Below are 65,150 nucleotides of genomic sequence, written 5' to 3'. Positions count from 1 at the left end.
ATTTGCCTGATTATATCATCATGGGTTGAACATGAGCATTAATCTATTTAACACCCATCCCCTACCAGCACGCCCACTGGGAGATCACGTTATGAGGTTAATAACAGGTTCTCCTAATTCTGAGATGTACTGCGTCTGGAAATGATGAGGATATTATATGATTTGCATGTCTGGCTCTCCTCTTGCCTGCATAGAGGAGAGGCAGACACACACATGCACGCACATAGACACACACACATAAGAACTCAAGGTTGACCATGGATCACCGCTGTATCCACCAACCTCCAGACAACAAAATGGGATTACAAGGAAAAAAAACATTCACTGTAAGTGCACAAGTTTTAATTAGATTGTCATTTGCAGTAGAGCTCCTCAGGATTGCTTGTAATACTCTACAGTAATGGACACAAAAAAATTCTTTATGTTCACTTCAGGACTGCTCTGAAACAATTAACAAACTCAAAACTGAAGCCACTACCCGCATATTTAAAAGTAGCAGGCATTTTGAGTCTTGTCACAACATCAATCCATATAGTTAGCCTATGAATTATTACAAAAGGTGATGCGTGATGCAACTTAATTATTGTCACCTGCTAGCTGGGTGGATTTGCCTCATATCTGATACATTAAAGCAAAAGGTGTTTTATGTAAGAGTATCGGACCTGGAGCCAGATCTGCATTTTAAATACAGGATACAGCTCTTTAGATTCTGGTAAAATTGAAAAACACTGCAGATCCCAGAGAATTTAGTATCTGAGTATCTTAAAAATCCAAAATATAAAATCATATGAAGGAAGAATTTTGTTCTCAATACTAGTGTATATACATTTTCTTCTGAAGTTGTACTGCCATTCAAAGGGTTAAAATATTTCAAATTTTTATTTGAACTAGGCCCAAAGAGCTCTGTGTTAAATTATTTCTGAAATCCAGACATACAACGTATTTGGCATACACACACTGTAGGCAGATTGCTTAAGAGGACATCAAAGCTTTTCAGTTTATTTTCTTTTTCTGTCATTGCTCGGAGGCTCTCAGTTTGAGCAATAGGCTTGTTCTGAGAAAGTGTTTCAAATGCATCAGGTAAACTCAACCTGAGTGGTCTGCATCAGACTCACTGCAGAGTCGCTATATTTCCCAGATTTGTTGAAATTTATTTTGCATTCCAATTTACCTGTACAAAGTTGTGTGTGTGGCTGAAGTCATCTTTCTGCAGACATTACCTTTATAAGAAATTCTTCTGTGTGGAATCTTCTATTACATGGAAGGTAAACTTGTACCTCTCCATTGAAAGAATGTGCTCACAATAAAAAATAAAAAAGGACATATGCTTGTTGTTTCTGTCTCTAGTTGAAATAATTGACACCTGCCACCTGTGTCCGCAGGATCATAACTGAAACACTCAGCATTTATTATTATAGTGATTTTAGAGGTCACAACCATCACCGGACTCAAGTGGAACTTACAATGAGGCTGGGCTCACCATGCACACTCCACTGTAGTCTGATTGCACAAGCCACTTTCTGCTGAAAAATGAACACCTGTTTCTACTTGGGCGATTTAAAAACAACATTAAGAGATACAAAATTTTTCTGGCTGTCAGCTTGACACGTTTCATGACAGTTATAAGATATTGACTCAGTTAAAGGGAGAAAAAAATATATTGGCTTGTAAAAGGTACACCTGATACCATGGGGGTTCTAGAGGGTGAACCCAGGATCACAGGAAAGGATTTCTAAGATTTTTAAGATCTGTTGTGATTGACTGAGGAAAAATTAGTTTCCCCTTTCTTTCTGCCTGGTCTGCTGGGGGCTGCTCTTACAGGAAATGATATCTGATAATGTTATAATTTACAGATAATGTTTAATGTTATAATTCTGTTTTACGGTCAATAACCTCTCAGTGGGATGACTTGGTTATAAAGTAGTTAGCTCATTTTGACACAGACAGGTGCTTGGCTTTAGCTGACCGGGAGAACACATGAAGCTTGGAGGAACTGACATTGTGCTACAAATCTCACATTTTACAGGCCTGTCAAGACTGCAGTGCTATGCGGTAGGTATATTCCTGAGGAACCAGAGAGACAACACTTGTCTTCACGCAACAAAATAAGCCACTGGACAACATTGTTTGAAGGGTGTAAAGACTCAAGCTGTTCTATTATGAGTGTAATATTTTTGTTATTTATATCTTCTAACTTCCTTTCCTTATTTTTTTCAACCCAATTTTATTTCCTCTGAATAATAATTGTTGGCCTGTCCCCTCCTCAGTCTGAAATTAAGGTAAGCTGCTACTGCAGATATCTGATTGAGAAGAGGAGTCTCTCTTAATGAATGAGGCAGGGAATATCCTTCCAGTATATCACACAGGATAATTACCTCTGCCAACGATGTATGTAATCAAGTCCATTCGTCTGTCTGTTCGTCCGTTACAATCATATCTGGAGAAGTAATGGTGGGATTGCCAGCAAGCTCCCAAGAGGAAGAGGACACCTATTGATTTTGATGACCACATGACTTTTTGTCAGGCGCCACCCTCAGGCCAAACATATCTCAAAAAGTACTGACTGGATTTTTTTCCCAGACATTTGCTGTGCACATTCAGGCGAGGGGAGATTGTTGTTCCTTGATGGTCTGCACTCTACGGCGTGCATTCTTTCCAGTTATGTGTTTTGCTAAGTTGAGTAAAATTGTTCATTACCATGATGCAAGCAATTAGATATTAGAAAAAAGGTCCCATTTCTCAAAGTAAATAAAAAGCCCAAGAGATAGAATGACTACATACAGTACATGAATATTTATGATCATGTCTGAAACATTCAGAAACTAAGGGGCTGATTTACTAAGATCTTTAGAATATGCAAAACCTTTTAACAGCACAAACAATGATTTTTGCAAAACAAACATGTTTTTGGTTTTGCATGCTAAAAGGTCTTAGAAAAACAGGTCCTATGAGTAGACATTCTAAAATGATGTTTGAGTACCAGCTACTAAAGCAGTGGTGGGCAATGTGGTCCGTGTCAGTTTCTGGATTTCATGTCAACTTCTGGCCTTGATGAATTGGCCCAAACATTTATGCCATCTGACATTTTAGCTACATTTCTTGATAAGCGCATGAATGACAGTCAGTCAGACTGTTCTGTGCCCCTATATGAAAACTATTTCGCTGTGATTTAATCTACGAGTGAACCAGAGTTGGTGCATAAAGCCAGTTAGCTCATTTAGGCAGGATAATTGGTGGAAACAAAAACCTGCATACACACTTGCCCTCCAGGACCAGAATTTCCCACTCCTGTACTAAAGCACACAATATGACTACTTATCTGATTCGGAAGACAAACAGCTTCCCAGAATGTTTGTTGGTTGGTTTCTGTTAATGAAGTACCACCCATTTAATGCAATATATTTTGTTGGACTAAATAGGTTAGATTTGCAAAGTCAAGTGATTCTTTATTATCTGATTTACAGGCATTCATTTGGTTGCAATGTGAACACATCCGATTCCAATTATTCATTTCTCCAAACAGCAGTTTGTCTTCATTATCTTACGCCATGTGATATTCAACAATGTAAGTCATGACCCTGAAGTAACATTTGGTCCAGTGGGTTACTCCAACAACCACAGCATGTGTATCCTTCAGGGCCAGGTCTATCAAATTTTTCCTTTGCCCCCATGAAAACTTTGTAGATAATTAGCCCTACATGAAAAAAGAACGCTCATTCACAGGCACTTGCAACACTTGTTAAACATCAGAGAAAACATGATCATTTTTATAGTTCCATTTGTTTTATATATCATTGAATAAACAAACTCATCTTGATCATGGTTACTAAGCTTTCTTGGTACAATAGTTAGTCAAAGTCATGTCAACTTAGCTTATATGATCATTCTACATAAAACGCTTTGCCTTAATTATTCAATCAAATCATTTGTGGTAGTTTCTTTGGTACCAGTGTTATTTTCTGAAATGCAAAGATTGCTGGGAGATATGTCTGTGTATGCTTTTGTCCAATGTCAAGTGTCTATTTGTCATAACTGTTCGCTAGTTTTGGCAGTGAATGTTAAGGTCAGCTAGCTAGCTGAGGAAGAGAGCAAAGAGGAGTCCCAGCTACAACTAGCTACTATCATATAAAAATGCTGTCTAAACACAAAAAGTGGATCTGAGAAGAGAAAAGAAAAAACTGACCAGGAGAGAAAGGTTGGCAGAGTTTGCTTTTAAAAAATGCTATCGCCAAACCCGCAACTCAACCATGTCAAAAAGTGCTTGACTACGGATGTATCAACAACCTTCCCTGCTCAACTGCTGTCATTCAGGACATGTTTCAAAATGTAGACACACACCTCGGTTTCCTAACGCGCGGAAATGCTTATTGTGGAACATCATTCACTATCCTTTAGTGAGATGTGTTTTCTACTTCGGTTGTTATGACATTGCCTGTCACATTCGCAACAGAAGAGTGCTCTTTAAATGATTTAATCATTTTCTTCTAGCTAGAGAGCGTGGCATGTCGTTTTCCACTTTCATTAAAATTAAGCACGTTCTCTTTGAATCTGGCAACGCTGCCAATGTCTATGCATATACAATCAATAAACAACACAAATGTCAAACCAATATCTGCATTTATAGAACGCAATGTATTTTTCCCCTGTGTTTTTGCTCTTCTTATCTTTGTAAACAAATGCTGAATCTGACGTTAATAAAATCTGAGTCTGATTTTAACTACTTGACCAAAAGCATTGGGCATGTGTATGAAAATAAACTGAACATATTGAGTCAATGATCTTGAATTTAAAAAATACACTAAGCAATGCAGGCGTGTAAACTGTATGGCACACACTGTGCCTAGAATTTAAAAAATTGCTCTGTGACTGTTCACTGAAGTTGGAGATAATTCAGCTCTATCAATCAACAAAAGAGAAACCGTTTCCTCAATCAATGAAAATACACAGTTCAGATAGAGCAAAAAAAAAATTCAGAATTCAACAGATCCCATTACTTACCAAATCATATTGTAGAACCAAAAGAAGAGACAGAAAATTGGGTATAAATGCGAAGGGAGCACTCAAATCCTCAAGAATATTTGCTGTGTACCTGTGGCAGTTTACATTTAAACTGTATATAAAAACAACAACAAAAGTTTCACTGAATGGTTAATCCAGTCATCAAATAACCATGCTCACGTGGACTAAGGACATAATCACATTACACCCTGTGTGTTATCAAATGCCAGTGAGATGAACTTTCTTTCAGTGTCAAAGTTTATTACAGAGGGCTTGGATGTCCTTCGTGGATGGGTGTAACTGTCCATGGAAGTAACTGCTTCCCGTCAATGTAACAATATATTCAAGGAAAATACAGTAATATGAAATTACTAAAAGGCCTCTGTTTAATCTAACCACAACCCACTTTAAATTTCAGTAATAAAATGTTACTTCAGAAAACTGAAACAACATGAGTTTGTAATGGAAAATTTTAACAATGAAAACCCTCCAAAAATAAAAAAAACCAGAAACATCCATCAACATTAAACTTATTATTATGTAAATCATAGGAGCAGATTCCAAACATTCATAGGCTTACTTTTCAAATGTATACATGTTGAAACAAGTTGTTCTGGAAATTGTAGGCACAGTATGTACCATTATGGTTAAATATGTTTACACAAACACGTTTATGGAAACAAAAGTAAGTAAAAGAACAAAGTAGTTTTTTAAGGGTTTAGCAGTGCTACAAAAAAGTGAGCGAAATCTGCAGCTTTATGGCAGTAAGTACTGCTGCATTCTCTAACACTGAAACCACACTGTCACATGATGCAGTAAATCTCAAATGTCGGTTAAAATAAATAAGACTAATACACATTCAAATACAGTTAAGGTGGCAAGATTTCAGCTTATGGTGTGTACAGTGGCCAATATGCAGCCACACACAAGATCATGGCTTATATAACCAATATATTAAGGATAACAATTTATCAGGTTTATAGTATTACCAGTCATTAAAGACTACACTACTATATGAAAACAAGGCCAGGTCAAAACCTAGTATATGGCCAGATCTAACACACTTCATATGGACGACCAATGGTGTAACTTCATAACTCGGCCGACCAATGGTGTAACTTCATCGCTCAGTCACAGACATTCGTGTTTATAGGGCTGGCCCCGCTGTTGCGGTCCAGCCAAAAACTGTTGTGAGGTTTCTTGAATGCAACTGCACTGGGAATTGATCTAAAACAAGAAAGAAAGTTTGCACCAGTGAATCAGGAGCTGAAACACTCATCTGTAACCTTCATTCGCCTGACTTGGGCAGAACACGTCAGCACTCGCTGCTAGACCTATCAAAAAACTGACACATTTATGAGCTTAAATTCCATTCGTTTAACCACTTTTATTTTGAAGGGATAAGCCTCATCACACCCACTCAGACAAAAATGGCCATTATAGTTTCAGTCACCAAAATGGGTAGATAACATCGGTTTTCGGTTAATACAGTACACATAAAACAATCCATGGGTTTATGAATGACAAAGTATAAAAAAGCAGAAAAAAACAGGCGTGTAAGATTTTACAAGTATTTAAATAATGTTAAATTTCTTTAATAGACAATGTATTTAAATGTATATAGTTAAACAGATAAATGCTCCCCACATCCCAAAAAATTTGAATTAATGGTTAGAAGTAAAATATGGGGAGAAAAGTTAACAAAAACTTGAACACCTTTAATAATTAACTTTTAAAAAACTCTCCCAACAGCATTGTGCATTAATGCAGACGACATCAAGTGTGTGACTAAATATTTGTGAAATCACAACAAAATGGACGAACAAATTATGGACGACAGTATTATGTTCATAATAATACCTGCCAGGCTGCCACTATTCCCAGTGTTCGACAAACTAGACCAAAATATTAAGCCCAAAAACAAATCCAAAGAAAACAGACTCCAAATTTTACCAAGACAGCAGGAAACATCATGCTGTCAATGACCACAGTGAGTCATGCCTGCACTTAACGCCTCATCTGAAAAAACAATCTCATCGCACCCATATCAGCTGTGCTACGATAACCGATTTCTGAAGAAAGACTTCAGAAACTTCTGTCAGCTCACACTTCTGTCAGCAATTTAATTCTAGATGTCACCCCTCCCCCTCCTTGATTTAGCTCGAAGATAATGGCTTCTTGGATTTTTCAAACATCAATTTATGTAAAACAAAAATAAATTAAATCAACAGAAGGCTTTGTCATAGATTTCACTAGCATTACCCATTGAGTGGCGCCAATAAAAACATTTTTAGCTATACAAGTTCACAATATGGATAAGGATTTACAAACCCTTCATACAACCATAGCCACCCAGGCAATTGCCAGCACAACAGTGTATCTTTATTATATTGAAATATTTGCCTTATAATTGACACGTAATTCATGTTCTTATACATGGGTGAGAGCCAACTGCAAAGGCAGATCCTACACTGTACAGTGCTCACTGTTCTTGAGCGTCAGGATAGATGCATCTGATCATTACATGTCTGATGATTATTCTTGGGAAATCCACTACAGTTAGAGTAGGATACCATGCAGTCAGCGATAGTACAATTCAAATTTGTACATGTGAAATATGCTTGTCAATAAAACTCTTTGTGGTGTGTACAGTAGCACAAAATTAATCACCAAAAAAGAATGTGAAAAACAATAAACAGGCAAACCGCCCAAACACACATGACAATGACTCATTGAAACCGGATAAAATTCACATTGCGGTACAAAACTAATGGCATTTCAGTTTGAACAGAAATCAATCAATCATACATGTCAATTCAGAGATCTTTAAAGAAATGCAGTTCAGATATTTGGTGTAGTTCTGTGAAACTGTAAAACAGCACTTGTGAATAGACATAAAGAGAGATAAAATGGAATTGTGTCATTGCATTTAAAAAAAGCATAAGTCAACACTGGCAGATGATGATGGAAAACTGTTTAAGTTCTCATAACCAGATATTCTGATTAGACACGTATCCAACAGTAAGAAGCAAAAGCAAATGACATAACCATTAAAAAAACAATGCATTAAACGTTAACTGTGCAGAAATAATAAAAAAAATCTATTTGGGCTTGAAATTCCATATCACTGTTGGAAAATTTGAAAGCACAAGTACTTTAGTGTTGATGTGTTTTTTCCCACAATGTAAAGCAAAGGCTACCTACACACCCCTAAGAAGAAATGGAATTTGAAGTAGTGAGGCAGTGCATAACCGAGCTACAGGGAATCACAGTCAAAATGGACAATGCAGCACTTCTGCAGCGAATAATTCAACTGCAGGGGGTATTAATATACTGTAGATCTTGCTTTGGATTCAGCAATACATTTCCATTTATTGACCATGAGACAATCATTACATTTTACAAAACAATCTATTCACGTAGAAGCTTGTTTATACAAAAAAATTAAACCCTGACAAAAACAAAAAGCCTAAAAATTAAAACACAAAAATCCAGTGATCCACAAGAAAAAAATAAACCCCTAAGGTGAACATTTTTACCCCCTCAAAAAGTACCGCTTTCCCTCACAAAGCCTTCTGAGAATAAATACTAGGCCTATTTGCAGGCAAGCAACAGAATTTGTGCATAAATACAGCATGGTTTGCAAATGTAAACGTAATCTTTAAAATAAACAGAACACGATTTGTAAACTTTGCGGGATGCTTTGAAAATAAATAAAAGGAGATGCTGTGAATGGAGACTCTTTTGTGAAACATGCTGTATTTATTGACTAACCCATTGCGCACCCGCAAATAGCTGTTTGCAGCCACAAGCCTTGTTATGCGAAGCGTGTCTTCCAGCATAGCGTTTTTATACAAGAAAACAAGTGTAGTTCGATAGTGTTTTATTTCGATACAGTCAGGCTATACAATACTACCTCTCCCCATGTTACCTTAAGGGCTCCATTAAAAAAAGAAAGAAAAAAAAGAAAAAATAAAGGTGACAAACAATCATTTTAAAGAAATGGAGCATGACAAGACATTCATAATGGACACATTTCAGGGCTCAGATGAGTGTATACAATAATCCTGTGCTTTTAAAAAAAAAAGCCATACCTCTTCCTAAACAAGCTTTTTTTTTTTTTTTTTTTTTGGGAATAACTTGATGTTCCCATTATTCGCCCGTTTAACCTCGTACTCAAGTCACGCAAAAGCAACAAGGGATATGGCCGCAGCCCTTGCTGGGAGGCATGACAGCATGCATAAACACGGGGCGGTCATCGCCCGCTCAGGAATGCCGGCGCGTTTCTAAACGGAAGCCGCCACTCGTCTTTAAATAGGGGTATAAAAGCAGTCCGGCCGTAGAAAGGCAACGAGGTTAATCGCCACTTAATATACGTTCAATCTCCTCCAGCCTCTTCAGGGCAGCTGCCCTCTTTTCCTCTATGTCTTTAATCTCTTTTGTGGACTTAGCCTTAGTCCTCTTTTCGGACTGGCCGGGCTCCAGGCTCTTGGACTGCTCTTGGCTCAAACTCCTGGCGCTGCGTTCGGCGTGGGGGGATTTCCGCTCATTCTTCTGGCCGGCACCGCTTGGTCCGGGTGCTTCCTTCCCCTCCCCCTCCCCGTCCCCCTCCCCTCCCGGGCCCGGGCTCGGCTCGCTCGGGTTCCGGTCGTCGCCCTTTGGTGGCGGCGGCGGCTCTCCCGCGGCGGCCATGGCGGCCATCTTCCCGCGAACGATGGCGAGGTGGCGGCGGATGTACTCCTCCTGCGGGGCCATGGCCAGCGCCTCCTCCAGGCAGCGCTCGGCGCGCGGCAGGTCGCGCTCCTCGAAGTAGACCACGCACAGGTTGTGCTTGCCCTGCACGTTGCCCGGGTCCATGCGCAGGATCCTCAGGAAGCACTCGCGGGCGCCCCGCGTGTCCTTGCGGTGGTTCATCAGGATGTCGCCCTTCAGGATCAGGCCCTTGACGTGCTCCGGGTGGTGGCGGAGCAGCTCGCCCAGCACGGGCAGCGCCTCCAGCTCGCGGCGGGACTGCGAGTACAGCAGAGCCAGGTTGAAGAGCGCGCTGCGGAAGCCCCGCTGCAGGGCGATGGCCTTCTTCATCCACCGCTCCGCCGCCTCGTTCTCGTTCTCGTCCATGGCCAGCATGCCCAGGTTGAAGTAGCCGTTGGCGTCCTCCGGCTCCTCCTCCACGTAGATCAGGAAGCGACGGTTGGCCTCTGGCCTTAGCTGCGGCTCGCCTGCGTAAACAACAGTACATCCAATAAATTAGCTGCTCAGTGAAGGTAACGCACTTTTAATGGTCTCTTTCCTTTCAACTACTCGTAAACATGTCATCTAGACCCAATGAGACAGCCTGAACTGCAGTTAAATCAAATGTGGGGCCAGCTCACCAAGATCCAGGCTGCGGGTACAAAAGCTGGCTGTGTGACTCACCGGACTCCTGCATGAGGAGGGCGGAGTTGAAGAGCGCGAGTTTGTGCCGGGGGTTGAGGTCCAGGGCTTGGTTGAAGTGTTTGAGCGCCTCCGAGGGGTCCTTCATCTCGATGTTGACGATGGCCAGGTTGTACCACAGGTCAGCGTTCGTCCTGTCCAGCTCCAGCGCTCTCAGATAAGCATCACGGGCCTCCACCGGTTTGTTCATCTTCAACAGGAGCTCTCCTCTACCGAGGGGCGCGTGGAGAGGGGGAAAGGAGAAGAGGGGACGAGCTGTGTTCTTTAGAGCTTAGTCATCTCACCCGAACTACTGGACTTCCTAATGATAATCCTGTTGCCAGGTAAATGGCAATCTTTACCCTAACAAACATGAAGCATTCCAGTGGCTGTAGTTGGTTCTGAGAGAGGGGAGTTTTAATCATTTTAATATTATCTAAAATTATGTCTAAAGCTAATTCAACAAAGGGAACAGTTTAGCCATGACATGTTCTACGGAGCCGGGAGATCGCAGACTGGCCTACCTGCTTATGTAGGCCTGTTTGAAGTCTGGCCGCATGCTGATGGCCTGCCGGTACAGCTGGTCGGCCTCCTCCAGACGGGACTCGTTGGCGCGGATCAGGTTGGCCAGGTTGATGTAAACGTTCAGGTGGTTGGGGGCCACGCGGGTGGCGTACTTCTTCCCGGGTATGATCTTTGAAACGGGGACACGGGTCATAATCTGGGCACTTCAAACAAAATCTGAGATAAAAGGTGTCGGTGGCATTTTCCGTACAAAAACAAGTCCCTAAAACGACGAGAGCGCATGCACATTTCAGTTGTATGCCTTGCAGAACTCGCAGGCAGAGAGTTAAAAAATGACAGCAATTCAAATTGGACCAGTTTGTTCACAACGGGGAGGGAGCCTGGGGCGGATAAAACCTGCCACCAGATCAGGAGAAACCCATGCACCTGCGAGAGCGCGCGGGGGAAACACTTCTGCTGTGATCGCCGCAGAGATTTAAAGCTAAGAGAAAAAAAGAAAAAAAACTAGAACATTTGCATATAATCGTGTTTGCTACCTCTACGCTGTTGTACAGGGAGGAGCCAGGAGCCCATAAAATGTCAATCCGAGGCTTGACAGCTGCTTGTGAGAACCATGCAAAGACTTGTCAAGCAAGGCACAAAATATATACTGTCACAAACATGGCCCTTTCTAAAATCTCACAATGCCGCCATTAAGGAATTGCCCACAATGAGTACACAGCAATGTCATGTCATTACCCCAAGATCTGGTCTTCTAAATAGGGGATACGCTACCTCCAAGAGAATTCTGGAGTTTAAGATCACCCAGAAGGTTACCAATCAATTTTATTTGATAAATGTTAAACGGATTGCACCAGCAATTTAAGTATGTTAAGTTTGTCTCAAGCTAACCCACCTACTTTAGTTATTACTCCTTTGGCTTCAACTTACAGTGAGGTAATTGTACGAATCTCAACATTAAGCGGAAGAATAAAACAGGAAAATCAATATTTTCCTTGCAACCTGAGACGAGACGAGCGAAAACGCAGACTGCTGTAGTGGAGAAGTTCGATAATAAGTGCTGAAAATAAGGATCGATTAGATTATTAAAGAAAGTGATTAACCTGGGGGGGTCTGTGAAGGTGAAATTTGATCCTTAAAACTGGACGCTCACAGCCACAAAACCTCTCCCGTGCATTAGACTGAAACATCCGGTCAAGGAGATCATGGATGAGATGCTCAATGGCATTTCCCAAGTCCCAATTACCCCACTCGAACAGACAATATATATCAAGTAACTGGAGAACATCTCTTGAAGAAAAATCAAAGGCAACAAAGAATCATGGGTAATGTACGATGAGCAAAAAAAACAGAGGGCTTAAATACAGTCGGTTTTATGCAATTAGCTTCCATAAATCTCTAAATTAGGAAGGAATGACTGTCAAAGGTTGGATTTTGTATTCAGGAAGTTGTCAGCAGCTTACTTGTATATCTACGATCTGTGCTCTGAGAATATAAAGGGCTCAAGCTACAGAGATAAAGAGGGACCTATTTCAGCTCTCGCTTCAACTGTTTTTGTCAATACGCTGCTGCCAACATTCTCTAAATGAGGTATTTAACATTGGAAAAAAGGACACAGGAAACACAAATACCGATTAAAAGATGCACACAGCGTAGCTTCGGGTGGATACTGACAGTAAAATATGATCTATATGGTCCTACAGACATGAGGAATGGTCTCACTTTGATGATTGTGAAACAAGCATTAGTCACTTTCCCATCGCTCCAGGCAGGAAATTAGCATTAAATGGTAAAAAAGCAAAAACCATCCTATTTGCAAGAACCGCTTTAAAAAAATTGTGGTAAAAAAAAAGAAAAGAAAAGAAGATTCACGTTCAAATAAAGCCAGAGTTTCGGTCATTTTAGAAAATATCACAAAACCGACTCGGGTACAGCACACCCAGGGCATCTTTCATTCATTCTTAGATCGTACAGTACAAAGCCTGGAGCACAAACTGTTAAAAAGGTTCACCTGAGGTTTACGGACACCAGGCCGTTTAGCGCAAAGGAACGGCACCTTGTGAAGATGAAGACGGCATGGCATGGGAAGAATATGCCTAGAGCGCGAAGATCAGAGCGCAGATCACTCTCAGAGCTACGCTTCTGACACCTGGCTGTCGCTGTGAGCATTCCGAGACCCTAATACGATAAGGACCCGGTTGTGCCAGACCGTCCTCTTTCCAGTTGACACGAGACAGCATTTTATCACTTCCCGTATTTGGTGATCTGCCAAGGAGTAAGCCGCATGTTTAAACTGGTATCGATCGGTTCTCATAACAGCTATTCCAATCCGTCTTAAGCCAAGCGCTGATTTCATTACCGTTTTACGAACGGAACGATCAAGCGTTATGCTGCAACAGAGCGACTGGGCCATGTGTTGCTTGCTGCAGTGTTAAAACCATGGTTGCATCCCAAGCCACTATTTGTTCCACCTTCCCAAACTTCTTTTGGGAAAATGTAAGGCAATATCATTGGAACATTGAACATTGTAAATGATCCTTATGTGAGACTAAAGCAGGGGAGGGAGAGGTAGTATTTGAATTATTTGAGGGCAGAAAGCGTGCGAGACATCACTGTAATTGGCTTTTAAACAGATCTGACAAAAATGTTACACCCTCGTCTCTAAAAGAGATTGCCCAAGTGAAGTCTGCAAGCACAAGTTCAAAGAGTGCCTATGTCACTGGAGACACAAACCGCAACTCTCAGCATGTCTACTTTTTGCCTCACACTACACTCACTCACTATGAATGTATTCGTTGTTTCACTGTACCTGTTTTGTAATTTTCAGTTACAGGCTTCACCTCTGTTTTACTTTATGTGCATGTACACATCACATTTTATGTTTCTGCATTGTGCAGGGGTCCCCTGCAAAAGAGATCTTGAGAGAAGTAGGTCTTCCCTGATAAAATACAGGATATAATAATACCTATAAGATTTCGAAAGTTGGATTTTTATCTTTTTAATTTTGTGTTCAGTAGATACAAGCTAATGTTACCTTGTACCAAGCTAGCTGGATTGAAATATTGTTTCTTCCCCCAAGTAGGCAATGGATGTTGTGCTAACCTTAGCTTGGTTAATGGAGTGAATCAAAAACGGTGTCAAATGTACTTACAGGGTGGAGAAGCACCATTAATGTGGGATGTTTGCCTTGTTTTAAAAGTGTTGAGATATCCATGTGAATTAATAGGAGATGGCACTGTATTTGGACGGTGACACCAGTTGGTTGTTGTCATACACATTACTATGTTGATGACGCAGCACTTGCATAATTTTTATCAGTGGACGGTGGTGTGGACGGGGGGATGAGGGGTTCGCGTGGAGAGTGGTGGCATCTGCACTGCCGACAACACATTTCTTTTCCCCCTTTTCAGCCTTGTTTTGGGCCGTCCAATTGCAATAGGCCCCGTTCATCTCTACATCTCGCCTATCTGTAGGGTGATTTACAGATTACAGAAGAACATTTCCTGTCAAAGCCACCAAAGGAATACAAATTATGTTCAAAGTGCTGGCAGGAAGCCATCAGGATGCAATAAACAATCGCTATCATCTCTCTAGACAATAAACTATCGTCTCAAATGCCCTGTAGCCCCCACAAGCTAACTGTCACACCAGGACTGAGAATCTCAAACGATAACTTGCATGTGCTATAATACTACCATACAGTACATGTTTGGTGTTGTTAAACAGCAAACTGCATGAGCAACGGGTCAGTGTCACTGTTGATGCAGTATGGTGTGTGTATCATAGAGCTCACAGGAAAACCATTCAGAAGTGAGACTGCCAATCTGTGCAATACTCAAACAAAGCAACACATTTTTTGTTGTTTTATTGCTTTTCTGTTTGATTTTGTGACTTTTTGTCATTTTGCCTCTGTACTCCTGAACACAGCATTTGAAATAAACAATGAATGAGGTTAAAGTGCGAATATGAGGTTGGACAGACAGTGCAGACAGTCAGCGTTTAACGTGAGGGAATTTACATTCATATCAGGTGATCCATGTAGGAATTACAGCCCTTTTCATACATTGTTCACTCTCAAATTGAAGCTGACATTCTGCACTTTAATCTCTCATTCATTGTTTCATTTCAAGTGTGCTGCACTACGGAGCCAAAGCGTAAACTGTGCCACTGTCCAAATGCTTATATAATACTTGTCTCCTGAGTCATACAGGTAAGGACGTGCGGCACACTTCACAGCTCGGATACTTGTGCCATTTGGTGCGTTTGAGCGAAGTCCCACGTGTCAATTCAGGAGGGCTGCTAAGTAGCGTATGAAAACACAGCCACGGCATCGAGAGGCAGAAGAAAAGTCGTCCGTGCACATTTTTATGCGTGTGCTTGTGAGCTGACACCGACCGACTGCATGAGCCTAGCTGGCCAGAGGCGACAGAGAGAGTGATGAGGCAGAGGTCATGCTGGCGGCATTGGATTAAATACGAGCCTCAGTGAGCACCACTGACTCAAAAGGTAGGCCATTCAGGAGCTTGAGAGCAAAGGGTAAAACAAACAACAACAAAAAAACTAGATTGATTGACAGCATAGGGAAGATCGGTCCATTAAGGGGCTCAGGCAGCCTTACTCTCGCTTTTCCAGAGTTAAACACCATTGTTAGCCAGACCGTGTCAGACAAATTAACACACCTCACTCTGAGATCAAGGGCAACAGAAGCTTCTTTACATACCTGCGGCATGAGAGATTTCGCAATCAAGTAAGCCTCTTCGGCTTCTTTGGTTCGGTTCAAATTCTTGTACGTTCTTCCAACATTCATGTGGGCACCAATATCATCTGCAAGAATGGGTGCAGTCAGCTTATAATTGTACCAATTACACTTTAGGATGCAGACCTGCTAAATCCACAGAATCAAAGGATAACGGGCAGATGTGTCAGCTTCAGCCTTCAAAGGATCCAATTCTAGAAAAACAACATTCCAGCAACACTTGCAGTTTCAGAAGCAATGATGAATGAGACCCTGTGGGCTAATCAAATCACCCTGCATTATATTTCCTAATTAAAATGAGAAGTCTTCACAAGCAAATGTTACAATTCCAGATTTGGCATATTCTCCCAAGTTCAGAAACAACCAATCAACCAACCGCTGATATCACACCAACTGTCGTTTCGTTTTACTGGCCAAATGCCAAAATCAGCAGGTTAATCCACTAATGTAATATATTGCTAAACAGGCAAACATGGCGCTCACAGAAATGGAGCTCCATGTTCGTCAAAGCAATATTATTTTTTAAAATTATATAACATGAAAACAAGAGGGGAGTGCCAAAGTGACACAAAAGCGGCATTGAATTTCGCGTCTGGCACGGTGTGCGTTCACTGAGGACACCGTGGTGTGTGACATGGGTGAGTGGCAGGGATGAAAGTGCCGCAGCGCTGTCAGCGCTTGAATCCCTGCGCTTGGGGAGAGGGCGGGATGAAAGGCTGACAAACCTAAACACATTAGTCAATTAAAGCTATTAAAATGCGATAAAGTGAATACGCGCTGGAGAAATCTAGATGGGAAAAGAATGCGGTCTGCGTTGTTTACGACGCAACAACCCTGCGCCAGCCTGGGAAAAGTCTCTTCTCAGATCTTTCAAGCTTCGGGCAATGAAACTGCCATACATCAGCCAGGTAGTTACATAGGATAAGAAGCGCTCCGTTAAAAAAATAAAATAAAATAAAATAATAATAATAAATAAATAATATTATTATATAATAAATACAGAAATTCATGTTATCTGATGTATTGGACATACGTAGAGGTTATGAAAGAATACACCGAATTGAGAGAACCTGGAAAACAAATAACGTTAAGACCGGCTTTGACTGTGGCAAATTGTTTATCGTCAACAGTATCAAAGGGTGCGCTTCTCCAGCAGTGCATCAGTTACAGATTGGTGAACTGTGGCAGACACATAGCGCAAGGTTATGTACAGTCTGCTAAAATTCAAGGGACATATTCCAGAAAAGGTTATCTGCTTATCAGGCATTGCTGAACTCACAATATGCAGCACTTCCCTGTATATGTGAAACTTTTCCTGCATTTGTTATTCTAAAACGTCTTCAGGAAACTTCTGGGAGTGGCGCTCTTTTCTGTCTGGGGAGGGATTCTGTGTGGCTGCAGAGCGTGTGATTTGGGATCAGATATCCACAGAGTGTTTGCTGCTATAGCTAGCTAGCCACTGTAATGGCCCAGATACAGTGAAGCAAAAAGACAAGCAGGCAGGGCTCATTCATGAACTAATAACCTTGGAAATGCTTTTCCATGGTGGTATCAACTGAAGTTCCTCAAGTGGATGAAACGCTTGTTATGTAGCTAGGGTTGCCAGATGTCCGGTCTTCAAATTATTTGTACACGTCCGGTTAGTGGGCCTGCCCTGGAGAATGTAGCCTAATGTCTGGTCCAAGTAATTGTTGGGAGAACTTTATCAGTAGTTTCTAATGAACTCCCGTGAGTGACTGTGACTTCGTTGGGCACTTGGCAGTGAGTGGGCAGGGTTGAAGACAGAGGAGCAGACTTAAAAATCCTTAAATATCCTGCACAGTGCATCTTTAATTGCAGGGAGAAACTAACACACGCGGGCCATCCCTGACATAGTTAAAACAGTTAAACGCGAAAGTATTAGGGCACTGTACATCAGCCCATTGGATTTGACATAAAACAATGAATATGAAGTTACAGTGCATACTTCCAACTTTAATTTGAGGGAATTAAGATCCATATTGGGTGATCCATGTCGGAATTATACCCCCTTTTACGCATAGTATAACAAATTATGGTTTTAGGGGAGCAAAAGTAATTGGACAAACTAGCAATTGGAAACAAATTCTTCATATTGAGTACTTGACTGCAAATCCTTTGCATTCAATGTCTGCTTGAAGTTTGCAACCCATAGACTGCACAGACTTTAACCTCGTCCCTGTTTTATTTCAAATCCAATGTGCGGGAGTACAGAGCTGATACATCAAAAATTGTCTCAGTGTCACAATATTTTTGCAAGTAAACATATGTCACTGAAACCCTCATTTAGTTCACCTATTCGACTGCACAAATCACTTTAAAAACCGACTTCATACGTTCATCAGCAGTGCATTCCTTTGAGGAAAACTTCACTGTGCAGTCAAAATTTTCTGGGCTTTAGGATATTAATAGAATAGCTGTTAATAGGCTTACTGTACCAAGTTTTGGCTTGCAAGTTCTAAGCACAACCTTAAATGTTTTGTAAACCATCCTGCATCCAGTAAAGTGTACAATCTGAATTTTATACTTGATAGGAGTTACTTGATATACCTGCTACATTCTTATTCTGGAGGGTGCTGGGGGTCTTTGCTTCAACAGAAGATACATTTAGAACACGTTTTAACTGGTTGATTTGTAGCTAGCTGGTTACTGAAATGCATTAATTCATTTGTTAAAAGTGACAAAAGTTCACTATTGACGCAGATTGGAAAATACGAATATGAATCATTAGAATTAGCTAGGACTGTGTTTATTTCATGTGTGAGTCCCATGCTTTTATTACTTCCTCATCCATTCTTGACTAATGCACCTGCTATATCTATTCGCCACAGACTTGACTGAGGAGAAAACTTGAAAAGAAAACTGATCAGACACATTTTTAATCGACCGAAAGATGTTAATAGCCACAAGGCATCCTTTCCCCCAATTTAGCCTGAGGTTGCACAGTTCAGTTCACTGTCATTGACAGCCAAAGAACCAGCTAGGAATATTTAAATTTTTTGGCTTTGTGGTCATATTGACCTGTAAAAAAGCGGTATTAGAACTGTGAAGGTATTGGTTTGGTATTTGTATCAGAATTCATAAAAAATTCATTAATCCTAGACCTATTCATCATGTAAGTGGGCATGCATTAAGCCAATCCTTGCCTGAAGGAATTGTACACTGCAGTTCAAGCTCAGGCTTGTAGCTTGTATGACGTCACTGGGCCATTTGCATTTTCTGTGCACTGCATGGGAGGCGATAGCTTTTTTCTGTCTGAAACATAACTTGATTGATCCATGCTAAGCATGGTTTAAATACATTCCTAATACCATAGAAATATAAATATAGAAATATTGAGGCTTTTGGCAAATGCGAAAATTTTACTTAAAATATAGTATTTTGTGATTAATTATAAATAACTACACAATACTGTAGCCTATTTTCTGGGTGGTATTACAAGTTCATCCACTGGAACAGTGATAGCTATTTTTGGCCAACTTGAAATTGTGTAATTATTTCAGTATCTGTGCCATCTCTGTCTGTAATTTGCATTTTTTTGCATCTTTTGATAAAAATTAAAGGCCAACAACCGTGTACCTAAAGAAAATACTTTTCATGAAATATTGTTAATAGCTTAGGACAAGACAATGACTTTTTAAAAACGTGATGCAGTATCAATTACTCACACAATCCCGGTCATGCACTGTTCATATAAAGACATGATAACAATATTGAGATTTTTTACCTGGCTGGACGCTGGTGGCTTGGAGAAAATATTTCAGTGCTCGTACATAGTTGTTTTGGTTTTCCAGAGCATGGCCAACATTGTTCCAAAGCTTTGCATTGTTCTTATTGACCTGATATGAAGACATTTTCAATAAAATTAGGGAAGACGCATGGCTAGCGAGCAGCTACTCTTACAAACAAGTGGGAGGAATGCTAAACAAAACTATATTTTTAAGTTTGACAACACACACTGCAAAAATTGCCTCATACTTTTAAAGCAGAAGTGAAGAGTGTGTACTCGGACTCCCAGTCCCAGTTTCTGTTGAATGTCTTGACGGCATGGGTGGTGAGGAGTAAAGCCATGCAAAGCCAGGAGATTTTCTTCAGATTTCTAGATTTAGAAAATGGATAGAAAGAGGTTATAACAACACACCAATGCAGCAGAATGTTTATGTTTCTGCCTGAATATTTTGTGAAGTTACCACACATTAACAGCTGGATTTTAAGAGACATTAAGAGGGACAGGCTCACAAACTGGCCAACTTAAACTCGCATTTGCTTCGGCTAACTGTTTCAAAAAGAATCATAAAAGATCTCCATTGCACATGATCTCACATAGAAACATATAATGTATATGGCAGAGACACCCTTAATTCAAACCAAAACCCCTGGAACAGGCTATTTAAACTCCCACCAGACCCATAGCCAACTGTAAAGACTCTGCACTCAAAAGATTTAGCAGGGCAAGCTCTGACCAGCACAAATAAATAAGGTTGCTCCCTTATTTTCAAAAAGCATTTTAGTCCTTTAACAAAGACTGATTTGCGATCTCTCTTTCTATCTCTTATCTCTCTCTCTGTCTTTCCCCTCACCCACATAAACATCCTGTTGGCGACGTGAAGAAGGGGGGGTATGGGCCCAAACTCACCCGCTTTGGGAAACTATCCTGAACCCGTTAGCCACCAACATGCAGAAACCCATGCTGGGAACATAGAGGACACGCTCGGCCACCACAAACCCCACGGGGAAGAACAGGTTGGAAGCAGGGATGAACGGAAGCACGATCAATGACAGGGCCTGTTGGGACAGGCAAAAAAAAATGTAATAAACAAATACATAAATAAATCCATGGCATCTTCTTTTCCAGTTGGACTACAGCATGTAAATGCACCGGAGAAAGGCACTCGGTCAGAGAAAAAAAATTATAATTAGGAAAACATCCCCATCATATGTTGCATATGATCATATGCAACACACACTTTTTAAAAGTGAAAGGTCATTTTTTAAAAGGCATCAGAGATACTGGCTTGATGCACTGCTGCAGAGTTTGCACCACCTTCAATTGTGTTTGCTTCAATGTAAAAGAAGCTTCAAACATTATAGGTTCCATTCCACCTGACAGCTGCAGCTTGACAATCAAAAAGAATAATACTATCCCTGCAATTAAAACACGCACATTTTTCAGTAACTCAAAGCTCTACAAACACAATTCACAAAGTAACCACTAATCCCAGATCAATCATCTCAGTCATTTTGTACAGCAGACAATTATTTTCCTCACCTGGGAATTAAATGAGTTACGACTGCTTGATTAGTTTTGGCAAGAGCTACTGACAGCAGGACCAAAATAAACATGGAGGAAATGCACATTACTGCAGAGCAAATTGTTGGTATAACAAAGTCACTTGTTCTTCTGTGGACAGATCCCACATTAACTGGTAGCTACAGGCATACCAGAAAACCGCAATGGAATATATCCATTCTATTATCTAATAACCATATATTTATATCTATATATCTGTTAACCTAGACCCATTAACCATAAAAACCCAAGGCAGACAGAAGTAAAGCCGAAGGGAACAGTGCGTTTTGACAGAATTCCTACAAAATAATAACAGCCACACAGAAATATAAGTGTCTAAATTGGCCAAGGACAGCCACCAGTAAATCTTGCCCAGTATAAATACAGTTGCATTGAACGTGCTTAGCAGGAAAAATAAACCTAGATGGCAAATTTAATGAGCCAAGGAATTAAATAGAATATGTTACGTCAGATCAGGGTGGCTATGAAGGGTTTTAAATAAGGACATTCTTACAATAACTATTACAACCAAGTTCAACAGAGATGGACAACTATTATGAAAAGTGTTGCACCATATTGGCTAACACTGGGGAAAACTATGCTTTTAGACTGATAAATATGATTCAGTGCTGTTCCTCAAAGGCCTCCCTGGAAGGTTCTGACATTAATGTGACACATCCAAAGACCTCAAATGGCTACACAGGAAATACAAGACCCAGATAACACTATTTCTTAACTCCCACTTAAACTTTCTGTCAATATGAAAACTCCCAGACAAAGCTAATGGAACAGTAGCATTTAGCTACAGATTACAATACTACTTTTGGACAACGTGAATAAATCACACACTTGTTTTGTCAAAACTGAATTATTTTGAATTGAATAGAATTAGAATAATGGGAAAGCTACAGAATGAGACCATTTTTATATTTCTTAGATTTGCTTTTCTCAGTTAACAACAAACACTAAAATTGGGGTGCCAATACATTTCTGAGCGAAAAACTGAAAGAATTCAAATCTGTTATTTTGGAGAAGGCTTTATGAAGCTGGTTTGAGGTGCAAACAAACACACAACATTCTGACTGTAACCACACAAGCACCATTTGAGAAGTTAGACAGACTGATCCGCCACGTGACCTCTCACCATGATGACAGTCTTGGCCGAGTGGTCAGAGTAGCGCAGGCTATGGAGGGCCAGAAGCCCGAGCAGACAATAGAAGGCCAAGGTGGCAAGGTTCCTGACATCCAGCAAGGACTCCACAAGAGGAATGGTGCCCATGGTCCAATCACAGCAGAGCTCAGAAGGATTGAGCAGGAGCCATGCATTGACAGGCAGGAGATAGTTAAATGTTAGCTGCCTCGCAGGGGTGGGGCTGACAGCAGCTGGGTTGTCGAATCTGGAAACGAGAGGCATGGATGTCAGTCTTACAGAGCGAAACTTGCAAAACGAGTAAAAAGTGCCAAATTTTCTATTTTGCTGTGGGGCTCTGACAACTTGATTTATCGTAAAATAGAAATTATTCAAATACAGTGATTTGATTTGTGAGAACGCACGTTCGTAAAAACCGGAGCAACCAATAGGAAATGCCAGTACGCAGCACTGAGTCGGAGAGGTGGGTCAGGGAGGCAAGAGCATGCTCAGGACAGGCTTTGTCTTAAAGCCTTAAAGTGAGAACTGCATCCAGGAGATTAAGGGGCCTGTCTGCACATCAGACACTCTCAAGTTTAAGCCCTCTCCAAAATAGGATTTAGAACCTATCATAATCCACCTAAATACTTGCGCAGTGGAAATCAACAAGACACTGAAGTTGTGTTCAGAATGAAAGAAGGTGACTGTTCTGACTGGGCAGCTAACACAAACTTTCAGGTACTTTCCAATACTTCTCTAAAGCAAAGTCTCCTTCAATAAAACCCTGTTGGTTGCGCCCTGTCTGCTCGACACAGATAAACATGCATTTCCAGGGAAGTGACATTTCCCATTTAGGCTTGACTTCCTTAATGAGTACGCCTTGCAACCCTGTGACTGTAAAGTTGCGTAAGGGCAGATTATGGTACTCTGTGTGTGTGTGTGTGCGTGCATGTGTGCACATTCACTCACCTGGTGAAAACAGGCAGTTGAGACTGAATAACCTGCACCCTAACGATGACCAGTAGTAGGGTGCTGATAATAAGGGCGATGAGTTTCAGTAATGTCTGCAGAACCACGTACGGAACGCCATCTTTCCCCCGCAGAACCTGGAGCACGGTGTCCATCAGCGCAGGCAAGGTGAACTAGAACAAAGCAGGGGGAATTCATATTAAACAAAACAGACCCCTGTGAACAAGCACAGTGTTGCTATTAGAATTGTATTTTAGTGTTCAACATAAAAAAGTGGTAACATTTTTTGTTTATATGCAATACATGCAAGTGTGTGTTCTTGTCAAAGATTTAATTTATTCAAATTTATTACATACTTTTAAAAAAAAATTCTTCTTTTTTTACTTTTTGCCTTTCTCCTGGTAAGTAACAACAGAAAGTAGCGAGAGGAAATTTAACAAAAGGGAAAACCTAAGACAAATGGAGCCCCAGAATAGTGACAAACGCATCATAAATTGCAGCATGAAGCACTGTAACAGACTAATAGTCTTGGGGAAAGCACACAAACCACAGTCCACAGGCCACAGTCCATAAAAGGAAAGGTCATCGTGTATGAGTACAGAGGCCTTGGCTGCACGCAAGTGACCTGCTTTGACCGGTGAGCACCGAAACGATCTGAAGTTGCCTCCATTACTTTGACCCCTACTGCGAGTTTTGCAAGACGGCTGCGAACGAGGCTCTCACCCCAGTGTCTATCAGACATCCGATACTGAGCCCCAGACAGAGGGTCACGCGTAAAGGAAATGCTAACTGTTCTTACCCCTTGAGCTACGAACACTTCGTAGACGCAGCATATTCCAATGACGGTTACCCCCTGCTCCTTGCACAGGGTGGCAATGGCAACCAGGACCACAGTCAACGCAATGGGACTCCACACTAAGGGACAGATGGTGTCAAAGTTATGGAAAGAATAAAAAAACACAACACAAAAAACAATAATAATTGCGAAGCCTCTCTGGAATCAAACACTGATTTGCTGCAGATAAAATACATGTAGTTTGCAGCCAAACTAAGCTGTTGAAAAACTAAGAATTCTGCCTCAGAATAACTGAAGGTGGTCTTACTGCAGGGTCATAAATTACAACCTCATTTCATATTACACATTAATATATCATGTCACAGTTGCTTTCTGATGAGTGCAATCTGCCATGGGGACCTTTGCGAATGGCTGTCTGGACAAAATCAAAGATGAGGATGAAATGAAACCCGCAGTATCATATGATCATAAGAAACTATAAACAGAAAAACTTTCCCCACTGCCAAAATATGCAGAAACTTTCATATCAGTACCCACAGATGATAAAAAATTCTGAAAACAAAAGAACAATCTTAAATCTTTCGCCTCTGTTTCAAGAGAAATGAGAATTCACACCCAATAGATAAATAAATAACACAAAATATGCCCCTGAAGTCTGTAAATCATTCTTTAGTAGATGAAATAGATACAAATAGATACAGTTCCCAATAAGCAGAATGCAAGAGATTACGAGGAAGTGACAGGGAAAACCCTTTATTGAAAAATAAACTAAACAAAGGTCAATGATGGTTGCTATGGAGAAGATAGGCTTGGTATTCAATTCAACTCGCACCACACCAACCCCAAACTAAACAAAAAATACCCCTTCAAACCATAAATACTCTGCATGGGGTAGGGTAATACTGCTTTTCCTTTAAGATTTGTGATTATTTTTTTCCCTTATGAGCATTGGGCTACAGCAGACATGAAAAACTGAGGGCTGCAAGTGTCCTGGCATTTCCTCTAACACTCTCTCTGTTACTTGGCTGACTTATGCACCTTGTTTTTCAAGGGTTTACTGAATTATCCTTGAATTCCAAGCAATAAGGAAATAGAAAGTGGTGAAGGTTGAACTACGAGACAAAATCGGAGATTGGTTTTCCTGGAGGTAAAGTGGGTGGACTTTGTGATGTTAATGAGTCTACTGTGCACTGATATGCAACAATTTACAACAGCATTTTCTAGAACAGGATTTTTTTTTACTTTTTTTTTACTTATATTTTACTTCTGATACATCACTTTAATTTAACAAAGATTCCCATGGGACGCTACTGAACGTACACATTATCATAATTCCTTTGCTCTGATTAATAGAAATCTTTTTGGTATGACTTGGAGAAAAAGAAAAAAAACCTAAGAATGAACATACCAAGCATACAGTCATCAAGCCTTATGAGGGTGATTAATAAATGCCTGGTACATTCAACCAAACACTTTCAAAGAATTTAATTTTCTCACACAACCATATCAGCTCGAGGGTACAGAGAGAAGGAATGCGTTTCAACTTGTTCAAGACACTGACATGAAAGCAGTATCACTGCAGGACATACAAACACTCACAGCTTTCACACAGAAACCTACCAATTGAATGATCCGAACCTTTGGATCTGGTATAGGACAGAAATGCTAACAGTAGGAATATAGATGACAGGAGTTCAGCTCTTCCAACCACACCAGTGACCTTTCAAGAGAAACAGGAACAATAGTACTCATTACAAATGTCCTATTCTTCGCTTGCACACAACACTTGCAAACACTGTGTGGTGTGAGAACAAAATCTCCTAAAACACTGTAACTGATGCACATTTTTCAAATAGTGGATTTGCATATTACACATCTAAAATCATTTTCGCCTACCATTTTTAATTCTGTATTTGTGCTAATATTTCAACATTGCATGGAAAGTCCTTCTGTAACTATTCTGACGTCTGACTTATAAGTAGCTGCAGTTGTATAAGCAGAAGGGCATTAGTAGCTGCATAAACATGATGCGCTTCCATACTGCAGATGCCTTGGAACAAAATATGTCAATCAAATTTTAACAGTCGCAAACAGTGTTTAAAATCTGCAAAGGTTGCAAAACACATTCGCCAGCAATGCAGAGAAGACTGAAGAATGAAGAATGACTGATGCATGCCATCTTGTGGAAGACTCTACACATGGTCCAAATCAAAATCAGAGAAAAAAAGTATTTGCTTTGGAATGGTTTAATTTGTACAGTTTTTTACTTCTTTATGTACCATTTTTTTTAAAATAATCATTTATTCACATTAAAAACACACTAATAAAGAAAAGTTTGATATGATGGTTTACACACTGTAATGGAAAAGAAAGCATCAAGATCAGAGGTGGGCAAAGAGGGCTGTAACCATTTCTGGATTTAATGCCGATTCCTGGCCTTAAATTAGCCCCAGCATTTATGCCATTTGACATTTTAGCTACATTTATTGTTAAGCAAGAGCAACAGCCAAAGAAGGTTATTGTGTCCTCATATGAAAAGCTTTACTGTGGTCTAATCTACAAGTGAACCAGTGTTGATGCAGCCAATTAGCTCATTTAGCAAAGGTATTTGGGGGAAACAAAAACCTGCATACACACAGGCACTGCAGGACCAGAATTGCCCAACACTGATCAAGATGATAACTCCTGAGGACAAATTGTTGAGCTGACACGGCTATCAATTTTCTGAGGTCAATAACAATTTAGGGGAAAAGTAATACTGCTCACAGAAAGGACTCACACACGAGCACACGCAGACACACACACACACACACACAACTACACTTTATCAGGTACACCTCATCCTATATGCCCCATCTTCCTGTTCCTAGCTAACAGGAGTGAACCCGGCATGGTCTTCTGGTGCTGTAGCCCATCTGCTTCAAGTTTTGACATGTTGGTCGGAGATGCACTTCTACACACCACTGTTGTAAACAGCTGTTGTTTGAGCAATTGTGGCTTTTCTCTTAGCTTAAATGAGGCTGACCTTTCTCCTCTGACCCCTCTCATTAACAAGGTGTCATTGCCCACACAACTGTCACTCACTGGTTTTTTCTGCTTAATGCACCATACTCTGTAAACTATAGACAGTAGTGCGTCAAAATTCCAGGAGGGTGGCTGTTTCTGAAATGCTGGAACCACCACATCTGGCACAACCAATCATACCACGGTCAAAGTCACTTAGATCAGGCGTCTTGCCAAATGTAATGTTTGGCCGGACAACAAAACCCTATCTGCGTGCTTTATACAGTTGCATCCACATGATTCACTGTTTGGAGAAGCAGGCTAGGGGACAGGCCAAGTATTACAGTACTTGCTCAACATAAGATGCAACTACAGTTGGCATTATTGAACCACACAATCTAGTAATCACATTTTACTTTTTTAAAGTTTACAACAAACAAACAAACATGCTGGATTGAATTCAGCAGCATTGTAAAATAAAACATGAAATAATGCGATGTCCGTGTGCTATTCTGAAGATATTGCCAACTGAGAGCCTGATCAGTGAGACTCCGCAATTACTTGTTGGACAATGCTTTTCACCAGATCAAAGCCTACTGCAACAGCAGACAACAAACTAAAAGAAAACAGCTATCTTGGCACAGCAGTGCCCATCAATCACTACCTCAGTCCAAACAGAGGGCCTTTTCCTCCGTGGGACTAATTGCAAATTGGCTCTACACTCAACTCTCCCCTGAGCACGTAGACACGATTGTTGTTGTTTTTTTTAACAATTAAATACATAGGCTGTATGTGTATTCATACAGAGAAACACTTGTAGGAAGATGAAAAAACAAGTTGCCCATTCAGTAGCATTTGAAGGAGAAAATTCCCACAATCCTTTCTGAACTTACTGCCTCTGTGTGGATAGGATGAACAGCAAAAAGTAGGGCAGCCACTCTGCTGGAGGTTTTGTCCAGGAAAAGCCGGCAGACGCGCAAGAAGATGACGCAAACGACCACGTGTAGCAGCACGTTCAGGAGGTGGTAGGATGGAGCACTGAGCTCACTGAACAGGTAGTTCAGTCGGAAGGTCAGTACCGTCAGGGGCCTATAGGACTTGTGGCTCCTTTCCTTCAGGGAGACAGCGATGTACACTGTTAGGAATGTGCAACAGCAAACCAAGAGGCTAGAATTCCAACATCAGTGTTAACTGACAATATGAGTGTCCCCGACACCCAAAATGTAAAATGGCTGCGCTATTCAAATTTTATGCTCACCACACCAGGGTCAAATATAAATTTGAAATAAAACAGATGTGCCTGCGTGCTACAACAAATAATCAAAAGTTGGAGCACACATAAACGACAATGGTAGAGAACAAACTTATTTGCTCCAACTTCACCTTTTCTTATAATCAGTCCATTTTGGAAGCCTTTCTTGGATTCCTTTTTGTCTCATAAATTTGAAGTACATTTGAAGCCAGTCCATAAAAGGAATTACTCCCTGAGTAACTATGACACGTTCAATAGATGCTACTAGCCAAAATTTACAATCATGGAAATGAATAACTATGTTCTAAATAATGGTGAAAAGGCATGTTTCTTTTAATGAGTGATTTGCAGGAGATGTTCTGGTGTAGACTGCTGAAGTACTTCAAATAATTATCTGACCTCACTATGCACACTATTATTTAAAGTGCTGAAACTCGGGAAAGCTGTTGAGAACAAAGTGAAAATAACACTGAAAATAGTTGAATACGCTTAAACAAGGGCTGTATCGTAGAATTCTTATAAAACAGATGATCGAAATAGAATCATTAAAGCAAGTGGTAAACCTCAGACATGGGCGTTCCCCAGAAGTCGTTTAGAAAAAGGTTTCGAAGAGAAGTTGAGGGGCGAAGGTCCTTGTTATCGAGGATGGCCGAGACATCGTCAAACACAAAACCACACGACAAGCTGTTCCAGTAGCAGCCCAACACAACGCTGGCCAGCAAGAAAATCTCCTTCCACGTAACTGCAGCCATATTTAACCAAATACTTCATAGACTTCTGTGAAGAAGGGTGAAAAACAGAATATAATCAGACACGGTATCAGAGAAACCACGAGATTCACAAAGCGGCGATATCCATGCTAGGTTATTTTCGACAAAGGATACCGTTTTCTGGAGTTAAGGTGCAGACAATTTGACCTTTAAATCACGCCGAACGCTTATTCCATGAAATATGTCCACGATTTAGCATGCATACCTACATAACAAATCAATCTGCACAGCCTGAAAAGGGCTGTTCAACTTCTGTGAAGGCCGGTACGAGGCATTAAATTGTTTACCGCAGTCAGAGCATTTTAGAAATAAGTTACTTGTTACTTTTTAATCTTGCGCTTAACTCATGCTGGTGATAACACATATAAATACCAGAAAATGCACATGGTTATTCCCAACAGACTGCATATGCACGCTCAACAATGTGCTTGTATGTCCTAACAGTAACGGGTGCAATTGGCAATTTAATTTTGAAAATTTGGCTACTCAACTTTAGTTGTAAAGTCTGTTGTAAAGAATAAGAGTTCCATAACTTCAACGAAGTGCTTGGTCTGCAGCGTGAACCATACACATTTGAATGGCAGCACCGCTGGACTATCTTAATCAAATCAACTGAAAGTAGCCAAGTTACAACTGCTTCAGTCTACAGTAAACGTAGCCTACGTTTTGTGACACTAGTGCCGGAAATACTACACAAATGTGTTCATTACTGTCAGTTTTTGAAAATTACTATCTATTCACCTAACTAGCTAGACTAACTACTAAAAACGCAGTGGCTACTAAACTGAGTAACCTTACTTGGTTGGCTAGCTAGATTTTCGGAACAGTTCTTAAATTACTGGGCACTCATTCATAGCATTTTATTTGGGAAAGTGAAAAGTACTTGCAAGAGAGAAAAAGCTGACCACTTATCGTGTTAATGTTGGTAACTAGCTAACAAACTGTCTAATATATTTTCCGTTAGACAGACTGTGGCAACTGGCTAGCTACTATCAATGGAAGGTGGCTCGGTAAGCGGCACGTTCTTTCATTAGGTGTTGCCAGCAAGCTAGTATCAGGCTAAATGCCGCGTCGAGCCTGGAATCTTAAGCAGCAAGCTAGATAATTACATACTTAAAGTTATTCCTTACCCCCTTTTCATGTTCGTATCAGTTTTATAATTGCTAAATGGAAAAGTAAACATTGGTGTCATACGATTGTCATCCCTGAGCTAAAATAATAGCCAGCTCACTGATATAAACTCTAAAATTATTTCCGGGGCAAAGTTGATGACTTTTAAAGGAGCCGTTAGGATTTTTTTTAAACCAGCAGGCGAAGAAGTTTAGCTTTATTGTTAACCAGGAAAATACCCACACAATAAAATATCCGAACACAGCATAATTTAACCTCAATCAATCATAATTTAACCTCAATTTTTGTAGTCGAATAGCTAACACAAATAAATTTGTTGAGCACCGTAAGTTAGTTAGCTAGCTACAAACTATCTTTCAACTTTTTAGCTCGCGGAACGCTCTACGTTAGGGACACGACAATGCCGTAAATCAGCGGCAATTGGCAAGTATATTCATTTACGACTGTTCGATGGGTAGCTTAGCAGCAGTAACTGTTGGTAGGGTTCTCTTTATTATTAAGGGGATGGGAGGTCCTGCATTTATACATCACAAATGCTGGCTTTAATAAACATTTTCTCATCGAGTTCAGCAATAAGCGACAAGTGGGCAGGCGCCCTAGTACTATGACATCTGACATTTATTATTAAAGGTAATTTAGCTAACGTTAATCAGGTGTATTAGGATAGCCAGCTTGATAACTGTAAACCGCCAGCTAACGTTAGTTAGATAGCTGTCGCCTAACGCAAGCTAACGTTATTTTGTTCATTCATGGGAAGTGGTGAAGTTATCTTAAGTTAAATAAAACTAACCATCTGTGCAATTATATAAGTTATAATTTACTGCGAAAACTGGTGAGTGACATAGCTAGAGTTTCCTAACTGAATTAACTGACGTTAGCAAAGTATTAGACTAGTGACCAGGTAACGTAAAGATACCTGCAAATGTTAGTTATTCGCTAGCTACTCTAGATGCCGAAAGGTAGTCTACATCAATCAGTTAGTTTTCTGAATTTACACAACACTCACATTTTCTTTAACATAAATTAGGCAAACAACTTAGGGGTAAACTGCAGTGTTTTGCAGTTGCACTCAGATACAGCCATGTATGATACAGTGTATCCACGTACCTAGCTAGGTAACTGAATTACATGTGATAAGCTACCAAGTCAAGTAGAAGTAGGCGCCATCCCAATGCGTAACCATTACACACACACACACACGCATACATTGAATAATGAATTGTAACGTCTTCTTTCCCCCACAGGTTAGGTTATCACGCAGTTTCAGTGACTACAGTTATTTCAGTAGATTGAACTGAACAGCACGTCTTTGATCATGCCTCCAAGCATCGACTGGAATAAACTGATGGAGGTTGACCCGGATGAATGGGAGGGTCTGGAAAAAGAAGCTGATGAGCTTGTTGACGTGATATCAAAGGTATTGCATGTTATTTAGACATATCACTGCGTTGGAGATGCAGTTTTTTTTTCAAACACCATAAAATTAGCTTGGTGTTTTAATTCCCTTATTCACAAGATGAACATGAAAACTACAATGTCCAAACTAGTTTTTGAAAGGCATATTTACAGAAGGTTAAATGGCAGTGCATACTGTAGATGCATCCCAGTCGTTATTTGTCTAAAAATAGCCATACTCCAAGACTGCCTAAAATGCTGTCTATTGCTTTTTGTGGCAGGACTGGGCCCGATAATTGTCTGGTTCCATACACTTTAGTGAACACTGTTTCACTTCACAGCTTCAGTGTAAATTATAGCCTAGTTGGATCTTCAAATATAAATATTTCTCTTTTATAAATTGGGGGATTTGGTTATGTTTGGTGTGTTTGAAGGGCTTTAATTTACAGTCATGTTTTGCAGGTTCAACCAAAGGACCTGAAAGAAGGTGATACCAAAAAAATAATTCAGCTTTTCAGAATCACTCAGACCATCATGAAGGTTTGACTTTCTCTCTCTATACCTGAAAAATGTTTCTCTACTCATTTATTCAAGTTTTTTCCTTTAATTTGTCACCCATCTGTATATCCCGGTATGCAAATTATTTTACCTGGCTACTTAAAAAATTTATATCTATTATTTCCATTATTTTTTTGAAAATTGTTCTCATAGCACTTCAAAACTGCACTTACTGCATTATTCACTCATTGCTTATTGCCTTATAAATAACTTATTGATTTATTCACAACATTATGTGTACATTTGTGGATTTCAGAATTCAGTCAGTTGAATTGTCTGTGGCATGGATGCTTTTATTTGTGTAAATTAAATTTTCTGTGTGTAATATTTTAAATGGATCTCTTATTGTCCCCCAGATGAAAGTACAGGAAGTAAGCTGTGCTTATGAAGTCATTGATAAAGCTGGTGCAGATCAAGCTGAAATAGGTATTGATTCCTTTAGGTGTGTGTGTAAATACACGAAAGGCATTTTCGGTGGCTGCTTAACTCAAAGAAATCACAGTGGCTGATGTGCAGTCTTCATAACATCTCTTTGGTTTCATGTCCCACAGAAAACCAGTTGAAGGCCCAAGTGTACAGATTAGAGAATGAGCTGGAGGTAAGGTTGTGTAAAATCAAATAAAATCATGCAGAATTGTGTTAGCATTGTTGTGTTTTCTGTGTGCCGCAGTGGCGCAGTGGTCAAAGCAGAGTCGATGCAGTTGCACACCGAGATAACTCTGCCAGATTCGCAGAGTGTGGCTGGTGCATTGAGGGAGCGGTAAACTGGATGGGGGCTGGGTGGGAGGGACTCGGTGGGGAGAATCGTGGTGCAGAAAGCGGCCTCGTGTGGCGTCAGAATTGCGGTCAGGGGCTCAAGGACTCATGCCTCAGAGGAGACGTGGCAACCTCCTTCCGGCCTCAGAGGAGACGTGGCAACCTCCTTCCGGCCACCGACAGACTGGTTTATGTAGCGATGAATTCTCAGCAGTACACAGGGAATTGAATGGCACTAGGGTACAACTGGCCACCAAATTGGTGAAAAATGAGAAAAAATCTGTAGCAAAAAAAGAATTGTTGTGTTTTTTGTATAGAGCATGTAGTTGTATGTATGATTCTGTACTAGTTCAGACCCGAGCCTGTGGGTAAAATCACTGAGCCTAAAGCACACGACCTGACTGGTTGCTATAGAAAGACAGCCTTAAGAAGATTATCATGGTTAATTCCTCTTCACTGGCAGTGCTGCATGTGTTTTCCTCAGCAAATGATTGTTTTGGTTGGACGCTCTCATGTGTAGATAATTTTGATATTGAATGGAGGAAATTTAATGAAGATTGACTTGGACCGGATGGCTTTTTATATCTATTCTATCAGTGTGTATGTAATGTAAACAGGTGGCGAGTGTGGGAACCCAGCTTTTTTTGTGCGCGCATTATTGTTTGGACCTGTGCTGATATTTCCTGTGCAGATGGCCCAGCGATCGACCGGGGGAAGAGACACGCGCTTCCTTCGCGATGAAATCCGCCAACTGGAGGCTCAGGTGGAGCGCAAAGAGAAGGAGCTGGTCCAGATGGAGAAGGACCTGAACAAAGAGAAGAAAGTCAATGAGGAAGTATGGTCTGAAATAAACAGACGTTTAATCTGTCAGTACATATGCGTAATTTACAGTGTATTAATGCTTGTTCAGCTTGACAAGTGAGTTATTCCAATTTGCATTCTTGGTATTGTTTATTTTGCAATGGATTCCTATTTGCATTATGAGGCCATGGATCATAATGCATGCTTTTTCAGATCTGTGCTCCCGAACTCTCTAAGTGGTAGTGCAATTTTTCAGCATTTAAAGGCAATTTATAAAATCATTGTTATGCTGATAATTTAACATAAACTTTGTACATTACAAGCAGATTTAGTAGATACTCTTAACCTAGAGCTACTCACACAACTTCTTACGTAGCATTTACATTGTATCCAGTTATACAGCTGGATATATATTGAAGCAATGCAGGTTAAGTACCTTGCCCAAGGGTACAACGGCAGTGTCTTACCGGGAAATCAAACCTGTACCCTTACCCATTATACTACACTGCCACCCCACATATATAAAGAAATGTATAGGCCTATACCTTGTGGTTCGTTACTGTAGCCATTTTCCCATTATGTGTTTCTGTAGCTGTCTCTTCGCGCTGAAGAAGCAGAGGATGATAACAGGAAGTTGAAAAGAGAGGTGAGCCTGCATTTTTCTGCCTACGCAGAAATTCAGTGAGCACTTCCTGTACCTTTCCTGAAGCTTTCCATGGCATTCACTACTGGGCAGATTTCACCTGGACATAGGAATAATAAACAAGTACAGAGAGAGAGCTAGTGGGGAGCTACTCTTAATTTTTCCTGTATTCCCTTTCTTTTAAATGGGCAGTTCACCAAATAATGAAATTAAGGTGTGTTTCCACTTACCCAGAGTACTATCTATCCATCCAGATAGTTTCAAGTTTTCAAGATACCATCTAGATGGATAGATAGTACTCCAGGTAAGTGAAAACATACCTTAATTTAATTTTTGGGTGAACTGTCCCTGAATATTGTATTGCTTCTTTTCTTATTATAGGACCATTATATACACTTCCTTTTATGTTAACTTCTTTCTCTGAATACCATCAGCATCATCATCATTTCTTCTTTTCTCTTTTCCCCTCAAATCTTCAAGATAAAACGGCTAAGGAAGAAGGTAAGAAGGGAGGTAGACAAAGAGCCAGTTGATCTGCAGAATTCTAGCTGTTAGAGAGGCAGAGTAGTGAGGTAAACTTATTAGGCCAAATTCTCAAAGTAAATCCCACTGTTTTCAGTAACATGTCCCTAACCAATTTATTTCCAATTTTATGTTTGTTTGTGTGTGCGTGCGTCTACATGTGTGTTTGTTTGCATCCTTCTGAGCACTCATTCTTGTACGTATGTGTCTGTGTACGCGTGTGTGCATGCGGTTGCAGAATGAGCAGCTAAATCGGGATGTGATATTTTACCGACGAGAGCTGGACCAGAAGGACCCGGTTCCCTCGCGGGAAGAGAACAGCGAGGCTCAAAAGAGGCTGAACTCCGCCAACCGGCAGCTGTACCAGTGCATGGAGGACCTGCAGGTACCCTATCAGCATGCTCCACATTAGGCAGAGGAGCTGGAGGTACCTGGATGATATGGGGCAGGGTTGTCAGCCAGCTCCTTCTTGTAATCGTGTTTGCATTCACAAGCGGGTGTCCTTGCCTCCACACAGCGTGCAGAAGATGAGGTCGCCCACCTGAAAGCCCAGAGCGAGCACATGGAGAAGAGTCTGGAGGAGTCCGTGAAGGAGATGGAGAGGATGACTGACGAGTACAACAAGATGAAGATCGTAGTGCAGCAGACCGACATCATCATGGACCAGCTCAGAAAAGAAAGGGACCAGGCCAAGATTCAAGTAACAATCCCAGCAACCCCCACTTCATAGTGTACACGCACAGTGTGTGTGTACGTGTGTCACTATGTCTGTTTATCTGTCTGTGTCTGTTTGTTTAATCTTGTGTGTATGTGCGTGTGTGTGTCCGTGTATGTGTGTGTGCATGTGTTCGTATGTGTGTGTGACTACAGTTGAGAGAGCTAACAGACCAGATACAGGCTCGGGCAGCAGAAGATGATCCTGTGATGGCTGCTGTAAATGCCAAGGTGGAGGAGTGGAAGGTGGGTTTGCTAGTGCTCACTGTCTCAGCCCCATTAAAGCCAGTTCTGACCAAAGGACATTATCTGACTTAACAAGAAAATTTGGATTTGTGAAATTTAATAGAAAATAATTATTTATTCACAGACTATATTGTCAGCCAAGGATGATGAAATCATTGAGTACCAGCAGATGATCAGAGACCTGAAAGACAAACTCCGGGCGGCCCAGATGGACTCTGACAAAAGCAACCTGATGGCCTTGCAGCAGGTAACGGCGCCTTGAGTGCTCGTAAACACTGACTGTAAAACCATGCGCTGATCTTATCTTGGGTTTGAGATTTCGGCTGAATTTGGTAGTAGGATAGTGGCAGGATCCTTTTGTTCAATTACTGCTGTAGTACTCTGATCCCTGTTTTCACATCTTTCTGCTGTTTTTTTTTCATTTATTATTTATTTATTTTTTATACATTCTTTGTCTTTTGCTTTCTGCCATGCCTATCACCATCCAGGTTATTTATGAGCTATGTGCTGTAAGTACTGTACCTTTTCTTTGGCCTTCATTCTTCCTTCACTTTGTTTTTCCTGTCACTCTTGTCTTTTATTTCATTTTATTTTATTTTTTTAACAAATGGAACAATGTTCTTTCCTTTAGAAAGTCGTGTTATTGGGGTATTATTATTGTCATTATTTTAGGCTATTCAACAAGTTTAGAAGTTTGTCTACAGCCAGTATTTTCATTTGAAATTTGCTGATATATTTCTGTAATCATCAGGAAGTTTTTGTTGCTTGAAAGAGGCATTGATGCCAAGCCTTGTAACTTGGTACAGGAGGTCAAATAGATCAAGCTCTTTCCATTCTCCTTAGGCCGTACAGGAACGAGACCATCAGATCAAGATGCTGACGGAGCAGGTGGATCTGTACACGGGAGAGATGGAGAAAAACGCACTCCTCGTCGAAGAGCTCAAAAAACCTCTTCAGAAAGACAGAGGTTTGCCATACATTCCATAACAGAAGTAATCTGTAGTGTTGTGCTCAAGAATAGCATGCTAATTAAATAACTTGTTTTCATTGCAGAATTTTTTTAGTATATGGGCTGCATTTAGTTTCCTTGATAACAATGTAAAGTAATAGATGTCGTGCTCACGTTATTGGTGTAGTGGAATAGGTTTTGGTGTGATTATCACAGCTGATACTGTGGCAGGTCGTTAGTAACTGCAAGCATGACCTTTCACCCCAGGGCCCCCTTCAGTGATCCAGCAGAGAAAGCTGGATGACCTGAAGGTCAAGCTGCAGGCCGCGGAGCAGAGGCTTCAGGAGGCCGAGAGAGTGGCCGAGCTGGCCGAGTCTGATGCCAGGGAGAAGGACAAAGAGCTCAGTGAAACCCTCGCTCGCATGAGAGTCTATGAGTCTGTGCGTTCATTGTGACTTCATATGTTAATGTCTACTTAATGGCTTACATTGTTCCATGTCCTCGTGCCAGTTACTTTGCCCTGATTGCTAACTTCAGGGCCTGTGGGGTGGGGCAGGAAGCTCACTGGAGACGCTGTCCTTCTTAATGTCACCCATTGTCTTCTTTATCCGTTTGCATTGTTTTGTCTGTTGTTGCGTGGATCAGATGTGTGATCGTTGTGCTCCCATCGGTGACCGCAGGGCACGGGAGGGCTGGAAGCCGCCGTCGCTGAGATAAAGGAGTGTAAATACCAACTGAAGCTGCGGGATCGCGAGGCGGAGGCCATGACCAAGGAGATCAACCAGCTGGAGATGAAAGTCAATGACCTGCTGGACGAGAACGAGGACCTGAGAGAACGTCTGGGTCAGCTTAACAAGATGTTCTCAGACATTAGGTCATACGTAGAGGAGATTGTTTCCAAATCAGCAGCTCAGAATTGTGAAGTATTGGGAATAAAAGAGTCTAATTTTAAGAATCATTGTTGATTTTGACGAAGATGACTCTTCTGAGGCCAGTTACATATTTGTGTCTCAACATTAGTTGTGTCTTTTTTTTCAAGGATTAAATCCAAAAGAAGAGGTTGATTTATCAGAATTCCGACGATCCAAAGCTTTAAAACAAAGGCAGTACAAAGCAGAAAACCAGGTCCTTCTAAAGGAGGTACTGTATTACTAATAAAAATAATCACACTGATTCATATGGTATATCACTTCCCAAGTAGTGAATCCAATGCACTTCACAGCCAAACTGAAACCACAGCATTTACAAGAAAAAATAAATAAGCAACTGAGGGGGAATTCATGCTGCAGTGCTTGAGCCTCTGTCGGTTCCTGACCCTTTTCACACCGTTAGGATGTACTCATGTCGATTACGGTTTTAATGAATTGAACGCTTCCACAGATCGAGCGGCTGGAAGCGGAAAGACTGGAGCACAAAAAACAGATCAGAAACCTGGTCAAGGATAAAGGTAAAAGGAGAGAGAGATCTCCAGCTATAGAACTTGCACTTTGTCTCTGGCAAAGATTGTGTAATATGTATACACTATACACAAAAATCCATGAATATGCTTTTGTTCATCTTCCCTCTCACTGAACTATTGGGAAGGTTTCCTTGTTCTAATTTATTGGTTAATATGTGACTTCCATAATCTTGCATTTGTCCCATTCAGGGCTATCTGTAAGTCATTTAGCGATGGATGACAATGATGGCAAAGTCACCAGGAGCATCCAAAAGCTATCTCCCAGCTCCATTAATGAAGACGAGCTCAAATGCAAGGTAGGTAAAGAAAACAAGTAAACTGGTTAGCAGGTACTATACCACAGATCAGAACCCTCTGTTTAATTTAAGTGTATTAGTTATTATGTTGCTATATTTGTAATCCGATTTTACGTGTTTGTTCCAGTATGAACACCTCCAGAGAGAACTGAATAGCAGAGAAAGGGAGCTGGAGCTCAGAAGAACAGAGTCCACTCAATTCAAGGCTAAATGTAAATATAATTTCACATAATACTGTCTGGCTATTACATTGACGAGTGTGTTTGGATGTATTATATGCCACTTATATTGCTTGGATATTTACAAGGTCCATTAACTGCTTTTCCATTTTCACAAGTGAATGACATGTTGATGGAAAATAAGCAGCTGGAACAAGGAATGCAGGAGATATTGAAAGCCATTCAGGATACCCAAAGAACCACGCAGGCTCAAACAGGAGTCAGCATTCCCATTCTCGAGAGGCTCGTCAGTGTAAGTCTGTAATTTAAGCAGATATCGAATGTCTTTGAGGTAGGAATGGGGGAATGTGGCTTTATGAATCCTATCAGATCCTATCACAGTTATTTTTGTTGTACTTACTGCTTTCAATACAAAACCCTATGACTGATTCAAATGAGAGATTCATTGCTTACCTGTTATAGCACTGACCATTTTGGTGCTAATGAAACCTTAGTCTCCCATCGCACAATTTGTGGTATCAGACGTTGGAGGTTGCAGCCGGTCCATGCTCCCTCTCTTACTGTTCATCAGGCAATGGAGATGAAGAACTCGGAGGGGAAGTTTGACGCCAGCATCCACTTAAAAGCGCAGGTGGACCAGCTGACTGGCAGGAACGAGGAGCTCCGACGGGAAATGCGGCTCGCCCGGGAAGAAGCCACCCAAGCCGCAACTCAGCTGGCAAGAGCCAATGAAAAGGTAACTGCAGCATGCTGGCAAACTGAGCCAATTCGGTTATAATATTGGTCAAATTGGGGTGACATTTAATCACGGCTAGTCTTGAGGTTATTTAGCCAAGCTAAGGATGCTTCCATCTGCAGCCATTCAAAGAGGTATCACTGTTATCATGTAGCCTCTAGATATTGTCATTTTTCTACTGGGTGCACAGGGATGAAATTAGTACCAATCGAATCAGTCTATGGGCAAGATAGCCAAAAAGCAAATTTCCAAAAAAAAGTTCCTTTAAGGGCCACCTAAGAGTTATGAATAATGTTATTATTTTTAGTTAACATATACCCATATCCAAGGTTCCTGGCACAGCTTCATTTATTTTTTTACGTAAAGTTGTTGATTATGCATTTTTCATCTTAATGCGGGTCCTGAACCACATTACTATAAGAGAGCTGGGTACCCCTCCCACATGCAGCTGGATAACCCACATGTTGCTCCTATTGGCTGATTAGGTGTCTATACTGGAGAGTGAGGTGGAAGCCCTGAGGCGATCAGGAGGGAACAGCATCGCGTTTAAGAGCCTGAACCTCCCTGAAGAGATGGCCCCCTCCAGTGTGGAGGTCATCAGCTCCCTCAACGAATATGCAATCACGCTTCTGCAGGTATGCACCCAATATGCAATCACACTTCTGTATGTATGCACCCAAAATGCTGCTGTGCCACTTGTTTCTGCACGGTTGCAGTGCCACTTGTTTCTGCACGGTTGCAGTGCCACTTGTTTCTGCACGGTTGCAGTGCTGAGAAATATAGAGGATACCTCATAAATCACTTGTTTTTCCCCTTTAGGAGCTGAAAAACAAGGAGGAATCAAATAAGCAACTGGAAACAGCATTAGAGGAGTACAAGGGAAAGTTTGCTGTGGTTCGACACCAGCAGGGACTAATATACAAGGACTACCATAGGTACAGTGTTTCTTTGTATTGTAGCCTTTGTGGGTGCAGTGAACTGCGAGATAGTGAGCAACTCTAAATGTACAAGGATTGTCAGCTACACTTTGTATGTCTTGTTTCAGTGAGAAGGAGTCTTGGCAAAAGGAGAGGGATTCTTTAATGGAGCTGAAAAATAAACTTGAACAGCAGAAAGAGGTGGATGCAGTGAGAATAAAGGAGTTCAATGTAAGTAGGAGGCCCTTTAAGGTCAAATCAAGCTCAAGACTGAGTACCTCTGTGTTCGTGTTCTTGTTGTTTTGTTCTTACTTTATGTTTTTATAGCTATTCCTGTTCACGAAAAGGCTTTGTATTATGAAATTATGAAGTTTTTCTAAATGAAACCACAGATGTTTCAGGCTAAATATTTCAGGAGTTATCATTAGCAATGCCACATTATTGCAGGGAATTCTGTTGCTTTAGACGGAAAGCTCATGTTTACACCTGTGCACATATTTGTCCCAGCACTGGCTGGAGGTTTTAGAGAAGGATCCCACAGAAATCAAGCAGCAGGCGTGTGAGGCGGCTCGGAAGATGACGGTGCTGCGGGTGAAGGAGGCGTCGCTGATCAGACGCTACACCACCCTGCTGGAGATGGAGCAGCACCTTCGGAAGGAGAACAACAAACTCAGGAGCGACTTCCTGGAAGCGGAGGCCACTGTCACACAAAGGATCGGCTATTTGCAGAGATATAAGGTTTGTCTAATCTCAGCTCATTTCGGTGACTGTCATAACCAATTTCAGTTCATTTCATCGTCTGTAGGTTTTGATCACAGTTCATTCTCCTCTCATTTTTTAATTTGTGCCTCCACTTGATGTATGTGACTGTCTTAACCAATCACAGTTTGTTTTAATGTCTCATAACTGATCAGTTTACTCAGTGTCTTGTCACATATGGCAGTTAATTTCAGTGCCTTTCCTCAGCAGTGGCAGCTGATTTTAATGAGGACTTCCAGTAGCTGTAAAATGTTGGCTTTTGTTCCTCTCACAGGATATGGCCTCTTTCAAAATAGCAGCGTTGCAGAAAGCCCTCGACGACAGTGTCTCATCTTCTGAACTCGAGCGGGCCAACAAACAATACAACGAACTGACAGTAAAATACAGAGACCTTCTACAGAAGGACAACCATCTCGTTCAGAGGGCCACCAACCTGGAGCAATTAGAGGTTTGAACCCGACATCTATTATCGCTTGTTTTATTATTGGTTATTCATGTAAACTAAGGTTTACAGCTAAAACAATAGAGTAGCCTGAAACTCTGGGGCAATTCCGATAAAACATTCAAATTTCAGAGCTGTTGCTAGCAGCAACACTGTTGTTTTTTTTTTCAGAGTGAGAATGCTTCTCTGCACGAGCAGATCCAGGGTCTGAACAAAGAGCTGGAGATCAGCAAAGAGAAACTGCACACACTAGAGCAAGCCTTGGAACACACCGCCAAGACAGGTACGCCGTGTCTCAACTGTGCTTTTCCAAGTACAGGCGGTTTTAGGCGGGAATACCATATTTGCCCGTAGGGTATACGCACCATATAATACAGAAGTCTTAACTGAATAATCTGTGGTTTGTTTTGCAGATGTGACTAATATGTAATTAGCCTTTGGCAATCTAATGCACCCTTGGCAAGCACATACAAAATGCCGATGGTTTGAGTCTATGGGAAATTGGGCATTAGCGCTTCTGATCCTTGAGAAACAAGCCAAAATGATTTCTTGTCTCATCTAATCTTAATAGAATAACCACAATTAAGTGGACAATCCTTTTCACCTCAAGAATGTGCAAAAGATTTACCTATACTTAATGCTGTACCTGTCTGTTGAAATTTTAAACCCATCCAAACAGTGCCAGTTACGCTAAAATTAAAAGCAAAATTATGTTTAGGTTTTTAGGTATGTACATTATTTGAGGCATAAGATTTTTACTACAGGCTTACTACCTTGCTAACTGAAAAAAATAGCTTGCTAACCATTTGTTTTTTTTTTTTAGATTAAGGTTAACTCAAAATGTTGTTGTTCAAAAAATAAATGGTGTTTAGCAGGAAGCATTGGCTGCTAAAGCTGTTCGCCTCCAAGGCAGAGTAATGGTTGTCTCCATAAAGAGGGCGTGGCCCAGGAAAGCATCATCACCAAAACAGGGTCATCTGCACAAGTTCAAGCCTGCTGTCTCTCACGTTCTCTCCCATTCATGAAGGCCTTTTCCACTTTGAACATCTCTTCTTTTGTCGTTCCTTTTGAAGTCGCGCCGCGTTCGATCCGCTCTGTGGCGGCGTTTTGACACGGGCTCCGGCTCTCCTCCTGCAGGTGGGGAGAGCGGCATGGACAAAGCGTCCAAAGCCATCGCCAACAGCGAAATCGCCTCGGTGTCCAAGAGGATGGCGGTGCTGGAGATGAGGGAGCTGAACGAGCGCCAGAGAGCGGAGCACGCTCAGAGGATGTACGAGCACCTGAGGAACTCGCTCAGACAAGTGGAGGATCGCAACGCGGAGCTGGAGACTAAATTTGCAGAGGTGAGCGTCACTGTTCAGCTCTTACGGATTCTGCAAGCTGCATTAAAACAGTGCAGTCAGATTTGTCCCAAAATTGATTGATAGATTGATTGACTGTGTTGGTGAAATGGCCGCCCTCTCTTTGCAGCTGACCAAGCAGAACCTGGAAGCCCAGCGGACGGAGCAGGAGCTGCGTGACGAGCTGGCCAACAGCGTGAGCAAAGCGGTCAGCGACGCCGACCGCGCACGCATCACAGAGCTTGAGAGAGCCGAGGCCGAGCTCAAAATCGAAGTGTCCAAGTAAGCATGCAGCAGGGCGGGGCTGAACCAGAACATAGGCGCACACACGTCCTGTGGCCCGTCACTTCTGAAAAGGAGGGTTAAAAAAAAGTGGATACTTTACAGTCAAATACAGAATAAAAAATATAAATCTACTGCTAATAATCTACTACTAGTATTGTCTATTAATCTATACATCATACACAGTGTCATACATCACATTATTATGCAGTATTCAACATTATATGTTCTGTAATCTATTGTGGCTTGCCAGGTTAAGGGAACTGTCTAATATCGGTGTACTGCATTTGTGTTCTCCCAGGTTACGGGAGGTTTCAGATGTGGCCAAAATGCAGGTGTCTACCCTGGAGGCCAGGCAGCAGTCCAGAGAGAAGGAGGTGGAAGCCCTGAGGAGACAGGTGCTGGACTATCAGGTAAGTAAGACCTGGGCCTTGCCCATTATCTCTGTATTTATACAAGAGTGATTTTCATGCGTTCTGTAACCCTTGAGTTAAAAGATTTAGCATGTATCAACCTGGGATAAGAAGATTCATTGAAATTATTTAGAACAGCTTTTCTGTCCTGTGCTCGGCTGGTCTAGTCACTTATCCAACAGGCAGCTGTTGGATGGCTTCCTTTAAATGGCTGAAGCTATTCCACGACGCACTTGCTCTGTTCTTATTGGTTAATTCCGCCTGCTCTATTCCGAGTGGCCCTGAAGCAAAGCACGCCCCTCTCTGAACCCCCAGGCCGAGTCGGACGAGAAGGCACTCGTCGCCAAGCTGCACCAGCACATCGTGGCGCTGCAGGTGAGCGAGGCCACGGCGGTGAGCAGGCTGGAGGCGGCCGCGCTCAAGGCCCGCCAGCTGGAGGCGCGCCTGCTGCGGGCGGAGCAGCGCCTGGACGACAAGGAGCAGGCGCTGTACCACGCCCGGCTGGAGGGCCGCAACCGCGCCCGCCACCTGCGGCAGACGGTGCAGGCCCTGCGCAGGCAGTTCGCCGGCGCCCTGCCGCTGCCCCAGCAGGAGAAGTTCTCCCGGACCATGATGCAGCTGCAGGCCGACAAGCGGCGGGGCCAGGAGGAGGCGCGGCGGGCCGAGCAGGAGCGCAGGCGGGCGGAGGAGAAGGCCGCAGAGCTGGAGCTCCGTCTGAGCGGGCTGGAGGAGCTCATGGGCTCCCTGAAAGACGGCAGAGGCGCTCAGAAGGTGCGCCGCTTTCAGATGAGAATACGCCTGCGGCTCACCCTCACTTTACCCCTCCCTGCTGGTAGAGCAGTCGGGCTGCATTTACAGTGCACCAAACACTAACAGCCTTCTGCTATGCGATCAGTCCGGTTATACGTAGGGCTCACCTGAAACTCTTTCAGTCAACTAGTCAATAATTCAGCACTTTATTATAACAATAGTCAAAGCTGCTCTCTATTTGTCTTTGTGTGTGCTGTAGTTAGCAACAGGAGCATACAGGAAAGCATAAACAGCATTTAAAGATACACTTGTGCACTAGTGTGCTCCCATTGTAGGTGCATTTGCTCCTGAAAACTGATATCTGCTACCTGGAAAAATAAATTAGGAGCACTAGTGCAGTAAAAGTTCAATGGTTAAATCACTGACTGTGACAAACGCATGTATTACGAGGTACAACACGCAAATTCACAAACGGTAGCTTGGTAAACAGTGCTGCCGTGTGCGTGTGCATGCAGATGTGTATATTTCTATAATATACATACATGCATACACACTAACACACTCACAGACTAGTTGCTCCGAGCCTGCTGCTCTTGATGCTGTGATGTTAGGCAGCGATGCTGGAAGCTAAAAGGGTGACGGGCGGTTTGAACAGGTGAGCGAGTGGCATAAGAAGATGGAGGATCTGCGTCTGCAGGAGCTGCGGCGCAGCAGGGAGCTGGCCGCGCTCAAGGAGGAGACCAGGTACCTGCGCAACGTCGTGGCCGAGCAGGAGCGCGCCATCGGCGGCCTGGAGGAGGACATGGTCCAGCAGAACAACGTGAGACGTCCGCCAACTGCCGAAGGGGCACACCAGCAGCTATTTTACTGGGTTATCTGGGTTCATAGCCGCACTCACACCTAGTTTGCTTTAGTCGCTAATTCATTCGTTTTTCAGAATGAAGTATCATACCCCTGTTACCTCCCTTCAATTTTATGTGGGGCTTGTCGTAATTGTTCTCATCAATCTTTTATTTTTGAATAATGAAGTACGTGTGGAAACAAGTTTTAAGGCTCTTTGTGTTATGTTGACAGCAGTCCAAGTGTTTGTGCGGTTTATGCCAAAATGAGCACAGTGTTCCTTAATATCAGAACAGTGCATCAGGCACAAATAGACAGATGTTGACTGGTGGTAAATAGGCAACATTAAACATGTTCAGCACAGTAATTTTAATAACAAAGCACTCCGCCTCCTCTGTATCTTGCTTCCAGCATGCCATTGTTGTATATTTATTTAACATGCATTCTTTCTAAATGTGTTTTCTTGTAGCTCCATGAGGAGCGGCAGCTGTCTTGGGATCAGCGGGAGGTGGAACTGGAGCGACAGCTGGATCTGTTTGAGAAGCAGCAGAATGAAATCCTGGGTACTGCCCGAAAGGTACTTCCACAAACAGACAGGAAACAGACACGCTTAGGTGTTATCTCTCGAATTTTAGCTACTGTACCGTTAACCTGTGTCGTTAACCCCAGCCTTGGTTGTAGTTTTCAGGGAAATCCGCGTGAAAATTGACTTTGTTTATGGTTTAAGTGCGTATGGATAAACTCGTTTTTAGTTTAAGTGCCTCTGGTGAACTCTGACCTCGCTTTCAATTTAAGTGTTTCTACTGTAAGCTCTGTCTTTGTTTGTCATTTGATGTCTTTAATACACTCTAACCTTGTTCGTAGTTTGAGTGACTTTAATGAGCTCGGACCTTGTTAGTAGTTTGAGTGTCTTTAGTAAGCTGTGGCCCTGTTTGTAGTTTGAGGAGGCGACTGGGTGCCTACCAGACCCCTCCATGCCAATTGCCCACCAGCTGGATTTTGCTCTGCGGAAGATCAAGGACCACGTCCGCACTATCCTGGAAACACAAGCCGCCTGCAAGACTCTGGATGAGGTGGTGCAGTCTTTTCTTTAAATGTTGTGAAGCTGGATTCATGTCAGGACAGATTAGGGCTGGGCAATATACAATATACTACCACATCAGGTATAATTAAAGAGAAAAAATGATACCTGATGTGGTAGTAAACGAAAGGAAAAGAAAAAATGCACCACATGGTGGCGATGACCGCCATTGCGTTCGATAATTATGGTTGCGGTACATTGCCCAGCCCAGGGGCAGATTAATGTGTTTGCTCATAGTAATATCCAAACAAAATTTGGTTCATAAGCGTGTGCCTTGATTTCATAATGAAATCATAATGATGTCCATTCAGTTTCCTTACATCCATGTATCAGTGTGTCATTCAGCCACAAAAGCTCTGGCCCTCCTTCGAATAGGTTTCAGTTTCCAAATTGTCAAGCTGCTTATTCCTTCAGGAATGTCTGACAAGGATTTTCTAGTTCTGTGAAGTTGAATTAATTTACACTTAGTTTCCTGTAGTTTTGTTAGTAACTCTTCCAGAAGAGGCCCCGTAGCACTCAGTCAGGAATGCTCCTGGGTCTGATGATTTCCCTAAAAGACCCACTGAGAGCTGTGTTCTCCTGGTCCTCCTGCAGAAACTGAAGGAGAAGGAGGCGGCGCTCTGGCGGGCGGAGCAGAACGTGCTCTCGCGGGACCGGGTCATCAACGAGCTGCGCCTGCGCCTCCCGGCCGCGGCCGAGCGGGAGAGGCTCCTGGCCCACCTGGCCGAGAGGGACGAGGACCCGGAGAGCCAGCCCGCCCTCAAGGTGGCCCACCAGACCATCAACAACCTGCAGGCCAGGCTCAACCAGAAAGAGGAGGTCCTGAAGAAGTACCAGAACCTGCTGGCTCGGGCCAGACAGGTACGGGCCCCCGGGGGCTCCTCAGCGTGTACACTCTGTCCTGGGGCCCAGCCCCTCCCTGTGGGCTGTTATGTTCTCATATTGCTTTCAGTATAGAGGGCAATTATGAGCCCTTTCATTAAAAGCACTTGTTTGTATTCTGTTACTGTCTATAGGTCTGTTTGTTCTTGTTTTCCGTTAATCCACTTTGAATAATCGGCTTAATGCACAGTTTACTAAACAGATGGTTAGCTTTAATTGCTTTTTCTATTTTTGGCACATAATGAAAAACTGAACAAAAACAGATGGATGTTTTGACATTGGAAGTCTTTGTTGTGCTGCTTTTTTAGAAACTTTTCAGCGGCTTTTTGCATTATGGATGATTTTCGGGTCAAACTTTTTCACAGGAGCAAGAAGACTTGACAAAGAAACAAGAAGAGGACATGAGGGTTCTGCACAAGAAACTGGACTTGCATACAGACACTTCGCTGGACAAGTTCAAGCAGACAGCCCTGGTCAGCACCTTCTTTCATTTGTTTGAAGCACTGTGGAAGTAGTTTAATTTTACACCTTTGACTTCAGTATTCTAATGGAGTAATATTCAGTAATTAGATTCAGAAGGGGAAAGAAAATGTGAACTAGAAGAAAGAAAGAAGTGATTAGTGAAAATAAACATGTCAAGAAATCTCAAGATAAAAGTGAATAAAGAATGGTGTTGGAGAGAACAGTAACTTGAAGCTAATATTTTATACTTCAGAAGAAAAAAGTTAAGTCCCATTACAAGGCTAAACACATTAACACTTTTTCATAGTGAAGAAGGGAGTATTACATCTGGTGTTTAAAGATGTCAGTGCTATGTTGCTACTTTTCTTGAGCATGATGGGATAGAATTCCTGGCTGGAGTGTGCTGATTAAAAAATAATCTCCTCCCATAGTTCTTTTACTGAGTGAATCCTATTGGCACAGCAGCCGCTAATAACATTAAAGTATGTTGGAGGTCTTCAAGTGAAATGGGCATTTGTCATTCAGGAGCTAATGAAGAAGCCTACCATAGACGTTCCCACCACCAAGCACCTGATGCGTTTGGCAGAGATGGAGCAGACTGTGGCTGAACAGGACAACTCTCTGTCCTCCCTCATTGCCAAGCTGAAGAGTGTGACCTCTGAGCTGGAGAGACAGAGACAGATCACTGCCGCCAAGGTCAAAGACCACGCCGCTGAGAAGGAAAAGTAAGTTCCCTGGAGCAGAGAACAGTATAGTTGCGTTAGCAAAAGTAACTTGGTACAAAACCAGTTATACCCATGTTAGCCCACTGACTTTATAATGGGACAAAACAATGGGAACCTTCAACCAAGTCCAGTGATTGCATTGCGCTCGTCCTCAGATTGGAGGAGCGGCACGCCGCGCAGGTCAAACAGCTGGAGCAGGAGGCGGAGGAGTTGCGGGCGCAGATGTCACAGATGGAGAAGGAGGCCCAGTACCTCCGGACCGAGCTGGAGGCGCAGAAGGAGGCCAACGTCAGGTCCCCCTCAAATACCATGAAGAACTTGGTGGAACGGCTCAAAGCCCAAGTAGCGCAGAAAGATAAACAGCAGAAGGTAAGAGCATTCCCGGTCCCTAACGGTTTTTAAAGTTACAAGTCGCACAACAGGAAAGCTATGGTTTCCCTGGAATCCCACTTCAGCAGCACATCACCCTGGGCTGAGTCGTGCTTCCTTCATGATTCCCCTGTGCTGTTTTCCCAGGCCCTCAGTAAAGCCCTACTGGAACTGCGCTCTGAGATGACCACGCAGGCGGAGTTCCAAATCGTAGCCAACGCAGCACAGAGAGAGGAGAGTCTGAACATCCAGAACATTGTGGACAGACACACCAAGGACTTACGGGTAGGCAGTCTTTCTTTGTGTTGAAGCAGGAAGACTTAGCAAAGAAACAACAAGAGGAAATTAGGATTCTGCACCAGAAACTCTCATTGCGTATATTTTCTGTAAATATAAAATTGATTTACCTTGTTCAAGGGAACAATTGCAGTCTCTTGCCTAGAGGTCTAACGAGTATTTTGTTGTTGTATTTTTTTCCTCTCTCTAAATGGTTGTTGGTGTCAGGCTCGCATCCAGGAGCTGAGCGAGGAGCTGCAGGTGGCGAAGGACGGCCTGAGGGCGGCGAGGTCCAGGGAGAGCTCGCTGAGGGACGAGGCCGAGGGCCTCAGCCGGGACCTGCAGCGGAGCCAGAAGACTCAGGCCAAGCTGCAGAAAGAGAAGGAGGAGAGGGAGGACGAGGTCCAAGAGCTGAAAAAGAGAGTGAAGAGGCTCACCACCGGCCTGCAGGTCTGTGTAATCACGCTGGAGAATTGTGGGATAGATTACATTCAATGCAGTGTGCCGGGGTATGGCAGAGTACTCCTCCCTCCATTCTGAAATGGTAAACAGGCCTGACCATCCAAGATCTCAGAGCCTTTGTGTTTTGTTTTATTGATTTTATTTTATTATGTTTGTTTCCTCCAGACCTGAATCCCACACTCAGATTGGTCTTGGAGAGAGTGGGTAGTCAGTAGTTGTGAAGAGATATCTGCAGTGACTGGGCTTGGAAAGCACTGTGTACTCATGTTTGGTGCGATGTGAGAGAGGAATGTTTGTTGTGAGTCCATCTCCGGTACATCTCTGTGTGACTCAGAACTTCTGACAGATCCTGCTGACTTCAGATGGCTCAAGAAAAACAGATTTTTCTTTTTATCTGACAGGTTTTATTTTAGTCCTGTCACCAAGATCAAAGACATTTTTATTTATGCAAATTATATCAGCTCTACCAGCTGGACTAGCGTTCAACAATTAATGTGAAAAAAATGAAATGAGAAGCATTAACGTTGTCTGCACTGTGTTCCAGTGTCTCATACTTTCTTATTTATTTAAAAATAGATCTCAGCCTGAATCATAGTTCGGGAGGATTATATAAAATCTGACACAGGCCATATGCATCGTTGCTCATGGCCTCTCTTATCTGTTTGCACAGAGCAAGGCGGAGGCTGAAAAAGGGCCGTCGGTGGAGGAGCTCCAGAAAAAGATCCGGAGGCTGGAGTCGGAGCTGGAGAAGCAGTCTGGGTCCGAGCCTACGGAGAGGAAACCCATCAGAGAGGACAAGGTGAAACTCCCCATCATGCACTGCTCATCGGTCCCACACATGGATTTCCCTTCTGCCTGAAAAACAAGGGGTGTATATTTACATTGTAGAAAACTGTTTGATAATATGGTTAGAGCAAATAATGTTTTATGAATGATGGTGGTATAATTCTACAACAAAATCGGTTTTCATGTTTTTCCCAACCTGACTGTATGAGCCACATGCTCCAGAAGTCCCACTGGTTACCATGTTTAAATCACTGTACTGCCCATCAGAAAGAAGAGATATTGCGATGGGAGGAAGGAAAGAAGTGGCAGGCCAGGCTGGAGAGCGTGCGGAACAAGCTGAGAGAAAAGGAGCGAGAGAGCGAATCTCTAACCAAGCAGCTCAGCACCCTGAAAGAGCTCTATGGCAGGTCAGAAACACCCTCTGCGTGGGTGAAAGCACAATTACACATGTGTGCCTTGGGCCCTGTAGAATAAATGTAGCATTAAATCTGACCTCACCCTGCTCTGCAAAACATCAAGAGCTATTTTTCAATTTGTGCTGCAACTGGACTGGAGTTGAAGTCACTGCTATTGCAACATGAAGTGTTACTTCAGTATGTAGGCAATAAAAATAAAAAAAAAAACGCATTTTCCAGGGCCTACACTTTCACAGCATGGTTTCTATCACTCAATCTGAATTGAATCCATAGCAACAGGAGCCGACACACCATTGTATGATAAGCTGAGCTCTACCATGCTTGGATGTGGTGAATGCAGTTAGCCAGTATGGAACACCGTCGGTCGCCCTCACTGCTTGTGAAATGTCTTGGTTCAGGCTGGACCAGGAAAAGGCGGCCCTGCAGAAGAAGCTTCGTGTTCGTGGTGTGACAGTGGATCAGGTTGTGGGAGCGAGAACAATGGACTCTGAGAGAGAGATTGAAGAACTTAAGAGTCAAAACGCTGAGCTTGAGCAGCAGATCATTACCATAAAGTGAGTGTCCACAATTCCAAAATGTGATTTGTGCTTCCTAAACCCAGAAGATTGACACTTTACAATTTAGTCATTTGACACCCAGTAGCATTTTCAGTGATTATTTTCTGGCTTCAAGAATCGAAATATTAGTGGAACTATCATGTGTGATCAGTGACACTGATTTTAACCAATCATGGTGTTGATCAAAATCTTATGATTCATAAAAAATTAATAAGAGGACCATTCAGCCTGTATATTTTCATCAGATCTTGACATATGCAATTCATGTCTGCAAGTATTACTACATTTGTCAGCAGTGCTTCCAACAAAGAACAAGAGAACTCGCATTTCCACAACACAACAATTTAAAAACCGGAAACCCTTTGTGACTAATGACTAAAAATAGTATGAAAAGACAAACCCGCACCTCATACAGCATACATTGGCCAATTTGAAAAATTTCAACAAATTTGTGATCGCTCAACTAGCTTGACAAGTGTACCAAAGGAATTTTGAAAACATCCACTATGGACATTGGTTTAACAGTTTCCACTCCTACTATGAGTCCCCAAGTATATTATCTCTTTACATACACAATTTGGTGAGGTCACAGATAATCAAAATTTTTCAGAAGAACTGTATTTGCATTGAAGAATAATATGTTTATAGGTCAAGCGTGGAAGCATCGTATGTCTTTCAGTGCAACTATCTGCTCAGCTCTGTACTTTTTTTGAAGGTGCCCAGCATGACCACAGTACTCCACTCCAATGATTTTTAGAGTGTTTGATAGCTCCACACTTTGGTTTATGGGGATAAGGAACCCCCACTTCCCTATCTCTTTATTTCCACTGTTCCCATTTCAGAAAACAGCAGGCCTTGCCGAGAGATGCCGCGATTGACGACATGGACCTTCGAAATCGCTACCTGGAAGAAAAGATCCATTCTCTGGAAAGACAGCTGTCCAAAGAGCCCCCATCACGTCCATCTGTAAGTGTCACTTTCCTTCTGAATTCAAGTAAAGACCTCATACATGCATTGTTTTAACATGGCATTCTTATGCCGTATAGCAATGCTGATAAACTTCTGATTATTCAGTAAGTGAATACGCCACCTGATTTTATGTGTGTTTGTCTTCCCTCACTTCAATTTCATGTTTCCACAACCCCTTTCTTTCTCTTTCCTTTCCCTTCTTTATCACTCTGCTTATTTCTGGGCCCAAAGGAAAATAAATCTTCACCCTTGTTCAATATGTCTTCAACCAAGGGGACTTTGACATTTGATGTTAACCACAATGGCTCTTATAAAGAGAACACAAGATGTTCAGAAACTGAGGTGGGACAGGAACAGACAGATGTGGGTGAAAATGAAGTGAAACAGCAGCAAATGGATGTGGGTGTAAATGAAGTGAAACAGGAACAGGTAGATGCAGGTGAAAATCAAGTGGAACATGAACAGACAGATATGGCTGAAAACAAAGTTGAACAGGAACAGATAGATGTCGGTGAAAATCAAGTGGAACATGAACAGACAGATATGGGTGAAAATGCAGTGGAACAGCCGGAGATACTAAATATGCGTGAAAATGAAGTGGAACATAAACAGACAAACACAGATGAAAATGAAGTGGAACAGGAGCAGAGAGATATGGGTGAAAAGGAATTGGAATCAGAGAAAAATGACCACGAAGAGCATAAGGCCACAACAAACCCTTCTGGTGGTGACAACCCTGAAGTGAACGTAGTAAATCCGAAAGAACACCCTACTGAGGAACTGGCTGGGACTGAAAGTGTGTCATTTGGACACGGGAGAAGCAGAGTCAGTAAGACAGTGAAAGTAGGTGGAAGGCTGAAAATGGTGGCAGGTGAGACGGTGGAGGAGGAACCTGAGGAATCAGTCAATGCAGCGCTGGAGGTAAACCCTAGCACCAATGAGGACCCCGAGAGCTCTGCTAGAGAGCTGGACACTGATGTCACAGAGGATGAGCTGGAAGGTTTAGAGAGTGGGATGGGGTACCCTGAACCAGAGCCCATGACCAAAGATGTGCAGAGGCAGAAAGCCAAACAGAAATCTCACAAAGTTCTGGAGGTAAAAAAGTATTGTGGCCTTAGATTCCCTGCTCTAGGAAGAAGTGCAAACATCTGTATAATGCTAGACTTCCTTGCCGTAGGAACAAATACAGATCAATATGTCTGTGCAGAGCAGTAGGTTTCCTTTTAGTCTCCCACTGTCTGTCTTCAGTCTGCCATGTATGCGTATGCCCTCAACCTCCCTACTTCCCCTGACAGTGTGATGGACTTGCTTTTTTTCTGCTGCTGGCGAGTGAAAGGTTGTCTCTTTGTGCTGTTACAGACTTCAGGCAGGGGTTCTGGGACCCCATCGCAGAGGGAGGGTGAGCTGCAGAAAGAAAACCTCAAGCTCTCCTCTGAAAACCTGGAACTGCGATTCCAGCTGGAGCAGGCCAACAAAGATCTGCCCAGGTTAAAGGTGAGACAGTGTTATAGCAGTGATGTGAGCAACATAGGAGCATATCGGATAACAAATACAGGTTATGTTCTTCCAGAAACCTACATATGCATGTATCAGGGCTGTACATATTAATGTATTTACCAGTTCAATTAATCTACAAATATTGATTGGCACCATCTCTGATAAGAGCATCTGACGATTCCCTTTCTGACATTTTGCACAGGATCAGGTGAGCGACCTGAAAGAGATGTGTGATGTTCTGAAGAAAGAGAAGACTGAGATAGAGAGGAAGCTGGGAAATGTCCGTGGGGTGAGTACGGCCACACACCATACTACATCTGGGTCAGAAGCCAGGTTGTACGTAGTAGTCAGCAGGTGCATTCTATGAGCAGGTGGATTCAAATGTAACTGTCAATGTGACCCTCAGTCTGGGCGGAGCGGGAAAACTATCCCGGAGCTGGAGAAGACCATCGGCCTGATGCAGAGGGTGGTGGAGAGGGTGCAGAGGGAGAACGAGGCCCTGAAAAAGACCCCTGCTGGCCCCACCCAGGACCAGCTCACCGCCCTGGAGCTTGAGAACAAAAAACTCAAGGTATCTATTTACTGCGCCTTTGATTTCCAATTCACCATGCGCTAATGGGGGACAAAAAAATGCAGGGCATCGATATGTACACCTTTGATTTCCAATTCCATTAATTTGCACTAATGGAAAAAACTCTGGCTAGCTAAATTTCGCACCCTCAACTGCCTATTTATCAAACAGGCTCTAATGATAAAGGTAACTCAAGGTAGCTAACCCCCACCTTCGTTTTCCATTTCAATTACCCTGCCTAATGATGAAAAAAAAAAAATTATTGAAAAACTTGCTGTGCATATACAATGTCCTTCATAGCCTACAAATGAGTCATTTGGATCTCTAATTTACAGGAGAATCTACTTTTTATGTGCTGCTGATTTCAGACAACAATAGGGGAATCGGTACCAAGAATGCATTCATTGAGTCTGTTCAATTGGCCATCTGTATATTTCACAAGTAAACATTACCAGAGCACTGCTAGGTATAATGCACCCCACCCAAGCTGTTGTTCAGTTTATTCTCTGAATTAATCTCTGCCATGGCTGTTTGGTGGTGGGCCTGTGCAGATAGCGCTCAGTCAGAGGAGGTCTGAAGTCTGAATAAATTGGAGGCGGTGAGGCACAAAGAATGGGAAAGTTGTTGTTCTCCATCATGATAATTAAACCGTCTTTTTCCTTTCCTCCTTTCCCATACATCATTTCCCTTTGGCCGAGATTGGAATTTAATGCACCCATTCCTGCAAAATGGCCGCAAACTGGCTTCTTAGATTACTTATGTGCAGAAGTACCTTCTTGCGATATGGAAAAAATAATGCATTGTTTGAGCTGGTCTATAAAATATTTCCCCACCTAATAATATGAGTTCATTTCCGTAGGTTTATGTAAATGTGCGTGAAGATGGCAATTATGATATTCATATGAGCTATGCAAACAGGTTGTTCTCAGGTCGAGCAGCCACAGACCCTGTCCTTTCGTTCACGTCCTTTTTGCCTGTTTTCTTATTGTTTAGTCTGACTATGAACAGCTCAAAGCGCAGGCTGGAGCACAACAAAGCGCAGTGAATGAGTCAAGGACCAAAGTGATGGAGAAGATTATGATGGAAAATGAACGCTTGCGCAAGGAGCTGAGAAAGGTAATACAAATTCTGCGTACAGTCACGCTGCACAAAAAAAAAAATGTTTGAAATGCTATTAAGCGAATTAAGCCGTCGTGCTGGGGCGGAATAAAGAAAACAAATTCATCGTACCATCGGGATCTTCCTCTGGTTCTGTGACAGGAAGCGGAGAGCGCTGAGAAGCTTCGAATAGCCAAGACCGGCCTGGAGACCACCAATGAGAGACTGCAGGCCCAGCTGCAGGAGAGTAGCCTGAGGCCTGGCCAGCAGGAGGGAGCTGACCGCAGGGGCGGGAGGGCTACCGTGGTGACTAGGTGACCCTGCTCGCCCCCACCAAAAACACCTTTAGCGGGAGAATTTGGCGCGTTCATTAAAATGATTCGGAAATTCTGTTTGTCTCTCCCTCCCCCACCGCAGGATGTACGAAAATAAAATGAGAGACCTGGAGAATGACATCGCCCAGAAGAACAGCAGCCTTTCAGAGCTCAAACAGCTGCTCCAAGAAGCAGGGGACCGGGAGCAGAAATCAGCACAGCTCATTGGCGAGCTCAGAGAGCAGGTGCACACTGTATTCATCTTTCACATTCTGTTATTCAGAGGAAAATAGCAAAATATATAAGGCTGTATAATGGCAAATTAGGAAACAGTACAGTAACTACTATGAAATTTATATTTTACACATCATTACCACATAGATTGAGTCCAGTGACACATTCTCAGCAATAACATTGTGAAATCAGGAGGAACATTTTTTTTAACAATTGGAAAAATGTCTTTACTTTTTTTTTTTTTTTTTTTAAAGGTTGACTTGTTAAGACAGTTTCCAGAGGATGCCAAAACAGATTCAGGGCTTGTGAAGGAATTCCAATCAATGCGGTAAATATGCATTCTGTGTTGTACTTGCGTAGAAAGAGTGGAACAGAGGGAACTGAGGAATTCATAAGAGTTATGTCACTCAGTAAGTAGATTAGAGTGAAAGAAGCTGTAAGTGGACTTCACATATCAGAATAAAGCTGCAGAATATACAGGACAAAATTGTCTTAAAACTTTGTGGATGTTAGACATGTTAAAGTGATGCTGTTGCATACGCCATTTCCCATAGGCTGATGAACCATCAGCTGGAGAAAGAGAAGGCGGAGCTTCTTCGGCAGCTCAGCACGCACAGAGACCAGAGAGGAACAGGGCCAGGTGAGAGGTTCGCCTCGCACGCTAGTCTGTATGGGGCTTTTCCCCCCAGTCATCTGTGAAATCATATTCTCACAACTTCAGTGATATCAAATTTGTTAGTGCTCACCTTTGCTGTGCCTTAGAAAATAGATTTATAATCGTGTCATTTTCTGTGGATTACTTTGGCTGTGCATAATGTGGCTAAAACGGGCCTTTCTCATGGCATACTAAAATGCAATTCAAACAAGATGAACACAATGAGAACAGCAGAACAAATGTTTATCTCAGCAGCACAAAACAAGCAAGTGTTACTTTAAATAATTTGACCTTATTCCTAACATTTTATAATCATGCTCAGCTGACACAGTGACGTAATGCTTCCCCTGTTTATCATAGGACAGGAAGACCTGCAGAGCCAGCTACAGCAAGAAGATCTGGAAAAGAGAAAACTGCAGGTACTCTGACCGTTAGGTTCTATGTATGAGTGTAATAGTATGGTGCAGTTTTGCCAATATCTCCACAAACTGACTCAAGACTGATTTTATATTGAAGGAAGAAGTGAAGAGAATGAAGAAAGAGCTGGAGAACTTTGACCCAACTTTTTTTGAAGAAATTGAGGACCTTAAGTTTAATTACAACCTGGAGGTAAAGAAGAACATTCTTCTGGAGGAGCAACTGAAAAAGATTTCCGAACAGTTTGGAGTGGAAGTAGACATTCCAACTAATCTTTCAGTCAGCTGAGGTTTTTATGAAGCGTCAATTTCAAAGTGAAAATTTGGTCTAATGGACACCAAAAGTGCTTTCAGTACAAATACGGTTGCAGAAGTTAAATAAAATTCCAAGGTGTTTGGACTGTTTTCCAATTCAGTTTTTTTAGCTCAAGTCAGACATGTTGTTAGGAGACCGAATTAATATAAACAATGTAAAAATGACTGCTCGCCACTTTGATGTAAAAACAATTATTTACTGTGTATTGTGTACACGTGTCCATTTGTATGTGTGGTAGATTCATGTATTTTTCTACATTATGTTACAGTGATTTAAGTTAATAAACATTCTTGTACTAAATTTAATATTATAATATTGGATGTCTGCTTTCGCATTTAATTCTATGTGGAGTTGTGTTACAGAGGCAACAACACACTACACATTTACCATTTTTAATAAGCACTTCTATGATCATTTGGCTCAGAGGAATGCAACCATTAAGTACAGAAGAACATGCCATACAATAGATGTTTGGAAATATTTAACATGTGCAAGCTGTTCTAATTATGGATTTTTTACTAGTTAAAATAAACTTCAGCTTGCATGTAACGAACCTAAAGTTCTTTGTTATTTACAGAAAACGTGCACACTGATGCTGCACAACTGTCAGAATGAGCAAACCATGTGATGCCAATGGCTATTATGCCATATGTAAACATACGGTTACCAATACTGTGTGTGTGGGGGATGGGGGGAGCATACAGGCAGGAATGATTAGAAGGTCATATTTCAAAGTGAACATCCTGGATGCAGTCAAAGCGGCATCCATTTAAGTTTGAGAAAGAGGCGAACAAGTCTTCAGATCCAACATCCAGTTCGTATGTCACCCAGTTGACACGGATGATGACGGGCCTCTTGTTTAAAAACGTTTCTCCGTCAGGCCATTTCAAGCCGAGATGGTGACGATGAAGCTATAAAAATGAAATGGTGGATCATTACAGCACATCAGGCAAAGAAATGTTTTTTTGCATGGCACTACCTGTGCAAAACAGCACAGAAAGATGCATCCTGCAATGCCAGCACATAAAGGCACACAAGCTGTGCATTATGCTCAATGCGTTTAAAAAAATGAATACCAAAAGCCAAGCACTGTTAAAATAATGCTGGGATGTATTATTTATTATCAAGTAACATAAACATTTGGTTTCTCACTTCCCTCTATGTGTAAGAAAATGGAGCAGTATAAATGGATTCAATTCATCCATCTATGCCCATTTCAAGAGGGCCAACCCTCTAATTAGATTTGTTGCAGGTGCATACAGCATGTATAAAAAAAGCAAACCCAAAAAGCCCTCGGTGCTTGTTATTTTTTACTCCTGCATCACTCATGCAGGAAGTGTGAACTTTGAACTATGCTGAGGCATATTTTTTTACCTTCACAAGTGTCCCGTCGTTACAGTGCCAGACAATGCCCTCGACTTTCCCCTCTGTACAGCCCTGAAACCACTCTGCCAACTGCTGGTAATTCACCGATGGAGCATTTCGGATTCTGAGTATCCCGTGTGGCACCAGAACATGGACGGGTCGTTTTTTGCTGCCCAGCCCTGCAGATACAAGACATAAAAAAATGTTCCAGTACTTGATACATGAAAAGACTACACTGAATCATAATCCTTGCAAACTACAAAGTATTTACCTGATTAAATATTTGTTCTTTCACTTATCTGACCAGAGGATCAGTAATGGATAACTTGGATCAGTTCAGCATACAGAAGTTTTTTTTTTTTTTTTTTTTAATATCAAGCTTAATCACAAAAAAGTAAAAGAAAAATCCTATCAAAAAGTTCATGAATGCACATCGCTTTATTTGCACGCAAATATGATTTCATTCAGTGCTGAGGGGAGCGGTTTTGATTTTTGTTTTTTGCAGACGAGTTCTTTACCTGCTTACCGTAAGGATTTGCGTTGATATTTGTTCCAATGAGTTCGAGCGTTTGCTCGAGAAGATCTGAGAGAGGGACTGCGGCTACTTCCAGCAGCTCACTGTCATCTGAGCTGGGCCTCAGAACTAGCGCTATCCCAGCATCGTAATTCACCACGGATGAATGCCAGCAGTACTGCTTGTTGTTCTTCTCCACTGGAACCCAACCTAGCCGGTAAGAGATACAGTTCAGAGGGATCCCACTGCTATGGCACTTTGGCCTTTAGTGTTGTTCATTTATCAACAGTTTATTTTCCCGACAGATCATCATGAGCTCAGCAGACACTGACATCAACAAAGAAATCCATTGATCCGTTAAATCCATTGACTAAAGTGAAGGACACACCATGGACACTACTGCACAGGGTGGTTGTACAGGCTATTGTACATTGTCTTTTCCATCCCAAAACCAAGCCAAAATAGTCACATGCTAAAGTAATTAAGTATAGCTCATATATATGTAGTGCGATCTCTGTACCTGGAATGTGGCCATTTTCATCAGGCACGGGCTGACCATTGTGGTGCTGTATGCCATGTGCTGGAATCCATGAATCTGGAACATTCCTGAAGTCTTCCTCCACATTCCAAACAAATTCTATATTCAATACCAATATTGAAGTTACTGGTAGTAACTATTTTCCCCCCAGTATTGTCACAAATCACAAAACAGCACAACATGAATACAGTACCTTTGCAGTTTTTGCGAGAGTGATGAAACCTTTTAAACCTCTTATCAGCTTGCTTGTTGGGCTTCCTATCTAAACGAGCCCAGAGATATGGCTCTCCTGCAGGAAAATCACATTTACATCACATTTCACACTTGTTATATGCACCACGTTAATACCAAGGTGTACTTAGTTCCATTGCACTTAATTTCTTAATTTGTTAATGTGTAGTAGTTTAATGTATTTTTCTACACGAATATTACAATATAGTCAATTCAGGTGGTAAGATTTGAATTAATTTAGTCTGACTCTAGTTAACTCACCGTTAAATAAAGACACGTAACAGCAGGTGCCATCAAGCTTTTCTGTGGCAAGGGCGCAGTCAATATTTGATTCGAGTGCCCTAGGGTTCACGTTTTCTGTTGCCACAACCTGGAATTGCTAAACAGAAGGAAAACATCGTATATTGACAGCGGCATTATACGTGGTGGTAACTGGCAAGGGTATCCAGATACCAATCTACGACAGCCCTAGCTACACAAACTGACCTTATAAATTACATCCATCCATCCAGCCATTATCTAGGCTCGCTTATTCCTAGTCAGGGTGGTGGGAGGTTCCGGAGCCTATCCCAGCATGCATTTGGTGAGTGGCAGGAATATACCCTGGACATTTCGCCTGTCCATCGCTGCGCACACACACTATTCACTCACGCATTAATACCTAGGTGCAATTTAGACTCACCAATTAACCTTCAGCTTTATGTAAAGTTATTGCTGTAGCTACAAACTCGATAGGAAAGATTAAAAGATTTTAAACGAGACATTTAATTTTACGATAGATTTCTCGTTAAGCCATCAGCAGAGCAGATGTTGTAGAGCAGCATTACTAATCACACCACCTGCATAAAATAACGCGAAGGATCCTGGGAAGGATACTATGGAGATCAATCAGTATGTGCAGACATTATTAACACAGCATGCCATTTATGTCAAAGATCGGGTTTCAGTAAAACATCACGCTGCAACTGTAAGGTTAATGACAATACGAACTGCAATATTGCGAGCTAATATGGGCCAGACATTAGCGTGCAATCCTGTTATCAACGAGTTAGCAAGCTACCAACCTGACAGTCGCGTTTTCTCGATGGCTCCTCTTTCACCTCCGTCAGAAACACACAAGGCACCTTTTGTTGCACTGAACCAAGACGACGCATTATGTCAGCTATTTTAAGCCGTGTTGACGTCTATGGGACAGCGACCGTTAATGTTTCTGTATTTTCGTGCTTCGCATGAATACAGACATGTGAACGCACCCTAATTCAAACACCTTTTCCGGGATTAGCTACAACGCGGACCACTGACTTCGAAATGCATGTTGGGATTTGTAGTTTAATTCGCGAGTGACAGTATGCCTACTAGCTGATGTTTTCCAGTAGCACCAACAGTTTTCACATCTTTGAAGTCCCTGGTCTTCTTCTGTACGCGTGTAATTCCACGAATTACCGGCTTTGTTGACAGATGAACAACCGTCTTCAAAAGCATGTTGTCAACAAAGCTCATCTCAGAAATTCTCAACTACGATCATTGTTTTAATTTGAAGCAAAACGGTGTTAAAATAACATAAGACCTCTTAGGTGTGTGTGTGTGTGTGTTCTATAATAAGTAAGTTGATATTGCAAATGTCTGTATCCCTGAACTTGTGATTGTGCAAACCACCCTGCCACATGTTGCTGCAGGCTACGTTGTGCTTGCAAATGTACAATGGCATTATACGGAACACATTCTCGTCAGATGCCTCCTGAGACTTGTATTATCGCAAGTCTTCAGAATATTAATCTCTCACACTGTGAGATATGGAAAAAGTTGAGAGCATCACAATATGATGTCAGGAGCACATCAAGAACATGTGTTTTGCATATAAGGAGTTATATGGATTATGGACACTTTGAGCAACATATGCCTGTACCCCTGCTAGTCAGTTTTCAGTAAATCTGATTATCACCTTAGCTTGTCTCTCTGTTCTTTGAAATTTCCCACACAATGACAAATTACATAGATTACAATTGAGAGAAGTAACACTTTTTAAATCAGTTATGCCTCATTTAGAAACACCAGGGGTCAGTATTGTCTCATCAGTTAAAGTCGCATGTGGTGTAAACGTTGCTACCCCTATTTCGTAATATAAATATGAAAAATGTACATATCTTTATCCATTTTAGATATCTTCCAGTGAATAACAGATATGTGTGTTAGCTCTCTGTAATTAATGAGAAAATATATGTAATAGAGAGCACCCAATGGGTGTCATTATTGATATCAGCACTGCTGATTCCTGGTCATAGTCAGCTAATGACATACTCGGAGTTCAAGCCTGTAATGTAAGCCTGTGCTATAGGCTGTTCTGGCTGCCTTGAGGACAGACCGTTATTTTGCGACAACCCAACTTTTGTAATATAGGTGTAGTGAAAATGGGCCCGGTTCAGTCATTTGTGGATTCGTGCAAAAACATGGCACGGTGATATGCTAGCATATTTAAGGAAACTGAACATTTTTCCACCAGAAACCTGGTATTAGCATAGAGTTAACCATGCCTCAGCAATACCATTGTTCTAGGTAGGGGATGATTACAAGAAAAATAAATATTTGTTAAATATGTAGCAAGAGAATCAACACAAATATTATACTACAGTAACAATATTATATTTAATTCCATCAAAACAAGATAAACAGTCATGAGGCAGTCACTATACCGCTAGTCTCAGGTTATATTAATTAAAGGTATTTTGGCAATCATATAATATAAAATAGAGCACACAAACAACACACTCCTTCTGATGGGTGCCTTTTCAATTATTCAAAGCCTCATGATGGATTTGGATGAATTACCCCAACTAACCATGCATGCATTTTTTTTTCCAGGTCAGGAACCAAGCAACAACAATCACACTCTAATATATTATATCACTTGATGTGATATCAGTCACCAAGCCTTAGTAGTGAGAATGTATTGAATAAGTACTGGCCTCTATGGAATACAAAAACTGATTCAGACACAGCTCTTTTTGGTCTATGTCTAGGAAAGACATTAATAAACCTCACTCTACCAACAATACAAGGGTCAAATACAAGCAAAGACACAAACAACCCAGTGAATTTGAAAATGAAAGGTAAGTTTTTTGGATTTGAATACTACTGCTACACAAATACTCTTCATGTGCTGTTGTGTTCACTTTGAGATAAAGGAGAAGCTAATCCAGTTTATGTTTTATCATAACCCACACATCTATCATGTACCTGTGCAGTTTTTTTTTTTTTTTTTTACTTCAGAGTCTTGCCAAACATCTTTCAGTTGTTTACCCATCAAAAGCCTGCTCCTAATTTTGAAGTGCTCATCAGTCACATCACTGTTTAGAATCTTCGCTCAGGGAACACACGAGAACAAGATCAAAGCTACCTGTCACTTAAAGAGAATGGACTGTCACCCAGCGGTGCCCTGGGCTCCTCTAATTGGGCGAACTTTAACGAAGGTCATTTGTATTCATCAGTTTTGAAGAATACCTCCAGGCGCCTGAATCTCGCATCAGAGGTGTCATTACAGTGCATTGCAGGCGGGGTTTTTTTTTTTTTTTTTTCATTTTCACAGCCCTGAGCCCATGAACTGTTTGCTGTGATCTTTAGAGAGAGGTAATTTTTCATGTTCACATGGTCACAGACCTACAGAGAGGGCCTCGAGAGGCACCAGCAATAAAGTATATGTGTAGATTGTTCCATAAAAACACTTTTTTTTTTTTGAGAAGTCCTTTCTTTGTGAACATAATGATTCAGACAGCTGTCCAATACAATGGTCATATTCAAGAGCATTTTCTTCCAAAACAAATTAATAGTTTTAAAATTGAATTCAATCATTTTTAATCCACCTGTTACCACAGAGTAATTAAGGTATAACCTGTGCATCTTTGTTATGATGACCTTAGACCTTCTACAATGAAGACAGTATTGCATTTAAAACCTATTTTTTCTATTGGGAAATGCAGATCTCTGAGCATACCTGTGGAGAATGACTTCTATTGTAAGTATTCTCATCATGTAAGCAAAATGTACTCCTGCCCACAAGTGTACTCTCCACACGGGTAAAATGTACTCAAGCGTACGTGTATTCTCAAAGAGCACTATATTAACTCTCATGCACAAGTGAAGTCAGTCCTTGCAAGCAAAATGGCTGCTTATTCTGGGCAGAAATTTCATTTAGCGATGATGGGCGCGGTCTGGCTCAGTGATAGGCTTTTGTGTCCAAACATTTAATCGGTTATTGTCCATGTTCGGAACTCTTGTGATTGACAGGTACTTTGTGTCAATGTCAATGCCCAATGCAAATGTAAAATAACTATGTATGGAGATGTGTGGCGTGACCACACAGAGACTAATTGCCAATATACTCATATAGTGATTGACTTTTTTATTTACCACCATCTTTTTTGTCCTGAAAGTTGATAAAAATGCATCAACATACAGTACAAGATATTTTAGGACGCTTCAGAGGGTCTCAGAAATGACCCTAACAAATCTGATGGCCTTATATTTCACCTCATCCTCATTCAGAGACAAACGTTGTCAGCAACCATATTGTGATTTGAAGCAGGAACCTCTCCTTCGTGCTCTGAGTAAATTAATCACTTTTTCACATTTATCCAAGGAGCACTGCTGTCATATTGATCAGTGAGGAAACGTTGTCGAACACATTATCTTCAATTATGGCATTGGTTGTTTCTGTGTTAGTGCTACTCCTTAAAAAATAGATTTCCAACATGCAGTTAATCTAGCCAGCAGCTTCTGCCAGGTTTGTGCATTCATGACTGCAGTCTGCCAGCCTCCTGTTGGTTTCACCTCCCATGTCTTCTCTGGCCTGGTAATAGAAAATCTATGTGATGCAAAAATTGCTGTTTCTCGGTAGAGATTTGGCCTTGTGTAGGCTGGAACAGAATGTTAACAAACAGTGGAAAATTGCCTGCAGCTATCAACATGAAGTTTACCGTCACTTTTAAAAGATAGAAATTAGACTACTAAAATTGGACTCGGAGGAAAGTGTGCTTCTGCCAGATTGTATACCGTTTTGTATATTGCAATCTAAAGCTATGTTAATAATTATCATGTCTCTTATGTTATCTCAGGTTGTACGGGCAAAAGTTGGAGAACTTATTTGTGTCCTCCGCTGCCTAGAAGTAATCAGCACAACTGAGCACACAGTTCTTTGATGTGACTAGATAATTGACTGAAATTGACCAATTTCCCCACAATTGTGTCTGGGACATTTAGAAAAGGGTCCAGTATAAACAACTTTATAGGCTTTGTTACACATTTTTGTGTTCAAGTGTTTCTTTATTTTTATTGAACAGCCAATTCTCTACTACTTTAGACTGTTTTTCAATTTTG

At 41.7% G+C, this 65,150-nt stretch overlaps 3 protein-coding genes across 11 annotated transcripts; 1 reads left to right on the top strand and 2 right to left on the bottom strand.

Moving 5' to 3' along the window:
• Positions 1-6,365: 6,365 nt before the first annotated feature.
• Positions 6,366-30,423, bottom strand: tmtc3 (transmembrane O-mannosyltransferase targeting cadherins 3). 4 transcript variants are annotated; one of them, XR_010331199.1, is made up of 15 exons: positions 30,049-30,423; positions 28,712-28,925; positions 27,790-28,008; positions 25,514-25,613; positions 23,897-24,012; positions 23,098-23,270; positions 22,144-22,396; positions 20,346-20,494; positions 19,688-19,808; positions 19,437-19,548; positions 15,656-15,759; positions 10,935-11,104; positions 10,414-10,640; positions 7,523-10,217; positions 6,366-7,054 (listed from the first exon to the last, which is right to left on the bottom strand). XR_010331199.1 is itself a non-coding variant. In XM_064343021.1 (14 exons), exons 2-14 carry the CDS (start codon positions 28,898-28,900, stop codon positions 9,355-9,357), a joined length of 2,796 nt encoding a protein of 931 aa, XP_064199091.1. In that variant the 5' UTR covers positions 28,901-28,925; positions 30,049-30,423; the 3' UTR covers positions 6,366-9,354. The 4 variants fall into 4 exon arrangements, 3 of the variants coding, with proteins under 3 accessions (XP_064199091.1, XP_064199092.1, XP_064199093.1); XM_064343021.1 differs by having other exon boundaries at positions 6,366-10,217; XM_064343022.1 differs by lacking the exon at positions 30,049-30,423 and adding an exon at positions 29,410-29,965 and having other exon boundaries at positions 6,366-10,217.
• A 62-nt stretch (positions 30,424-30,485) lies between these two features.
• cep290 (centrosomal protein 290) lies at positions 30,486-57,430 on the top strand. 5 transcript variants are annotated; one of them, XM_064343015.1, is made up of 55 exons: positions 30,486-30,679; positions 31,294-31,466; positions 31,907-31,984; positions 32,359-32,428; positions 32,554-32,600; positions 33,450-33,593; positions 34,152-34,205; positions 34,963-35,109; positions 35,242-35,424; positions 35,595-35,684; positions 35,809-35,931; positions 36,173-36,193; positions 36,528-36,651; positions 36,901-37,073; positions 37,314-37,476; positions 37,673-37,773; positions 38,014-38,080; positions 38,282-38,388; positions 38,516-38,600; positions 38,726-38,859; positions 39,139-39,303; positions 39,789-39,938; positions 40,123-40,238; positions 40,349-40,451; positions 40,728-40,958; positions 41,254-41,427; positions 41,593-41,704; positions 42,559-42,764; positions 42,892-43,043; positions 43,345-43,456; positions 43,772-44,227; positions 44,862-45,026; positions 45,516-45,623; positions 45,985-46,119; positions 46,722-46,988; positions 47,375-47,482; positions 47,997-48,196; positions 48,352-48,565; positions 48,713-48,850; positions 49,070-49,291; positions 49,974-50,102; positions 50,357-50,496; positions 50,904-51,059; positions 51,905-52,028; positions 52,263-53,126; positions 53,391-53,525; positions 53,731-53,817; positions 53,935-54,099; positions 55,093-55,215; positions 55,360-55,511; positions 55,615-55,756; positions 56,000-56,073; positions 56,300-56,385; positions 56,761-56,819; positions 56,917-57,430. In XM_064343015.1, the coding sequence occupies exons 2-55, from the start codon at positions 31,365-31,367 to the stop codon at positions 57,103-57,105; spliced, it is 8,172 nt and encodes a 2,723-aa protein (XP_064199085.1). In that variant the 5' UTR covers positions 30,486-30,679; positions 31,294-31,364; the 3' UTR covers positions 57,106-57,430. The 5 variants fall into 5 exon arrangements, with proteins under 5 accessions (XP_064199085.1, XP_064199087.1, XP_064199088.1 ...); XM_064343016.1 differs by lacking the exon at positions 30,486-30,679 and adding an exon at positions 30,702-30,881; XM_064343017.1 differs by lacking the exon at positions 36,173-36,193 and having other exon boundaries at positions 30,487-30,679.
• A 78-nt stretch (positions 57,431-57,508) lies between these two features.
• On the bottom strand, positions 57,509-61,081 carry rlig1 (RNA 5'-phosphate and 3'-OH ligase 1). Of its 2 annotated transcripts, none has more exons than XM_064343024.1 (7): positions 60,845-61,081; positions 60,042-60,159; positions 59,743-59,838; positions 59,532-59,648; positions 59,024-59,221; positions 58,507-58,676; positions 57,509-58,043 (listed from the first exon to the last, which is right to left on the bottom strand). In XM_064343024.1, exons 1-7 carry the CDS (start codon positions 60,932-60,934, stop codon positions 57,855-57,857), a joined length of 978 nt encoding a protein of 325 aa, XP_064199094.1. In that variant the 5' UTR covers positions 60,935-61,081; the 3' UTR covers positions 57,509-57,854. The 2 variants fall into 2 exon arrangements, with proteins under 2 accessions (XP_064199094.1, XP_064199095.1); XM_064343025.1 differs by lacking the exon at positions 60,845-61,081 and adding an exon at positions 60,267-60,411.
• Between the last annotated feature and the right edge of the window lie 4,069 nt (positions 61,082-65,150).

Source organism: Anguilla rostrata, chromosome 7 (genome assembly GCF_018555375.3).
Source record: "Anguilla rostrata isolate EN2019 chromosome 7, ASM1855537v3, whole genome shotgun sequence".
Lineage (NCBI taxonomy): Eukaryota > Metazoa > Chordata > Actinopteri > Anguilliformes > Anguillidae > Anguilla > Anguilla rostrata.
This window is presented reverse-complemented; position numbering and strand designations above follow the sequence as displayed.

Excerpts from the sequence above, each read along its gene's own strand:
- tmtc3 (XM_064343021.1), bottom strand. The coding sequence starts at position 28,900 with ATGGCTGCAGTTACGTGGAAGGAGATTTTCTTGCTGGCCAGCGTTGTG. Across the intron at positions 28,009-28,711 it reads GGGGAACGCCCATGTCTGAG|GAAAGGAGCCACAAGTCCTA; the intron begins GTTTACCACTTG and ends GTCTCCCTGAAG. Across the intron at positions 19,809-20,345 it reads AGGATAGTTTCCCAAAGCGG|AAATCTGAAGAAAATCTCCT; the intron begins GTGAGTTTGGGC and ends TTCTAAATCTAG.
- cep290 (XM_064343015.1), top strand. The coding sequence starts at position 31,365 with ATGCCTCCAAGCATCGACTGGAATAAACTGATGGAGGTTGACCCGGAT. Across the intron at positions 49,292-49,973 it reads GGCTCACCACCGGCCTGCAG|AGCAAGGCGGAGGCTGAAAA; the intron begins GTCTGTGTAATC and ends CTGTTTGCACAG. Across the intron at positions 51,060-51,904 it reads CAGCAGATCATTACCATAAA|AAAACAGCAGGCCTTGCCGA; the intron begins GTGAGTGTCCAC and ends TTCCCATTTCAG.
- rlig1 (XM_064343024.1), bottom strand. The coding sequence starts at position 60,934 with ATGCGTCGTCTTGGTTCAGTGCAACAAAAGGTGCCTTGTGTGTTTCTG. Across the intron at positions 58,677-59,023 it reads TATCAACGCAAATCCTTACG|GGCTGGGCAGCAAAAAACGA; the intron begins GTAAGCAGGTAA and ends TTGTATCTGCAG. Across the intron at positions 58,044-58,506 it reads ACGACGGGACACTTGTGAAG|CTTCATCGTCACCATCTCGG; the intron begins GTAAAAAAATAT and ends TCATTTTTATAG.